The 54,104-nt window shown below is 48.3% G+C and overlaps 12 non-coding genes across 12 annotated transcripts; 7 read left to right on the forward strand and 5 right to left on the reverse strand.

Annotated features, from left to right (window-relative positions):
- Positions 1 to 5,995: 5,995 nt before the first annotated feature.
- On the reverse strand, positions 5,996 to 6,067 carry Trnaa-cgc. Its single transcript has one exon. It is a non-coding gene; the product is annotated as a tRNA-Ala (tRNA).
- Positions 6,068 to 7,539: 1,472 nt separating this feature from the next.
- Trnaw-cca lies at positions 7,540 to 7,611 on the forward strand. The gene has a single exon. It is a non-coding gene; the product is annotated as a tRNA-Trp (tRNA).
- Positions 7,612 to 7,931: 320 nt separating this feature from the next.
- Positions 7,932 to 8,003, forward strand: Trnac-gca. The gene has a single exon. It is a non-coding gene; the product is annotated as a tRNA-Cys (tRNA).
- A 6,978-nt stretch (positions 8,004 to 14,981) lies between these two features.
- Positions 14,982 to 15,053, reverse strand: Trnaa-cgc. Its single transcript has one exon. It is a non-coding gene; the product is annotated as a tRNA-Ala (tRNA).
- Positions 15,054 to 15,171: 118 nt separating this feature from the next.
- Positions 15,172 to 15,243, forward strand: Trnaw-cca. Its single transcript has one exon. It is a non-coding gene; the product is annotated as a tRNA-Trp (tRNA).
- A 5,722-nt stretch (positions 15,244 to 20,965) lies between these two features.
- Positions 20,966 to 21,037, reverse strand: Trnaa-cgc. Its single transcript has one exon. It is a non-coding gene; the product is annotated as a tRNA-Ala (tRNA).
- Positions 21,038 to 21,155: 118 nt separating this feature from the next.
- Positions 21,156 to 21,227, forward strand: Trnaw-cca. Its single transcript has one exon. It is a non-coding gene; the product is annotated as a tRNA-Trp (tRNA).
- A 6,482-nt stretch (positions 21,228 to 27,709) lies between these two features.
- On the reverse strand, positions 27,710 to 27,781 carry Trnaa-cgc. Its single transcript has one exon. It is a non-coding gene; the product is annotated as a tRNA-Ala (tRNA).
- Positions 27,782 to 27,899: 118 nt separating this feature from the next.
- On the forward strand, positions 27,900 to 27,971 carry Trnaw-cca. The gene has a single exon. It is a non-coding gene; the product is annotated as a tRNA-Trp (tRNA).
- Positions 27,972 to 34,527: 6,556 nt separating this feature from the next.
- Positions 34,528 to 34,599, forward strand: Trnaw-cca. The gene has a single exon. It is a non-coding gene; the product is annotated as a tRNA-Trp (tRNA).
- A 12,629-nt stretch (positions 34,600 to 47,228) lies between these two features.
- On the forward strand, positions 47,229 to 47,300 carry Trnaw-cca. The gene has a single exon. It is a non-coding gene; the product is annotated as a tRNA-Trp (tRNA).
- A 6,257-nt stretch (positions 47,301 to 53,557) lies between these two features.
- On the reverse strand, positions 53,558 to 53,629 carry Trnaa-cgc. The gene has a single exon. It is a non-coding gene; the product is annotated as a tRNA-Ala (tRNA).
- Between the last annotated feature and the right edge of the window lie 475 nt (positions 53,630 to 54,104).

Here is a 54,104-nt window from a genome sequence, read left to right on the forward strand (position 1 = left end):
AAATAAGGCCTCACACTAAGGCGAAGGAAGCCAGCTTTAACATGTTCAGGAATTGTGGTGCTACTGAAGGTCAGAATAAAGGAGTCGGATTTGACAAGAGTGCCATCAACCCTCTTCATGATGTGTTGGACATCAACGATACCTTCCAGAGCCCACTCACGTTGCAGTTCTTCCTTGGGAATATCAGCTAGATCCCGGCATGTCACAACACCTTTGCTATAGTTCAAGGTGCTGTGCAGTTCGGTGTCTATGGCATACTCTCCAAGGCATTTAGCAGATTGGAGGTTAGTTGCTTGCTGGGAAGTGGAAGTTTCCACTAGCAAGGTCCCATTACGTAAGCGCTTCACAGATTTTAAGGAGCCACAGATTCCCTCCAATCCCTTTTGTATATAGAAGGGCGAAACCTTCTCGAAACTACCCTCCTTCCGTTTCACAATGAGAAACACATTCGGATTACCAGAATGCATTCTGTTACCTAAGACTGGACTTTTCAAAGAAGCGCCGGAGTCAGGGGGACTGACTGCACGGGCCCTCTTAAGAGACTGAGTGTTAGAACCTGCCAGCGGCCCACCCTTTCCGCTGGGAGGAAGAAAAGAGAATTTCGAAGGATCCATCTCGGTCCCACGAGCAGCTAGGGAACTAGAAGTCCACCTAGACAGAGCCCCGCGTGCCTAGGTAAGCCTTATACAACTGAGGTGCGGCAGGTTCCCCAGAGGTTGCCCGCTATCGACTGTTCCACCTCAACAGCCATGCATCTCATCAGCGCGCAGCACACCTTGAGATTGAGGGTTTTTTTATAGAGGTTTATTCCATCCTCGCGATCCGGGCGGTCAAGCCAAGATTCCCATTCCCTGAGACACACAACATTCCACCGCCGCGCCGCACGGTGGTCGTTGAAGTATGCTTAGAGGTTACGGTGACAGGGGACTGGCGGCGCTTACCAGTCCCCAGCTCAGGAACCCCGGGGTCGCCAAGCCCGTACCCAGCAAACGAATGCTGAGCCCCTGGGGGCCCCGTAGTCGTGGAGCTAAATGAGATGCAGAAGTCGTCGGCATACAAAGAAGGAGACACCGACGACCCCACTGCTGCTGCCAGACCATTAATGGCCACTAAAAATAAGGAGACGCTCAACACCGAGCCCTGCGGGACCCCATTTTCCTGTATATAAGAGGAACTAGAGGTGGCACCGACTTGCACCCGGAAAGAGCGGCGCAATAAAAAAGCTTTGAAGAAAAGCCGGGAGCCGACCACGAAGACCCCACCCATGCAACGTGGCGAGGATGTGATGCCTCCATGTGGTGTCATACGCCTTCCGCAGATCGAAAAATACAGCAACAAGATGCTGACGTCGGGCAAAAGCCGTACGGACAGCAGATTCCAGCCGCACCAAATTGTCCACTGCAGACCGGCCCCGACGGAAGCCACCCTGGGATGGAGCGAGGAGACCGCGCGACTCAAGGACCCAACACAAACGCCGCCCCACCATACGTTCGAGCAATTTGCACAAAACGTTGGTGAGGGTAATGGGACGATAGCTGTCCACCGCCAGTGGGTCCGCACCGGGTTTCAAGATGGGGACAATAACGCCCTCCCGCGCCATTGCGACGGGAACACGCCTTCGCTCCAAATGCGATTAAATATCGCGAGAATGTGTCTCTGGCAGTCCCTGGAGAGATGCTTCAGCATCTGCGCGTGGATGCAGTCTGGGCCTGGTGCTGTATCAGGGCAATCGGCGAGGGCGGCGAGGAATTCCCTCTCGCTGAAAGGAGCATTGTATGTTTCAGAACGACGCGTGTGGAAAGAGAACGGCGTCCGCTCGGCTCGCTCCTTTAGAGAGCGAAAGGCAGGGGGATAGGATGCAGTCGCAGAGCTCTGAGCAAAGTGCGCGGCTAGCCGTTCAGCAATGGCGGCAGCGTCCGTGCAGACAGCGCCGTCCAAGGAGAGCCCAGGGACACCCATAGGGGTCTGGGAGCCATAAATCCGCCGGATCCGGGACCACACGTGCGAGGACGAGACACGGGAGCCCAGGGAGGAGACGTACCTCTCCCAGCACTCCTGCTTACGCCGTGCAATAAGACGACGGGCGAAGGCACGGAGCCTCTTAAAGGCGATGAGGGTCTCCAGAGACGGGTGCCGCCTATGACGCTGGAGAGCCCGCCTACGGTCGCGAATAGCCTCAGCAATCTCCGGCGACCACCAGGGGACAGCCTTCCGCCGAGGGAGGCCAGAGGAACGGGGGATGGCAGCCTCGGCCGCCGAAATGATGGACGTGGTGAAAACACGGACCACCTCGTCAATGTCACCCTGTGGGGGAGACGCAATGGTTACAGCGGAAGTAAAAGCTGGCCAGTCAGCCCTGTGGAGAGCCCAGCGGGGCAAGCGCCCAGAAGGATGACACTGTGGCAGTGACAAAGAGATGGGAAAATGGTCACTGCCACACAGGTCAGGATGCACCCTCCAGTGGAGGGATGGGACAAGGCCAGGGCTGCAAATAGAGAGATCGATGGCCGAGAACGAGCCATGGGCCACACTTAAATGCGTGGGAGCACCGGTGTTCAAGAGGCTAAGGTCGAGCTGAGCCAACACATGCTCCACGGCCCGACCGCGATCATCGGAGACAGTCCCACCCCATAGAGGATTGTGGGCATTGAAATCGCCCAGAAGCAGCAATGGTGGCGGGAGTTGAGCCAGCAGCGCAGCCAAGACATGGCGGGGGAGCTCCCCATCCGGAGGAATGTAAACAGAGCAAACAGTAATAGCCGGCGAGAGCTCAACCCTGGCAGCAACTGCCTCTAAAGGCGTCTGAAGGTGTACTGGCGAGCTACAGACAGAGTGGTGAACAAAGAGGCAAACCCCACCTGACGCTCGTTGACAGGCAGCACGGTTCTTATAGTATCCCCGATAACCGCGAAGGGCGGGGGTCCGCAGTGCAGGAAACCAAGTTTCCTGCAGAGCAATGCAGAGAACAGGGGAATCACTCAGAAGCATCCGGAGCTCTGGCAGGTGGCGGAAATAACCGCCGCAGTTCCATTGGAGAATGGAAGCAGGAAGGGACTGGGAGGGCGTGAATGCGACTAAGAGGCAGACAGCGCTTCAGAGCCAACCGCCGCCACTGGGGGAGAGTCAGCTGAGTCCATAGGAGAGGCCCCCAAGGGTTCCGTGAGGGCGAGATCCGCGGCAGAGGCGAGGATCTCCACCTCATCCCCGGAGCCAGGACTATGTACAGCAGGCGGTGCTGAAACCGCCGGAACGTCCTTCTTCTTGGACACATTCCGTTCCTTCTTCTCGCGTCTGCCCTTAGGGTGAGAGGGCTGGGAGAGCTTCTCTGAAGGAGCGTCGGAGGCTGACGACGACGCAGAAGCCCTACGACCAGCAGGTGGCGGAACCTTCAGCCACTGGCTGACATCTGGCTGGGAAGGAGAAGAAACGGAGGAAGGGAGAGCCCCAAGGGACCCCTTCCGCGTGAGAAAAACCGGCGGAGGCAACGCCGCCGGAGAAGGAGGGGGAGGAATCGAACCTCCCGGTTGTGGAGCAGATGTCACTCCCGAAGTAAGCTTGGGGGGAGCGACAGAAGAGGGTTTGCCCCCAACTGCTAAGGGGGCAAGAGAGGAAGGCTTGCCCCCAGGCACGAGGGGGGCAGACAGAGATACATGGCCCCGAGGGCCCACTGAAGGCGGCACAGATGAAGCGACAACCGTCGCTCGTGCGGGCGACGATAACGTGGCTGCAGCATAAGATGTTCGAAGGGAAGCAGGATACAACCTTTCATATTTCTGTTTAGCCTCTCGATAAGTAAGCCGGTCCAGGGTCTTAAATTCCATGATCTTCCGCTCCTTATGAAGAACGGGGCAATCCGGCGAGCATGGAGAGTGGTGCTCCCCACAGTTAACACATACAGGCGGAGGTGCACATGGAGAATCAGGATGAGAGGGGCGTCCGCAATCTCGACATGTAGCGCTGGATGGGCAACGGGAGGACATATGCCGAAACTTCCAGCACTGGAAGCACCGCATCGGGGGAGGCACGTATGGCTTGACGTCGCAACGGTAAACCATCACCTTGACCTTCTCGGGCAAGACATCACCCTCAAAGGCCAAGATAAAGGCACCGGTGTCCACCCTGTTTGTCTTGGGTCCTCGATGGACACGACGGACAAAATGCACACCACGTCGTTCCAAGTCGGCTCTCAGCTCGTCATCGGATTGCAACAAGAGGTCACGATGGTAAATAATCCCCTGGACCATATTTAAGCTACTGTGGGGAGTGACGGTAACAGGGACGTCACCCAGCTTATCACACAAGAGCAACGCTCGTGACTGGGCTGGGGAGGACGTCTTGAGGAGGATGGACCCATTCCTCATTTTTGACAACCCCGCCACTTCCCCAAACTTATCCTCCAGGTGTTCCACAAAAAACATAGGCTTCGTCGGAAGAAAGGAGTCACCATCAGTCCTGCTGCAGACAAGGTATTGCGGTACGTAAGGCTCCTGCTTGGCACTAGATCGGCATCCCTCCCATGGCGCAGCCAACGAGGGGAACGTCTGAGGGTCATACTGCGCAGCATCGAAGTCGACTCTACCTCGCTTAGAGACGCTGGTGGCCGTGCGACCACCAGCTTGATGTGATTTATTGCGCTTCATTGCGCCACATCCGCCCAGATGCCACCTACTCCGAACGAGGGCTCTCCCCAAGGGCGCCACCCAGCCAAAGCAACGGGTACCTGGCCGATATCCCGTTGCCCGGAGTCCCCGTGCCCCAGACAAGATGGGCACATACTCCTTGGCATGCATGGGGAGGAAACAGCTCAGGCATCTGTAGTGCGATCCCTGCGTGGTCAGGGGGCTACCACCAAGAGGGTACATGACGACCCCACCACAACGGACTGGCTACCGTGCTGGATTTTAGGTGTTTAAAGGGTCCACAGTTGTCGTAGGCGCTAAGAAGAAGAGTGCGCACAAGGCGAGAAGGAGACCACCCAGAAGATGTTGGGCGTAGTCCCCACCACACGACAATAGGTAACATGCAAGATGGTGGAGCATGATGGACCAATACAAAAACACCACGTAAGGTGTCCTTCCCCAAATGGCACGCACTGACGACGGAAATTTGGAAGAAAAAAGGAGGTCAAACCCAAGAGGGGACCATCACAGAAGGCCGAAACGTTTGAGACTCCTTTTAGTCGCCTCTTACGACAGGCAGGAATACCGCGGGCCTATTCTTACCCCAGAACCCGCAGGGGGAGAAAAAGCATGTTTTCCCACGAAGTAACAGGAGTCATGCCACAGCACAAGAATAGTAAGGAAAAACTATTCTCATGCAAAAGACGTGCATCACTGAAGAAGTTTAATTTCCTATCTTACTTTTTATTTTTGCTTCTCTCTCACTTTTGTTTAAATTCTAATGGAAGAATATTTTGCGTTCTGTTAATGCAGTCAATAGTATTATAGAGAGAGTTATTTTCACCGTAATCAATTCGGATTACTATTTACAATTTTCTAACATTGTCTTCAAGAGGCAATTTAGTTTCATAACCCATTAAAAACAACAACAACATCAAAAGTGGGGCACTGAAGCTCGCCGAAGAAGGCGCATGATGGAGAGCGAATGGAAGGGCTAGAAGGGGAGATGGGAGGCCCAAAAAAAAAAAAGAAAAAAAAAAGTCGTAGAGCATTCGACTGCAGATCGAGAGGTCCCCGGTTCAATCCAGGGTGCCCACTTCATTTTTCAGTATCTCGAAAGAACAAATGACGATTGTCGCGGTGAGTTGCAAATACATGTTTGAGATGCACCCTGCACGCCATACCGAAGGCTTTGGAGCAACATTTCAATGGGGGGGGGGATCGCAGCCCAGGGTCTTGCAGGTCATCGTCCTCCCGCCATGAGGTCGAACTGTACGAAATCCACTTGCTTGGGGGAAGAATCTTGTACACTGAATTTTGTAGAATATGGTGATAGGCAAAAGTTTTCATGTACTGCTGCACGGAGAAACAAAAATTGGAGGAGCTGGGATTTGAACCCAGGACTTTCTGCATGCGAAGCAGACACTCTACCACTGAGTTACACCCCCGCCAGAGCAAGTACATCTGGGACGAGTGTCTCGTGGATCCTACTGTCATTATTTCTTAGGTTTGAACGGTACAGTAAGTTTATCAGTAAACTCTTCCGGGCTAAGTTGCCGTGGTCGATCTGTAGAACTTCTTCTCCCTGACGTTTCGTTCTCAACTACGGAGAACATCTTCCGAGGTGAGTCGACGACTGGCTGCTAGGAGCTGGGGCCGCCGCTTATATAGAGATCGTAGGGGGCGCCACCACACGTCACATGGCGTCGATGTGCAGCTATCTCTGGCTATCGTCTGTTCTCTCGATTGCAGGCAATCGATTGTCACGTGATTGATGCAACGTCGACCGCCATATCTTATCCAATTTTAATCCTTCTTCTTTACGATTAAAATTGTATTGATGTTTGTGGATTTCAATTGCCTCTCTATACATACGTGTATAATAGTGCGACGTCCTCGCTAGCACGCTTGTTTCACCAAATTTTATGTCGTGATCTCCATCCTTAAAAACATGTTCCGCTACTGCCGATTTGTCGATATGTCCCAAGCGACAGTTTCTTTTGTGCTCCGTCAACCGTGTATTGATGCTTCTTTTGGTAGTTCCTATGTAAACCCTGCCGCAACTACACGGAATTTTATATACCCCTGGGGTGGCTAGGGGGTGACGAGCATCTTTTGTTGATCTTAGGCATTCACTAATTTTCTTAGTAGGTCTAAAAATGGTCTCTACCTGAAACTTGGCTAGTACTTTTCCAATGCGATCCGTGATATTATGGATGAACGGAATAAATACTTTTCTAGCTGATGGTTGTTGCTGTCTCCTATTTTTAGGCATTTTTCTATTTGGGTGAATTGCTCGATTAATCTCGTTTTTTGTATAACCATTTTACGCAAAGGCCATTCGTAAATGATTTAGTTCTTCTTGTAAGTAGCCTGGTTCACAAATATTATTGTCCCTATCCACTAGTGTTTTTATGACCCCCCTCTTTTGCCTAGGGTGGTGGTTTGAGTTCTTATGGAGGTGGCGATCGGTATGTGTACCTTTCCTGTAGACCTTATGGCCTAAGGTCCCATCCGCCCGTTTGATAACTGATACATCCAAGAAGTTAAGTTGTCCATTCTTCTCCTTCTCCATAGTAAATTTAATCTTTGGGTTGATGCTATTTAAGTGTACCAGAAAATCATTCAAGTCTTCTTCCTCATGATTCCATATTACAAAGGTATCATCCACATACCGATACCACTTCGAGGGGCTTTTTTTGGCCGACTGCAATGCTTGATGTTCAAAATATTCCATGAATAAATTCGCAATTGCGGGACTTGGGGGACTTCCCATGGCTACCCCATCGATCTATTCATAAAATTCACCATTATACTGAAAATAGGCTGAGGATAGACAGTGTTGGAACAAGGCTACTATATCAGTACTATATCAGTAAGTGTTCGAGGAACCTATTCATGACAAGACCTAAACAGCGTCGACTCTGTGGCGCAACGGTAGCGCGTCTGACTCCAGATCAGAAGGTTGCGTGTTCAAATCACGTCGGGGTCGCAGTGAAATTTTTCGTTTACGAAAGCCATAGGCGAGTATGTCAGTTTAATCAGATACCAAACGATTACGGAGAACGGACGAACAGAACTTGCTTGAAAAAAAGCTAATAGTGCAATTTTCGCGTTCTGACATTAAGGTGAAGGCGCCGACTGGCACTTTCTCCAGGCGCGAAGTGTCTAGTATTTTTGATATTTATATCGCTTGACGCTAATATATAACTGAGAGATAATGATTACGCAATATTTTGCTCGATTAGACGTCTTTAGCCAGGCAGAGTATAATATTTTTCCTTAAGTTATGGGAACGGAAAGATCGTGAAAGGGGGTATAGCTCAGTCGTAGAGCATTCGACTGCAGATCGAGAGGTCCCCGGTTCAATCCCGGGTGCCCCCTTCATTTTTCAGTATCTCGAAAAAACAAATGACGATTGTCGCGGTGAGTTGCAAATACATGTTTGAGATGCACCCTGCACGCCAGCATTCGATTGGTTGGTTGGTTGGTTTGGGGGGATTAAAGGGACCAGACTGCTACGGTCATCGGTCCCTTTGTCCAAGTACTAAAAAAACACCCACAGAGAATAAAATACGAGTAACAGAATAGAGCACAGACGACACTGAACAAGAGAAACTGAGACAAAGACCAGACAAAACGAAATAAAAGCACACAGAGTGTGACGGTGGTTGGCCGACCATGGAAATAAGAAAGGAAAAGCCAACCACTTGAAACACATTAAAAAATCAGTTTAAAACCGGAGGCCAAAGGCCAGAATCAACACAAAACAAGAAGAGAAAAACAGAAACACTCAGATTAAAGAATAAAAACCCCCTGCCCGAATAAAACGTAAAACTAGGTTGGTTGGTTTGGGGGATTAAAGGGACCAGACTGCTATGGTCATCGGTCCCTTTTTCCAAAGACAAAGAACACCCACAGAGAATAAAAACGAGGAACAAAAGAGATCACAGACGATACAGGACAAGAGAAACTGAGACAAAGACAAGACAAAACGAACTAAAAGCACACAGAGTGTGACGGTGGTTGGCCGACCAGAGAAATAAAAAAGGAAAAGCCAACCACTGGAAACACATTAAAAAAGATCAGTTTAAAACCGGAGGCCAAAGGCCAGAATCAACACAAAACAATAAGATAAAAACAGAAACACTCAGAGTAAAGAATAAAAACCCCCTGCCCGAATAAAACGTAAAACTAAGTCAGCCATAGCCGGGTCATCTGTTAAAAGGGCAGGGAGCGAGTCAGGCAGTGCCAACGACTGCCTGAGCGCAGCTAAAAACGGACACTCCAATAAAACATGAACCACGGATAAAACGGAGCCGCAGCGACATAGAGGCGCGTCCTCACGGCGCAATAAGTGGCCGTGCGTAAGCCGAGTGGGCCCAATGCGCAGCCGGCAGAGGACAACAGACTCCTTGCGAGAGACCCGCAAGGAGGAGCGCCACACACCGGTAGCCCCCTTGATGGCCCGAAGTTTGTTGCGTGAAGGCAGGGCGCGTCATTCAGTGTCCCAAAGGTCTAGAATTTTGCGGCGTAGGAACGCTCGCAAATCTGTCTCCGGGAGGCCAACGTCCAGAGATGGTGCACTAGTCGCCTCTTTCGCCAGCCGGTCAACATTCTCGTTGCCGGGGATCCCAACATGGCCTGGGGTCCACACGAAGACCGCAGAGCGGCCGCAACGCACAAGAGTATGCAGGGACTCATGGATAGCCATCACCAGACGGGAACGAGGAAAACACTGGTCGAGTGCTCGTAAACTGCTCAGGGAATCGCTACAGATAACGAAGGACTCACCTGAGCAGGAGCGGATATACTCTAAGGCTCGAAAGATGGCGACCAGCTCAGCAGTGTAAACGCTGCAGCCAGCCGGCAAGGAACGTTGTTCGGAATGGTCCCCTAGAGTGAGCGCATAACCGACTCGACCAGCAACCATCGAGCCGTCGGTGTAAACAATGCCAGAGCCCTGATACGTGGCCAGGATGGAATAAAAGCGGCGGCGGAAGGCCTCTGGAGGGACCGAGTCCTTCGAGCCCTGTGCCAAGTCGAGCCGAAGGCAAGGGCGAGGAACACACCACGGGGGTGTACGCAGAGGCGTCTGGAAAGGAGGCGGAATAGGGAAAAACCCAAGCCCCCAGAGAAGCTCCTTGACGCGTATGGCGATCGGACAACCCGACCGGGGCCGACGTTCCGGCAGATGGACGACTGACGGCGGGAACAGGAGACGATAGTTAGGATGCCCGGGCGAGCTTAGAACATGGGCAGCATAAGCGGCTAGCAAACGTTGGCGTCGGAACCGCAGTGGAGGGACACCTGCCTCCACGAGTAAGCTGTCCACAGGGCTGGTGCGGAAAGCACCAGTGGCAAGGCGTATCCCGCTGTGGAGAATTGGGTCCAGCACCCGCAACGCAGACGGGGATGCTGAGCCATATGCCAGGCACCCATAATCCAGACGGGACCGGATTAACGCCTGGTAGAGCCGTAACAGGGTAGAGCGGTCGGCTCCCCAGCGGGTGTGGCTCAAACATCGCAGTGCATTGAGATGCCGCTAACACGTCTGTTTGAGCTGCCGGATATGAGGCAGCCAAGTCAACCGGGCATCGAAAACCACCCCCAAAAACCTGTGTGATTCCACCACCGAAAGAAGTTCGCCGTTAAGAGAAAGCTGCGGCTCCGAGTGGACAGTACGTCGCCGGCAGAAATGCATAACGCAGGTCTTGGCTGCCGAAAACTGAAACCCATGCGCTACAGCCCAAGACTGCGCCCTACGGATAGCGCCCTGTAGCTGACGTTCAACAGCTGCAATGCCGGGAGAGCTGTAATAAATGCAGAAGTCGTCAGCATACAGGGAAGCGGAGACAGAGTTTCCCACGGCCGCAGCAAGACCGTTAATAGCTATTAAAAACAGACAGACACTTAAAACGGAACCCTGTGGCACACCGTTCTCCTGGACGTGGGAGGAACTATACGAGGCCGCGACTTGCACGCGGAAGGTACGACACGACAGAAAATTGCGGATAAAAATCGGCAGAGGACCCCGAAGACCCCATCCATGAAGCGTAGAAAGAATGTGATGACGCCACGTCGTATCGTACGCCTTCCGCATGTCGAAAAAGACAGCGACCAGGTGCTGACGGCCGGAAAAGGCAGTACGGATGGCCGACTCCAGGCTCACCAGATTGTCGGTGGCGGAGCGGCCTTTACGGAACCCAGCCTGAGATGGAGCCAGAAGGCCCCGAGACTCCAGTACCCAATGCAAGCGCCGGCTCACCATCCGTTCAAGCAACTTGCAAAGAACGTTGGTGAGGCTAATGGGACGGTAGCTGTCCACCTCCAGAGGGTTATTTCCAGGTTTCCAAACGGGGATTACAATGCCTTCCCGCCATTGCGACGGAAACTCCCCCTCGACCCAAAGACGGTTGTAAAGATCGAGAAGGCGCCGCTGGCAGTCCACTGAAAGGTGTTTCAGCATCTGACAGTGGATGCCATCTGGCCCAGGAGCGGTATCAGGGCAAGCAGCGAGGGCACTGCGAAATTCCCACTCACTAAATGGAGCATTGTAAGATTCTGGGTGGTTGGTGCGAAACGAAAGGCTCCGACGTTCCATCCGCTCTTTAATGGAGCGGAAGGCCTGGGGGTAATTCGCAGAAGCGGAACTCATAGCAAAATGCTCTGCGAAGCGATTTGCAATGACGTCGGAGTCAGTACAAACTGCTCCATTCAGTGAGAGCGCAGGGACGCTGACAGGTGGCCGATAGCCGTAGACGCGTCGAATCTTGGCCCAGAGCTGCGATGGAGTGACATGGAGGCCAATTGTGGACACATACCGCTCCCAGCACTCCTTCTTGCCTTGGCGGATAAGGAGGCGGGCCCGCGCACGCAGCCGTTTGAAGGCGATAAGGTGGTCGAGGGAGGGATGTCGCTTGTGACGCTGGAGCGCCCGCCGGCGATCTTTAATCGCTTCAGCGATCTCAGGCGACCACCAAGGCACAGCCTTCCGCCGAGGGGACCCACAGGAATGGGGAATGGCAGATTCGGCGGCAGTAACGATGCCGGTGGTGACCGATTGAACCACCGCATCAATGTCATCGGTAGAGAGAGGCTCAAAAGCGGCAGTGGAGGAGAACAAGTCCCAGTCAGCCTTATTCATAGCCCATCTGCTAGGGCGCCCAGAAGAGTGGCGCTGTGGTAGTGACAAATGATCGGAAAATGGTCACTACCACACAGGTCGTCATGCACACTCCATTGGACAGACGGTAAGAGGCTATGGCTACAGATTGAAAGGTCAATGGCGGAGTAGGTGCCATGCGCCACACTGAAGTGTGTGAAGGCACCATCATTTAACAGCGAGAGATCGAGCTGCGACAATAAATGCTCAACGATGGCGCCTCGACCTGTTGCCACTGACCCACCCCACAGAGGGTTATGAGCGTTGAAGGCGCCCAATAGCAAGAAAGGTGGCGGCAATTGGGCGACCAGTGCAGCCAGGACATGCTGCGAGACATCACCATCCGGTGAAATGTAAAGACTGCAGACGGTAACAGCCTGTGGCGTCCACACGCGTACAGCGACAGCCTCTAAAGGCGTCTGGAGAAGGACAGACTCGCTGTGCAGAGTGTGAAGGACATATATGCAGACGCCACCAGACACCCTTTCATAAGCTGCTCGGTTCTTATAATAACCCCGATAGCCACGGAGGGCGGGGGTTCGCAGTGCTGGAAACCAAGTTTCCTGGAGAGCAATGCAGAAGAGAGGGTGAAGGCTGATAAGATGGCGGAGCTTAGCTAGATGGTGGAAGAAACCGCTGCAGTTCCACTGGAGGATGGTGTTGTCCATGGCTGGGAAAGGCGTGACGGGACTGGGAAGGCAGATTACGCCACTGGGTCACCTGCTGCCTCCGATGGAGCATCCGTGCAAATGCCATCCATTGCGTCCGCGGGACCGGCAAGAGCGAGGTCCTCAGCGGACGCCAGAATCTCCACCTCGTCCTCAGAGGCAGAGCTTGTAGGAAGCGGCGGGATCGGTGCCACCGCATTACCGTTGGTCTTGGGGACTTTCTTCTTTTTCTGCTTGTCACGCTGTGCCTTCGGCGCTTCAGGCTGCATGGGCTTCACTGGGTCAGTCTCAGGGACAGACGACGACCGCGAGGCCCGACGACCAGGGACTGCCGGTTGTTTCAACCACTTGCGGGCGTCCGCTTTTCCACTGGTCGGAACTTGCGAAGGGAGGTCCCCAAGGGATCCCTTCCTGGCGAGAGCAGCTGAAGAAGTCTTACGCTTCTCCGGCTGGGAAGGGGGAGCTGATGTCCCCGAAGGTTGGGAGGGTGTTGCTCCTGAAGAAGATGGAGCAGGAGCAACAGGGTGTGAAGTGCCCCCCACAAGCAAGGGGGCCGGTGGATGCTGACCGATCTTAGAGCCGATTCGTGATGACGGGAGAACCGTCGTTGCAGCAGCGGCGTAGGTTGACGGCATTGCCACAGGATGGAGCCTCTCATATTTCCGTCTAGCCTCGGGGTAGGTCAGCCGGTCCAAGGTCTTATATTCCATTATCTTCCGTTCTTTCTGCAATATCCTACAGTCCGGCGAGCAGGGGGAATGGTGTTCTCCGCAGTTAACACAGATAGGAGGCGGGGCACATGGAGTATCGGGACGCGAAGGACGTCCGCAATCCCGACACGTCATGCTGGAAGTACAGCAAGATGACATGTGCCCGAACTTCCAGCATTTAAAACACCGCATCGGAGGAGGGATATATGGTTTCACATCACAACGGTAAACCATCACCTTAACCTTTTCGGGTAAGACATCACCCTCAAAGCCCAAGATGAAGTCACCAGTGGCGACCTGATTATCCCTCGGACCCCGATGGACGCGCCGGACGAAGTGAACACCTCGTCGTTCGAGGTTGGCGCGTAATTCATCGTCGGACTGCAGAAGAAGATCCCGGTGGAATATAATACTATTACTTTTGAATGCATTATGGGAACAGCAGTGATCAATAAAATTGTAAATAATTACTATTTTTAATAGGAATATAATACCCTGGACCATGTTCAGACTCTTATGCGGCGTGATGCTAACGGAAACATCCCCCAACTTGTCACAATTGAGCAACCTCCGTGACTGGGCAGAGGATGCCGTTTTTATCAACACCGATCCAGACCGCATCTTGGACAAGCCCTCCACCTCACCGAACTTGTCCTCTAAATGCTCTACAAAGAACTGAGGCTTCACGGATAGAAAAGATTCCCCATCAGCTCTGGTACAGACAAGATATCTGGGCGAATACGTCTCAGTGTCACGCAATGCCTGTCGTTCCTCCCATGGTGTGGCGAGGGAGGGGAACGATTTGGGGTCATGAACGGTACCTTTAAAATGGGCTCTCGAACGCTTAGAGACTGCTGACGGCTGGCCGCCAGCGACAGATGATGTACCACGCTTCATTGCGGGTCATCCGCCCTGATGCCACCTACTCCGACCAAGGGCCCTCCCCACGGGCGCCACCCAGCCACAGCAAAGGCCACCTGGCAGGATGGCCATTGCCGGGAGTCCTGATGCCCCAGGGAGATGGGCATCTACTCCTTGGCATACGTGGGGAGTGAACGGCGCAGGCATCAGTAGAGCGATCCCTGTGTTGTCAGGGGGCTACAACCAAGAGGGTACATGGCGACCCCACCACAACGGACTGGCTACCGTGCTGGATCTTAGGTGCAAAAATGGCCAAGGTCGTCGTCACAGTTAAAAGAAACACTGCAGAGTGCAGCGTGGTAATCGCCCAAGAGATCGAAAACGAGCGGGACACCATTGCAACGACGAGAAAGACGGCTATAGGTCTAATTGCACGAAGGATACAGTGCACCATGTAAGGTGCCCTTCCCCAATTGGCTCGCTCTTCGGAGTAATTTAGATAGATGGAGGTCAAACCCGAGAGGGAACCATCACATAAGGCCGAAACGTTTGAGACTCCTTTTAGTCGCCTCTTACGACAGGCAGGAATACCGCGGGCCTATTCTAACCCCCGAACCCGCAGGGGGGTAGAGCATTCGACTGCAGATCGAGAGGTCCCCGGTTCAATCGCGGGTGCCCCCTTCATTTTTCAGTATCTCGAAAAAAACAAATGACGATTGTCGCGGTGAGTTGCAAATACATGTTTGAGATGCACCCTGCACGCCATACCGAAGGCTTTGGAGCAACATTTCAATGGGGGGGGATCGCAGCCCAGGGTCTTGCAGGTCATCGTCCTCCCGCCATGAGGTCGAACTGTACGAAATCCACTTGCTTGGGGGAAGAATCTTGTACACTGAATTTTGTAGAATATGGTGATAGGCAAAAGTTTTCATGTACTGCTGCACGGAGAAACAAAAATTGGAGGAGCTGGGATTTGAACCCAGGACTTTCTGCATGCGAAACAGACACTCTACCACTGAGTTACACCCCTGCCAGAGCAAGTACATCTGGGACGAGTGTCTCGTGGATCCTACTGTCATTATTTCTTAGGTTTGAACGGTACAGTAAGTGTTCGAGGAACCTATTCATGACAAGACCTAAGCAGCGTCGACTCCGTGGCGCAACGGTAGCGCGTCCGACTCCAGATCAGAAGGTTGCGTGTTCAAATCACGTCGGGGTCACAATGAAATTAGCCGGCCGAAGTGGCCGTGCGGTTAAAGGCGCTGCAGTCTGGAACCGCAAGACCGCTACGGTCGCAGGTTCGAATCCTGCCTCGGGCATGGATGTTTGTGATGTCCTTAGGTTAGTTAGGTTTAACTAGTTCTAAGGTCTAGGGGACTAATGAAAAAAAAAAAAAATATATATAGTTCCGCTTGAGACGCGCTGGAGTGAGGAAGTGTCGCGAGCTCCGAGTCCCTAGCGGTGTTTACGTTTTGCTGTTTGTCTCTCATCGCGTGTTGTGTTCCCGTTCCGTGTTTCAGTTTCGTGTTGTGTCGTTTGTCAGTTGTGTTTTGTCAAGTATAAGTGCTATTAGCCCTTGCCGGGTTGATTAGCGACATGTCACGTTTATTTCCACGGAAGAATACAATCAAGTTTCAGTTTGACAAGTCCACAAGGTCCGTTCAACCAAGCTCCCTTGAAGTGCACGACTGGATTGTGGATGTTGTTGGCATTACATCGGAGCAAGTGCATACTGCTTATTACGATCTGGAGCAGTATTGTTTTTTCGTCAAACTGCTGGACACTCTTGTGATGGAGCGTTTACTGGCAAACCATGGTGGCACGATTGACTTTCTTCACCGTGATGGAACAGTGAGTACTGTTACAATTTCTACTGCTGATCTCGAGTACAAAAATGTGAGAGTGTTTAACTTGCCACCCGAAGTAGAGAATTGCTATCTGCGAGAGGTCTTATCTGCATATGGCGAGGTTAGGTCTATTAGGAATGAGTTGTGGTCTCGTGAACACCGGTTGCAATGCTACAGTGGAGTGAGATCTGTAGAGATGCATGTTAAAGTCAGCATTCCGTCACATATTATGGTTTGTGGGTACAAGGTACTAGCCACCTATGCCGGTCAGACGCCCACCTGTCATATTTGTAATGAGAGTGGGCATCTGCGTCAGGATTGTCCGCGTCGCGTATTTGTCCTGAAAAACACTCTGCAGAGGAGGCAGCGGCTGACGTTCAGTGACGTTCTGATGAATGGTAAAGTTGAACAGCCTGCTGCTACTTCACCTTCCGCAATTAGTACCGAACCTATTACGCTCGATGGCAATCAACTTATGGTGTCTTCTGTCGACGCGCACTCTGACACGGCTGCTAGTGAACGGAACAATTCCAGTCAAAAGAGACCTCATGACTCAGTTAGTGACTCCTCAGATGAGGAAGAATCTCACCAAGCGAACCCTGTTCAAAAGCAAAAATCCTGTTCTGGTGACGGCGGGTCAGAAGTGAACGTTATGGAGGTCGAATCCACGTCTCAGGGCGGGAATGTTAAGGTATCTGCGGTAGCTGTTGCGATGTCTGCAACTGCTACTGTCCAGGTTGGGACAGAAAGCTCTCCCAAAGCGACAGCAGAGGCCGAGGGGCAGGAATGTGAATCTTCTTTTCTCGTTACTGAGCGGCCTGATGTGGCGACTGCCAGTGACGTGACAGTTTCCAATACCGAAGAACGGCAACTTATGGCACAGGATTTGCCAGATCCCCCACGTGATAGTCACAGTAGGCAACAAGTTTCGCAGCATAAAGGTGTTTCTCAAACTCATGCCATGACTCAAGATCCTCAACGACGCCGGTTGAATCCTCCGCCGAACGTAACTCACAGTAGAAGTCAGATAAGGCGCGAAGCGGCTAAATTAGAAAGAAAATCACCTGAAGGCAAAGTAGCACCCCCCCAGGGGCACTTCGAGAACGCCGACGCCGATTGTCCTGCAGGTCCGCCCACGACTTCTATAGTTGCCACCGATGCACAAACTTAGCAGAATTACTACCTGAATTGAGCCTACATGATTATGTGCACTTCATTGGGCGTTCTTATACTCTCAGATATATAGTGTACGGTGCCCCACATACACGAATACAAGTGCGTGTCGCTAGTTTGACATAATGAGTCAAACTTATAACATTGTAACTCTCAATATCAACAGAACTACTTCGGACTTAAAAAAATTATCTTTGAAACAATTAATTTACGAATCGGAGGCGGACAGAATTTTGTTGCAAGAAGTCATGTTTACTGATTTTCATATACCTGGCTTTAACGCTTTTTTCAACGTCTCATCAGACGATAGTACAGGAACTGCTATAATGAGTCGTGTCGGGATACCAGTAGTGATACTGGATAAACTTGAATCCGGAAGAGGCTTAAGTTGTCAAGTTTATGATGTCACGATTTTAAATGTTTATGTTCCATCGGGTACCACTAAAAAGTCAGAGAGGGCCAAATTCTTCATGGAAGATGTTGTGTATTTGCATCGGAAGAATCCTATCAAGGTCATTGTTGGAGGTGATTTCAATTGTGTTGTCCATCGGAAAGACCAGACTCCACATTTTAATTATTCTCAGGAGCTTCATGAATTACTTAAAACTATGCGATACAAGGATGCCTGGGAAGTCCTCTTCCCTACGTTAGTCAAATATACGTTTCTTACTTCGGCCTCATGTAGTCGCATTGATCGAATATATGTCTCTGAGAATATTAGCACTCACGTACTAAATGCGGACGTCATCCCCACGTATTTTTCCGACCATTGCGCTCTCTCCGTTTCCATAACATTGGTCAAGCAGTCCACTCGCGCATACCGCAACCAATGGACCCTCAATATCGCGCATTTAAAAGATGACGATCTTGAAGATTGCGTTCTCGACACGTGGACGAAATGTTTAAGATCAATTCAGAATTACGGGACCAAAACCGAGTGGTGGGTCAAACTTGCTAAGGTGAAGTTGAGACAAACATTAAAAAATTACAGTTTTCACAAAAGTATGGCAGAAAAAAGGACTATGACTTCTACTTCACGGTTTTACGAGAACTCCATGAACAGTCACATGGGTCAGACACTCACCTAGCACGGATCAAACGAGTAAAAGCCAAACTTTTAAGCATCACACGGAAACGGTTAGACGGATTGAAAATCAAATCAAAAGCAAAATCTCTCTTGGAGGATGAAACAACCGCAATGTACCATTTGATGAAACATCAGTCTAATCGGCGACGTACTTTTCTTGAGGATCTCAAACTAGAAGACGGTAGGGTACTCACAGACCAAGGTGACATTGTCCGTGCACTCCATCGGCATTACGAATTGCTCTACAACGAGGACCAGTCTGATAACTGTGATGGCTTTGAAGTCATCAACTCATTACGTAATTTAATCACCATAGATGACAATAATTCCTTGTTTGTTGACTTTACAGTCGACGAGGTGTTCGACCTGGTAAAGACATCTCTTCCAACTAAATCGGCGGGTCCAGACGGTATTCCTAAAGAGTTTTATCAACGGTATTGGCATATCATTGGAACAGTGTTTACTGAGGTCATTAATGAACTCGTGAGAGGAGGTGCAATTCCATCAGAACTCAAAGAGGGTAAACTTGTCTTGATACCGAAAAGCACGGGCCACAAGAAAATCGTTAACTTTCGTCCTCTCATGCTCATGAATTATGACTATAAAACATTAGCAAGGGCGGTTAAAGAACGGATGACTCCCCTACTCCGGAAAGTTATCCACACCCATCAAGCCTGTTTTCCTGGACGGACAATAATGACTACCATCTCTGAATTTCGTGATTTGATTTCTGTTGCTGCAGTTACAAATATTAAATGCGCGATATTATTCCTAGACTTCTGCAAGGCCTTTGACCATGTCAGTCATCGATACGTGGAACTTGTTTTGCAGCAGCTGGGGTTTTCGGATCGTGCGGTGCGTATTATTCATCAACTGATGACTGGAATTACGGCGAAAATCATTGTAAATGGACAGTCGACGAAAGTTATTCATGTTCGGAGGGGCGTTCCGCAGGGCAACCCGCTGTCAATGTTGTTATATGTTCTCTCGTTGGAACCTTTTCTACGACAGATCAATGGACGATTGACTGGAGTGACTGTTTCTGGGGCCACCATATCCGTCAGAGCTTACGCCGATGACGTAGGAGTTGTCATACGACACGGCGGTGAAATAGCCATCCTCAAAGCAGAGATTGGTAAGTACAATAGAGCATCAGGTGCGAAGATTAACGCACAAAAGAGTAAGTTGTTGAATCTTCGAGGCTTAAAGAACGTACACATCTCTTGGGCCACTCTGGTGGACCATCACAAGACGTTAGGCATAAGCTTCAACAAGTGCCCCATGAAGATGACAGCAACCAACTGGAGAGAGACAACCAACAAGATACGAGGAGCGCTGCGTGAACTTAGCTGGCGCTCTACGAATCTCCTGCAGACAATTCGAATCATAAACACCTATGTTTTCTCTAAAGCGTATTACATTGCACAGATCTTTCCAGTACCTAGAATGCAAGCCAAACTTATCATGAGACCGGCTAATAGCCAAGTCTGGAAAGGGAATCTTTTTAAAGTGCGACTCGTCACCCTGACCCAATCGAGGGCAGCAGGGGGTTTAGAACTCACTAACATTGCGAGGAAAGCGAGAGCGTTGTACCTAAAAAGAACCTTATTTATGATTAATCTTGCCCACAGTAACGTCACTTCTCAACTATTCCAGGTAGTCCGGCCAGAATGCATGAAACCACCGATCAACGTGGGAAAACTAAACTATAAGTTAAAGCATATACGAGAATTTTACGTAGACATCAGCTACTTAGGTGATGACATTCTCCGCGCGACCAACATAACTTCCAAGAAACTATTAGAACACTGGGACACATCTGACATCCCAAGTAAAATCGAAGTACAATATCCGGCCATTTTATGGCACAATGTATGGACCAATATTAACCTCCCTATCCACTCCTCTGAGGTGACGTCCACGTGGTACAGAGTCGTCAATGACATAGTGGCCACCAACGAAAAACTCCAAAGGATTGGGCTTAGTGACACGTATTACTGTTGTCAATGTGGACTAGTCGACACTCTCCTCCATCGCTTTACGTGTGCCGGGCATCTGCGAAACTGGGATTGGACTAAGACCAAAGTTCGAATCCTCACCCGTCGTGGTGGACGAAATCACACAACAGAGATGCTTTTACGCCCACAGGAAAAATACTACCCTGCAACCAAACACAACAGTGTGATGTGGCTCTTAGGCCATTTCGCAAACTATGTAATAAACGTAAAGGGACCTGACAACATACTAGACTACAAATTGTACATGGAAACGGCCTACTGGAGAACGACAGCATTACGCCATTACAAAAGCCTCTTTGGGAACATGCTAGATATTGTTTTTGAGAAGACTGGTGTAGGGTAAGCGTCCATGACAAGTTACGAGTACTTCGCTTGGCCCGACAACGTGAAAAAAAAACAAAAAAAAAGAAAAGAAAAAGTGACTAGGATACTTGGCTTTCACATAGGAGGACAAAAATAAAAAAAAAAAGTTGTAGAGCATTCGACTGCAGATCGAGAGGTCCCCTGTTCAATCCCGGGTGCCCCCTTCATTTTTCAGTATCTCGAAAAAACAAATGACGATTGTCGCGGTGAGTTGCAAATACATGTTTGAGATGCACCCTGCACGCCATACCGAAGGCTTTGGAGCAACATTTCAATGGGGGGGGGGGGGGGGGGGGGGATCGCAGCCCAGGGTCTTGCAGGTCATCGTCCTCCCGCCATGAGGTCGAACTGTACGAAATCCACTTGCTTGGGGGAAGATTCTTGTACACTGAATTTTGTAGAATATGGTGATAAGCAAAAGTTTTCATGTACTGCTGCACGGAGAAACAAAAATTGGAGGAGCTGGGATTTGAACCCAGGACTTTCTGAATGCGAAGCAGACACTCTACCACTGAGTTACACCCCCGCCAGAGCAAGTACATCCGGGACGAGTGTCTCGTGGATCCTACTGTCATTATTTCTTAGGTTTGAACGGTACAGTAAGTGTTCGAGGAACCTATTCATGACAGTACCTAAGCAGCGTCGACTCCGTGGCGCAACGGTAGCGCGTCTGACTCCAGATCAGAAGGTTGCGTGTTCAAATCACGTCGGGGTCACAATGAAATTTTCGTTTACGAAAGCCATAGGCGAGTATGTCAGTTTAATCAGATACCAAACGATTACGGAGAACGGACGAACAGAAATTGCTTGAAAAAAAGCTACTAGTGCAATTTTCGCGTTCTGACATTAAGGTGAAGGCGCCGACTCGCACTTTCTCCAGGCGCGAAGTGTCTAGTATTTTTGATATTTATATCGTTTAACGCTAATATATAACTGAGAGATAATGATTACGCAATATTTTGCTCGATTAGACGTCTTTAGCCAGGCAGAGTATAATATTTTTCCTTAAGTTATGGGAACGGAAAGATCGTGAAAGGGGGTATAGCTCAGTCGTATTCGCGCCTCGTCTTCGGCGCGAGACGGACGTGTGGCGGCCGCTGCGGACGTTTCGTGTCAACAAGGCTGTTTTCCTGCGAGCCAGGTAGGCCGGCTCGCAAGCGCATTACTTCACTTAATTGTGTATTGGTTTGATGAAAATGAGAAAAGACACGATTAAATTCGCTTTCGATAGAAATTTCGTACGACCGAAAGCTTTTGAAATCAAACTGTGGCTCACAGAAAAAGTTGGAATTACTAAAGATGATTTAGTTGGAGTTCATTTATCGTTTGTGACTAACTCGGCATATGTGAAATTGGCAGATCCTGCTAAATGTGTCGCACTTGTTGAACAATGTGGAGGTATTATTAAGTTCAATCATTTAGACGGCTCAGTTAGCGATGTCGTAGTATCCTATGCTGGGATGGGAATACGAACAGTAAGAGTATTTGAGCTTCCTTTTGAAATGCCTGTAGCCGAAATCAGTCGTGTTCTCGGGGCGTATGGCAGAGTAATTTCCAATGTTGCGGAATTGTGGTCAGATCCACACATGTTTCCCGTTTTGAATGGTGTTCGCCAGGTTAAGATGGAACTTCTCAAGCACATTCCTTCCTTTGTAATTATTGGAGGATACCGTGCGTTGATCATTTACGATGGACAGCCTCGTACCTGTGCCATTTGTAACTCGACAGAGCACGTACGTGCTGAGTGCAGTAGACGGAGGGTTCCTCAATTATCAAGTGTAGAGTCCGCAGGTGCAGGGCCTGTAGTTCACCTGCAGATGACGTATGCTGCTGCCACGTCACCTTTGCGATCAGCTCGGCAGACATCTTTCGAACTGGGGGACCAATGCGAGCATCCCGAGATTGTTAACAGCCATATAGACAGTGGTAGATCCGTAGCTATGATTAACCATACAGCGCCCCAGTGTACCACCAGTGAAAGTCAGGTACCTGTACCTTACGACTGCGCCGAGCCTTCTCGTAGCTCGCGAGCAGAACCTTCTGCGGTTACTGTGGATACCTCCCTGCAACCGCCTGATTGCGCACGACAGGACGAGACCAACACGAAAGTAGCGGCAACGGACGATCCAGTTCAGAATATTGTTGGGCAAGACATGATCATAGATCACTCGATCATCCAACTGACACAAGGAGTCAATGACTACGGTTCTGCTTCCCACAGCGCGGCTGACAGGCCCCCTGCGACAGAGGCGAGTCTAACTACGGTAGTCCTTTCTTCCACGCCTGGTGAAAAGAGCAGCGTTGGATCTTCGACTAGGACACAAGACCGGCTTGCATCGCCGACTTCGTCTCCGCATTCGTCCGAAAAGTCCCCCGATTCGTCTCCAGAGCGGTCAAGATCGCCTAGGAAAGCTAGGAAACGTCGCAAAAAGCGGTTAGCACACCAGGCTGCTGAAAGCTTAGCCCCGGCTCTGCGGGATAGGTTGAGGAGCATTCAGGAACAGACAACGATCGAAGACCATGGCCGGAAGGAACCTGAGGTCGGAAGCATAACGTCGCATCTACGGACATCACCTGAGAATGGTGTCCGGGACGAAGGAGCACCAGGCCTCGAATTTTCAGACCATCAGGACGTACCTACTTCCCAGCGTAGACAATCTCCCCAAAATAGTCGTTTTGAATTGGCAGACGATACGGAGGCAACACTGCCACATGTATCTGCGAACAATGGTATGGCATGTTAACCGCAACCTCTCAAGCTCACGACTACACTTTGAGCCCACGAATGACATGTGAATTCGGACTACATATGCCTAATCGCCGGAAAGTCCAGTAACCAATAACACATCTTGCTTATGGATCAAACGTATCACATTATGACTGTTAATATTAACAAGATCCAGAGTGCAACTAAAATTGCTGCCCTCCGGGACTTCATATATCAGTCCGATACCGATATTGCGCTTTTTCAAGAAGTGTGTATTTCAAATTTGTATGTTCCGGGATTTACTGCAATTCTCAATGTCGCCTCAGAAGGCGCTTGCGGCACCGCTGTCTGGTCGAGGAAGGTATTGCAATAACAGATGTAACCATGTTGGAATCGGGGCGCGGAATCAGTTTTAAGATTTTCGGTGTTACGATTATAAATGTTTATGTACCTTCGGGAAGCAGTGGTCGAACAGAACGAGCCAATTTTTTAAAAAATGATCTAGTGTTTTTACTAAAGGAAAACCCCGTTGATGTAATAGTCGGAGGTGACTGGAATTGTGTCCTACACAGGAAAGACCAAACGCCAAATTTCAATTTCTCCCCAGAACTAGATGGTCTTGTGAAAACAATGAAATGGCAGGACGCTTGGGAGGTCAAATACCCCGTGTCTGTCCAGTACACATATTTTAGCACTAAAGCGCAAAGTCGGATCGACCGCATATACGTAAGTTTAAATTTAGCCAGCAAAATCAGTGGCGTCGAACGAATACCAACTTTATTTTCCGACCATCTAGCACTAAGGTGCAGCATTGGACTTCCTAAACAGAAGACATACTGGGGCCGTCCTTTTTGGAAATTAAATATCGCCATGCTTCGAGATAACGCCCTAACTGAGCAGTTAGAAGCTTCTTGGCAACTTTCACTCCGACAAAGCCACAAATACCGGTCAACGATCGATTGGTGGACTTTATGCGCCAAAAAGAAACTTAGATCTACTCTAATTTCTTACAGTAGGGAAAGGGCACTTTGGTCTCGGCGCACTATAGAATTCTATTATACTTGTCTGCGTGACCTTTATGATATGCCAATGTCCGCGGCTGTCAGAACGGGTATCAAACAGGTCAAGGCCGAACTTCTTAGTCTTAAACGCAAACAGCTGGAAGGAATGACAATAAAATCACGAGTTCAAACCACAGTGGAAGAAGAACACGCTTCACTCTATCATCTACTCCAACACGAAAAAAATCGTCGAAGAAATTTTATTCAGTCATTGCTCTCTGAAGATCAAAGTCTTTTAACTCAACAGAAAGATATTTTAAACGAGGCTCATAGGTATTATAATCAATTGTACAGTGCTCACCAGTATAACCCAGATCATGGACGGGAATTGCTCCGAAACTGTGATATGGAACAACTAGTAACTGCAGGACACAACAGGAGCCTCACTGTTGAAATCCTATCTGAAGACATTTTCGAAGTAATTAAAAGCTCACCTGTTAAAAAATCACCTGGGCCCGACGGTTTACCCGTAGAATTTTATTCCCAATATTGGCATATTATAAGGAATAAATTCACACAAGTAGTCAACGAAATCTTGCGTGGAGGGCACATACCTGACGAAATGAAAGAGTGTGTCACTGTATTACTTCCGAAGGGAAACAATTCGGATGTCAAACAGCTCAATAAAATGAGACCGATATCCTTAATGAACTCTGATTATAAGATTATTGCCAGGGTAGTAAAAAACAGATTCCGACCGGTGTTAGATACCGTAATTGGTCCCCATCAAACGTGTCTCCCGGGTCGGAATATTTTTAAAACAGTCTGCGAATACAGGGACATAATCAGTATCTTCTCAAAGACATTGACGAAGGCTGGCCTCGTTTTTATCGACTTTTCTAAAGCCTTTGATAAGGTAAACCACGAATATTTATTTGCCACTCTGATGCATATAGGTTTTAACGAAAAATTTTTAATTGTCTTAAAAAATCTATTGCAAGGCATGAAAACCAAAATTTTAATAAATGGACACTATACTCAAGATGTCGCAATAGCAAATGGTGTCCCGCAGGGAAGTCCTTTATCAATGATGCTATTTGTGGTTGCACTAGAACCTTTGCTGAAACGATTAAACAAGGAATTAGAAGGCATCTCAATTTCAGGGGTCAGTAACGCTACCAACGCTTACGCCGACGACGTCGGAGTCATCGTCAGAAGCAATGACGACGTTGTAAGACTGAGAGAGATTGTTCGCCTTTACTGCTTCGCAACGGGAGCGCAAATCAACGATATGAAAAGCTCCTTTCTAAATCTCCATGGCTTCAGGAACACTGCCCTCGAATGGGCCAGGTCTGTAGACCATCACACTGCGTTAGGTGTGAGGTTCTACCGATGCCCCCTGCAAACAACGACATTCAACTGGAAGAAGGTCTTACATAGTATTCGAGGTACTTTAATAATGAACCGACTTAGAGACTTGAACATTATCCAAAGGGTGCAATTAATCAACTACGCTGTCCTTTCGAAAGCCGTATATGTAGGTCAAATACTGCCGATACCTAAAGCGATATCCAAAACCATCATGAGCTTCATCTGCAAGTATGTTTGGAGAGGTGAGATATTTAAAGTGGCGGCCAGTACTATAACTTTAAAACCGAGAGAAGGAGGCCTCGGACTGACCGATATCCGCCGCAAAACTACGGCTCTTTATATCAAGCGTACACTTCAGCTTTTAGAAGGCCGCCACAATAATTTATCATCGAAACTTTTCCAAATCCTTAAACCGGAGAGTATGGAACCACCTATTAATATAAGTAAAATATCTTACAAATTGCAGCACATCAGATTCTACTATTTAGAACTCAGTTATCTGCACTGCATTGTCGCGGATAGGACCAAAAGAAACTGTAGTTTCATCATGGATTGCCTTATTACAAAGGACAACCGAAACAGAATGGAATTAAAATACCCCACCCGAAATTGGGAAAATATATGGAAGAATATAAACAATAAAGTACTGTCCACCAATGTGCGCGGTGCCTGGTACAAGGTTGTCAATAATACCGTTGCCACAAATGAAAGATTACAGTCTATAGGATTGAGTGACACAAATCAGTGTCCACGTTGTAATGTGATAGACACCCTACGGCATCGTCTCATATGCAACGGCTACCAGGTCATTTGGGACAGAGTTCGCCAACAGGTGGCGTTTATCGATAGGAACGACGGCAGACACCCTACTGTCGACATTCTCGTCAACCCCGAAAGCGTTGCTTTCCCTATTCAGAAGAATAATGTTACCCTATGGCTACTGGGGAACTATGTCAATTACGTCATTAATAACCTCGGCTTGCCCGACGTACTGGACTATGAGCAACATGTATTACTGGAATATTATAAAATATGTGGACAACGACACAACAAGACTTTGTATGGTAACATGCTAAAAATATTATTTGACAAACAAGGCATCGGATGAAGTACGCAATGACGAATAGCGGATAAAATATCGGATTTTGCGATGCCAAAGTAGGGGATTGCTGCTAAGGGCGAAGTACAGTGGGGACTTCGTGGGCCCCAGGGCCGCTACGGTAGCCGTGAAGGCCTTTGCAGAACCCTGAAAAGGCCTTGCATTCTATGCCTATGCTAAAACAAAAAATAAAAAAAAAAAAAACAACAAAAAAAAAAGCCCAGGAAGGCCGCCGACCGCGGGAATTCGCGCCGCCCCCATCCCGCCAGCCTACACGAGACTTCCAGGGCACCCTGGACGACATCGAGGGACCGGAATAATTGGCATTCGCCGTGTCGTAGGGCTCGTAAGTCTAGGAGTAAATCTGAGATCAGTGTCTTGTATTGTGTGTGTCCTTAAGAAGCCTACGTTTCTCAGTTTTCCAATTAATTTTTCTTTCTTTATCCACAATTTTCACCAGATCATTTTCAGTCATTTTGAACAACCATCCAACGTTACAGAATAAGTTCATTTGGATGGGGACATTTACTTTTCTCACCACGTTTGGTATGGATTCCCTTACGTGCGAAGGAGTATTTCATTTGATTTTAGCAATGAAGCTCGCCGAAGAAGGCGCATGAAGGAGAGCGAATGGAAGGGCTAGAAGGGGAGATGGGAGGCCCAAAAAAGAAATTAAAAAAAAAAAGTCGTAGAGCATTCGACTGCAGATCGAGAGGTCCCCGGTTCAATCCCGGGTGCCCCCTTCATTTTTCAGTATGTCGAAAAAACATATGACGATTGTCGCGGTGAGTTGCAAATACGTGTTTGAGATGCACCCTGCACGCCATACCGAAGGCTTTGGAGCAACATTTCAATGGGGGGGGGATCGCAGCCCAGGGTCTTGCAGGTCATCGTCCTCCCGCCATGAGGTCGAACTGTACGAAATCCACTTGCTTGGGGGAAGAATCTTGTACACTGAATTTTGTAGAATATGGTGATAGGCAAAAGTTTTCATGTACTGCTGCACGGAGAAACAAAAATTGGAGGAGCTGGGATTTGAACCCAGGACTTTCTGCATGCGAAGCAGACACTCTACCAGTGAGTTACACCCCCGCCAGAGCAAGTACATCTGGGATGAGTGTCTCGTGGATCCTACTGTCATTATTTCTTAGGTTTGAACGGTACAGTAAGTGTTCGAGGAACCTATTCATGACAAGACTTAAGCACCGTCGACTCCGTGGCGCAACGGTAGCGCGTCTGACTCCAGATCAGAAGGTTGCGTGTTCAAATCACGTCGGGGTCACAATGAAATTTTCGTTTACGAAAGCCATAGGCGAGTATGTCAGTTTAATCAGATACCAAACGATTACGGAGAACGGACGAACAGAACTTGCTTGAAAAAAGCTACTAGTGCAATTTTCGCGTTCTGACATTAAGGTGAAGGCGCCGACTCGCACTTTCTCCAGGCGCGAAGTGTCTAGTATTTTTGATATTTATATCGTTTAACGCTAATATATAACTGAGAGATAATGATTACGCAATATTTTGCTCGATTAGACGTCTTTAGCCAGGCAGAGTATAATATTTTTCCTTAAGTTATGGGAACGGAAAGAACGTGAAAGGGGGTATAGCTCAGTCGCAATTCGAGTCGCAGCCACGGTGCGGGACGGACGTGTGGCGGCAGCGCTGGCGCATTGGTGTAAACAACGGCTTTGGCGCTGGTACAAGGTCTGTTTTGTATCGTTTCTTTCGTTCTTGCGACTTGTGTAGCATTTATTTGAAGACAGAATGAATACAGTTAATGTTTTGAGGAAAGATACGATCAAATTTGCATTTGACAGAAATTTTGTGAGACCGAAAGCGTTTGAGATTAAGCAGTGGTTTATGGAAAAAGTACAGATTTCTGTTGATGATGTTGTTGGCGTTCATTTATCCTTTGATTCAAATGCTGCCTTTGTTAAATTGCAAAGTCCTGACTTATGTTCTTCTATAGTAGATAAATGTGGTGGTGTCATCAAGTTTAATCATTCTGATGGATCTGTCAGTGATGTTATCGTTTCTCATGCTGGACTCGGCATCAGAACTACTAGAGTCTTTGAGTTGCCCTTCGAGATTCCGGCCGAAGAGATAAATAAAGTTCTTAGGCCGTATGGTAGGATAATTTCGAACATTGCAGAGAAATGGTCAGAGTCCTATATGTTTCCAGTCTTGAATGGCGTTCGTCAAATTAAGACTGAGCTTCAGAGGCACATACCTTCATATATAACTGTGTGTGGCTATCGAGCTATCGTTATATATGACGGACAACCCCGAACTTGCGCTCTATGTAATTCGACTGAGCACATTAGGAATGAGTGCACTAAGCGGCGTGTTCCACAGCTCCCGGCTGCGGACACTGCAGTTTCAGGCCCGGCGGTTAGTCTCAAGTTCACCTACGCGGCCGCTGCATACACTCGCGACCCCGCAGTACCGGCCCCCGCAGGGCTTGGGGCAGCTCCCTCTGCACACGCGGTACCCGAGAATAACTTAGTACCGTGTCTCGGTGAAGCTGTTCGGGGAGCGGACAGGCGGCAATCACTTGATGGAACACGCGAGATCTCTGTTACGACTGAACGTCTGTCAGGTGTGCAGCAGGAGGTACTGCACACCGCAGGAATTGACTTTGCCCGGCATTCTTCGACTTTCCATCACGGGGGTCCGAAGGGTTCAGATCAGTCAGAAAAGGATACTGCAGGTCCACCAGACCTACATACAGAGGTAACTGAGGGGCCAACGGGGGAAACGTCGAATGGAGGAGACGTGGGAACAGCAAATGCGAACGGCCACCACTGTGTGCAGGAATCAGATACTGGCGAACCACCTAAAGTTAGCGATGTGCTGGTGGCTGCACCCACCATAGGGCCTACACACGACAGTGACAACAGCAATTTAGATAAAGAGAAGAGACAGAAGTCGTCAGAGGATTCCCCCACAACCTCAGCGGGAAAATCTCCAGACTCGTCTCCTGTGCGATCCCCAAGGAGAAAAAGAAACTCCAAGAAGCGGAGATTGGCTCATGAAGCTGCCGAGAGTTTGGCTCCTGCTTTACGAGACAAGCTCCGGTCCATACAGGGGAAAGACAAGGTGTTGGAAGGTTCCCCTCCGGCAAGTGCCAACGAGGGCCCTGCAGAACACGGCAGTCTGAAAACGGATGCCAACCATCCTCTAATGAGATCAACACTACAACTGCAGATGTCGTAGACGCACCCGCGCTCGATCGAAGTACTTTAGGGACCAGGCTGGACTGGGCAGAAGAAGGAGAAGAATGTACTGATGAAGATATGGAAAAAACTTCCCTAAAAGACGAAGACAACTTTTATTAACGGAGTGGGCTTACCGTATGTATTGTGCCGTAAGCAGGAGGGATACGGACAGGGCGGGAGTATTTATTAATCCTTAGTACAACTTCAGCTCGAATAAATCATATATCAGTATGCAACAAGCGTATCACGTGACTACATTAAACATCAATAAAATACAGAATGAACTTAAAGTGGCTGCTCTTAGAGACTTTTTATATCAGTCCGACACTGATATTGCATTCTTACAAGAAGTTCAAGTTTTGGATCTGTATGTAGCTGGGTATAAACATGTTTTAAATGTAGCTCCTGAGTGTCATTGTGGGACGGCGATCCTTGTCAGGGAAGGGATTGAACTGAAAGATGTATGTTTGTTAGATTCAGGGAGGGGCATTAGATGTACAATTTTTAATACAACTTTTATCAATGTCTATGCTCCATCGGGAAATAATGCTAGATCTGAGAGGGCTAGGTTTTTTAAAAGTGACATTTTAACTTTACTTAAAGACAACCCAAGGGAGGTTCTCATCGGCGGCGATTGGAACTGCGTTTTAAAGGAAAAGGACCAACGTCCAAATTTTAATAAATCCGGCGAACTCGATTGTCTAGTCCACCACATGAAATGGAAAGACGCGTGGGAAATAAAATATCCCACTGCGGTCCGCTTTACCTATGTCAGTAGTCGGTCGCAAAGCCGAATTGATAGGATCTATGTTTCCTCGAACTTAGAAGAGAAAGTCGCTGCAATTGAAGTCGTACCCACTACTTTCTCCGACCACCTAGGCGTACGATGCAGTGTGCACTTAATGAAGCAGAAGACGTACTGGGGTAGGCCTCTGTGGAAATTAAACATCACCATGTTGGTAGAGAACTCTCTCGCGGATCTCATAGCGGTGACTTGGCAGGCCTGTCTGAGGCAGCGTTATAAATATAGAACTAATATAGAGTGGTGGACCTCTGTTGCCAAGAAAAAATTACGAGCTACTCTGATAGAGTACAGTAAAGATCGAGCGCGATGGGTCCGAAATACAATTGAATTCCACTATGCTTGCTTACGCGACCTCTACGAGCAGCCGATGACTCAAGACATTTTCCTACAAATTAACAGAACCAAAGCAAAGCTCCTACCTCTCAGGAGGTCACAGTTAGAGGGTTTAAAAATCAAATCACACACACCGACTGTTGTCGAAGAGGAAACTACCTCAATATATCATCTAATCCGCCATGAACAACAAAGGAGAAGGAATTTTATTGAGTACCTCCGAGCTGAGGACACGAGCGTCCTGACAGATCAAAAAGACATTATGAATGAGGTTTTTAGATTTTATGATACCCTTTATGGTGAACGGCCGATTGACGAACCGGTAGTGACAGACTTCTTATCCACATCTAGCATTGCGAACACATTAACGGAAGAGGATGACCTCGTTTTTAGAACAGAAATAACCGCAGACGATGTTTTCGACTTATTGAAGTCGTCACCTTCTAAGAAATCACCTGGACCTGACGGATTGCCTTTAGAGTTTTATAGAACTTATTGGCATGTAATTGGTCACACTTTCACTGCAATTGTAAATGAAGTCTTGCATGGAGAGGCCGTCCCGCCGGAATTTAAAAAGTGTATCACTGTGCTTCTTCTGAAAGGTAGGACCACAGAAATCAAGGATATCGGTAAAATGAGACCTATAATCTTACTGAATTCTGATTACAAAATAATAGCGCGGGTTTTCAAAGAGAGATTACGGCCGGTCTTCGACAAGGCCATAGAGTGTTATCAGACCTGTCTTCCTGGACGCAGCATGTTCAAGACTGTCAGTGAATATAGAGACATAGTCGCCATCTTTTCCAACACAACTGAACCAGGCGGTCTTGCTTTTATAGACTTCGCCAAGGCTTTTGATAGGGTCAACCACAGATACCTTTTTCAAACCTTGAAGTGTATGGGATTAACTGCTCCGAATGTGAAAATTTTAGCTAACATTTTAACAGGTATCAACACCAAGATCTGCCTGAATGGACACTATACTAAGGATATTTTGATCAGAAACGGAGTCCCACAAGGGAGTCTATTATCAATGATGCTGTATGTTGTTGCACTGGAACCTCTTTTGAAACGTTTAACTGCTGCTTTAGATGGCATCGCCGTATCAGGTACGAAGAAAGTTACCAATGCTTACGCTGACGACGTTGGTGTGATAATAAGAAGCAATGAAGACTTTCTGCGTTTAACAGAAAATTTGCGGCTTTACTGCAACGCAACGGGTGCAGTAGTAAATGAGGCGAAGAGTGCGTTTTTACCTCTTAACGGTCTCACGGAAGCTCCGATTGCTTGGGCGAAATGTGTCGACCATCATACAGCCCTGGGTGTCACCTTTTATAGTTGTCCCCTTCGAACAACTGCATCCAACTGGAAAAAAATGTTGGACAGGATTCGAGGTGCTCTCCTGTTACATCATATGAGAGAGCTCAATATAAAGCAAAAAACTAAACTTGTAAATCTTTCCGTTCTCTCTAAGGCCATGTATGTGGGGCAAATTTTACCCATCCCTAAAGGAATAGCAAAAGCTATTATGTCGACAGTCTGTCGCTACATTTGGCAAGGAGAAATTTTTAGAGTCGCTGCTGCAATGATTACCTTAAAACCGGACGAAGGAGGACTTGATCTAACGGATATACAGACGAAAACTACTGCCTTGTTTATAAAGCGGTCCCTGCACCTCATTGAGGACCACCCGACCAGCGTAACATCACAATTGTTCAAATTTTATAGACCTGCCAGTCTGAAGCCACCTATCAATATCAGCACGATCAATTATAAATTGCAACATATTAGATTTTACTATTTGGAGATCAGCTACATGGAATCTGTTTTACACGACAAACATAAGCGGAACTGCCGCTACATGGTCGATCGTTTAAGATCAAAATCTACTCACCATAAGCAGGAGACAAAGTTTCCACATCGCAACTGGAAACACATTTGGAGCAATCTCCATAATAAATTCCTTCCTACAGACGTCCAAGTGGCATGGTATAGGGTAGTAAATGATATCGTTAGTACCAATGAGAAATTGTATTCCATCGGACTTTGTGAAACAGATAAATGTCTACAGTGTTCTGAACTTGACACCTTATCCCATCGGTTCCTTTGTAAAGGATACAGAGACATATGGAACGACCTTCGGAAGCGGATTTGTTTCATTAAGCGGACTGATGGTCGAGAAATTACATTGGATGCTATATTTTTCCCGGATGAGATTCTCTTTCCTACACAAAAACATAATGTCGTATTATGGCTCCTGGGAAATTTTATCTACTACGTTGTAACTAAACAAGGACATGACAATGTTCTGGAATATACAGAATTTATACGGGGACAATATTACAGACTGTGTCGTACCAAGGATCACAAAAAGAAATTCGGCAATATGTTGAACATTCTCTTCGAGAGACATGGAGTGGGCTAACTGAGTACAGTTCAGCGCCGCACTTGGAAGAGTGCTGAAGTAGGGGATAGCTGTTGAGGGCGAAGTACGGTGGGGACTTCGCGGGCCCCGGGGCCGCTACGGTAGCCGAGAAGGCCTCAACAGAACCCTAAAAAAGCTTCACTTCCAAGTGTCCCATCAGGCGGAAGCATGCTCGCCACTACTGGATTTGAAACTAGCCCATCTTTAAGTATTTACATATATATACAATTTACTTTTTTTTTCTTTTTCTTTAAGAGGCATTTCTTCAGTTACAAAGGGACCACGCATACATTGGCCCAGGTATTAAGGACAATGTACAAGAAGACATGTACGTCCATTCCAACATTTTTATTTTACCATGTTTACCATGTTTGCAGGAAAAAACATTTTGGTTTACTAAATTTCATAAAGTAAAGAGAGACTAAAGCGAAGAAGCTAGCCGAAGAAGGCAAACAAGGTGAGCGTATGGATGGGCTGTATGGGGAGAAGGGAGGCGCCAAAAAAAAAAAAAAAAAAAAAAAAAAAAAAAAAAAAAAAAAAAAAAAAAAAAGACGTAGAGCATTCGACTGCAGATCGAGAGGTCCCCGGTTCAATCCCGGGTGCCCACTTCATTTTTCAGTATCTCGAAAAAACAAATGACGATTGTCGCGGTGAGTTGGAAATACATGTTTGAGATGCACCCTGCACGCCATACCGAAGGCTTTGGAGCAACATTTCAATGGGGGGGGATCGCAGCCCAGGGTCTTGCAGGTCATCGTCCTCCCGCCATGAGGTCGAACTGTACGAAATCCACTTGCTTGGGGAAAGAATCTTGTACACTGAATTTTATAGAATATGGTGATAGGCAAAAGTTTTCATGTACTGCTGCACGGAGAAACTAAAATTGGAGGAGCTGGGATTTGAACCCAAGACTTTCTGCATGCGAAGCAGACACTCTACTACTGAGTTACATCTGGGACGAGTGTCTCGTGGATCCTACTGTCATTATTTCTTAGGTTTGAACGGTACAGTAAGTGTTCGAGGAACCTATTCATGACAAGACCTAAGCAGCGTCGACTCCGTGGCGCAACGGTAGCGCGTCTGACTCCAGATCAAAAGGTTGCGTGTTCAAATCACGTCGGGGTCACAATGAAATTTTCGTTTACGAAAGCCATAGGCGAGTATGTCAGTTTAATCATATACCAAACGATTACAGAGAACGGACGAACAGAACTTGCTTGAAAAAAGCTACGAGCATTCTGGCTCTAGCTGCCGACGCGTACGGACGTGCCGCCGTTTGCTGCGCGTAGTCAGTGCTTCGCCTGTGTTTACATTTGCGTTTCGGTGTCCTTGTTTTTTGTGATTTTTCTTCGTGTGTAACTTGTGTTTATTCTGCCTACTGTGTTCTGTTGTGTGTTTTCTACCGACGTTTATTTATCGTTTTTGGAGTTTTCGGTAATTACCGGAATCTCCCGTTGATTTCTGCATACCATGGCTACAACTGTGAGGAAGAATACGCTGGTTTTTGCGTTCGCCAAGGAAACACGACGTGTTCAGCCGACTGCTCTGGAAATTCATGATTGGCTTGATCAGGTACTTGGCATTAATTCTGATATGGTGCATACCACTCAGCTCGATACTGACAACTACTGTGTTTTCGTAAAATTTTTGAGCCCCTTTTCGGTAGACAAGATTATTGGAAAATTCGGGTATCATGTAGAATTTTTGCATAGAGACGGCACTACAAGTAAAGTAGCTATCAGGAGAGCTGATGCTCTTTATAGATCTGTGCGGGTGTTAAATTCACCTATCGAGATAGATAATGAGAAAATCAAGGTTGCCCTGTCTCAATATGGTGAGGTTAAGGATATAGTTAACGAACGGTGGTCGAAGCAATTTAAAATTCAGAGCTTCAATGGTATTCGTTCGGTAGAGATGGAAGTAAAGTCGAATATCCCATCTCATATAACTGTTGACGGGCATAAAGCCCACGTGATTTATACTGGTCAAACCCCTACGTGCCATATATGCAATGAATCGTGTCATTTAAGGCAGGACTGTCCTCGTCGTGTTTTTGTACTAAAAACGAATTTAGTCCAACGCCGCAAGATGACCTTGAGCGAAGTTTTGGCAACTGATAATACAGCCAAACAGGGTGAGGGTCCGGATCCTGTACCTAGTTCTGGAAATATTGCTGTTGATGGTAGTGATTTTCCACCCCTGGTACCACGCTTGAATTGTGATTCTTCTGCCCGAGAGTTGGACGTACTAAACAAGAAACGACCACTTGAACATACAGATGATCATTCCGATGATGAAACCTCCCGACAATCTCCTGCTGTACGTAAACAGAAAGCTAGCGTTGAACCTCTGCCTGTGCCCCAAGACGAAATGCAAGTGGATTTAATCACAGTTTCTCATACACCTCGCTCATTGCCAGAAAATGAAACGGCCGCTGCCGACAGCGAGAAAGTAGAAGTCCCCAAGGCAGTGACAACTTGCCCAGCTGTAAACAGTGATAATCAGCTGTTTACAGACGGGAAGTTCGCGGAAGCGGTAGAACAACAACACCGCGACACCGCAACACCACAACAACCGACACCAGAGTGTAACCAAGAGGAAGTGTTTACTCCTGAACCGGAAAATAAGCAAACACCGTCGCAAGCATCACAACAAACGAAGGTAGCATGTAAACAGCAGGCAGTGTTTACAAACCAGATCTCTCGCGACACTGTTGCTGAAGCGGCCACGCCGAGTATTGCCACAACAAAATCAGATCAGGGCTCTCAGGGCGTCCACCGCCGTCCGCTAAAACCACAACCGAATCTTACTGTTTCTCGCATCCACGCCAAACAAAAAGCCGAAAAGTCAGATGTCAAATCGCAGAAAAATATACGATATGACATTGTCCGGGAAGGTGCTCCAGATGAGCCTTCTGAAACACTCAATGTCGAACAGCCCCTCAGTCCTAAGGTACGGGATGACAATGGAAGACAAGCTAACGTTTAGCAACCGTGTTACGAGGAATAATGCGGATTTCTAAACGCCTGTAGTTCTAAAACGGATTTCAGCATACCAAAAGTACAACAGTTTTTGACCAAGGTTGTAGGTGGCCAATAGCCAGTTACAGATGCAAGCATACTCTATCACGACGATAAATATAAATAAAATTCGAACCTCATTAAAGCTAGCTGCTCTCAAGGAATTTTTGTATGACTCTGGAACCGATATCGCGTTGCTACAGGAGGTTGTAACGACGTCTCTTGCAGTACCAGGATACACCGCCATTGTCAACGTATCTTGTGAAACACATACAGGAACAGCGTTTCTGCTCAGGGAAGTAATTCCCGTGTCTCAAGTAGAGCGTTTGGAATCTGGAAGGGCCATTAGTATAAAAGTTTTACGTACCACATTGATTAACTTATATGCGCCCTCAGGAAATAGTAATAGACAGGACAGGGCAGCATTTTATGAAGAGGAAATTATATATTTATTACGTCGAAACCCAAACAGTTTTATAATGGGCGGTGATTTTAACTGTGTGTTAAATCGTAAGGATCAACAACCACACTTTAACGGTTCGTTGGAACTTAAACGCCTAGTAACCGACTTAAAACTTAAGGAAGCATGGGAACTAAAATATCCAACGAATGTTGAATATACGTATATAACACAGACTTCGCGCAGTAGAATAGACAGAATTTATGTTTCCCAAAACTTAGAACGATGTCTACTTAATTCAGAAATCGTACCTGTATATTTTAGTGACCACTGCAGTATGAAGGCGTGCATTAATTTAGCTCCACAGCCGATTAAGATTTTTGGGAACCAGTGGCATCTAAATGTCTCTCTCTTAAAAGAGCAAGATTTGGCAGACGCAGTATCGGAAGCGTGGACCTTATGTCTGCGATCGATGGACAGGCACCCCACAGTATTAGATTGGTGGATTAAGGTTGCAAAACCGAGACTGAGAAAAGTGTGTATCAGATACAGCAGAGAAAGAGCGCGGGAGTTAAAAAACAGTATGGAATTTTATTACAGATTGTTGCGGGACCTCTATGAACAGGCAAACGTGTCAAACATTCGCTTACAAGACATAAAACAGACCAAAGCGAAATTACTCGCCTTTAAAAGACAGCAGATGGAAGGCTTAAAACTGAAGTCAAAGGCGAAGTCGATGGTAGATGATGAAACAACATCCTTATATCATCTGCTTCGGCATGCAAAGAATAGGCGACGAACTGTCATTAGTGAAATTAAAACATCCAATGGGACTACACTAACGTCTCAGAAGGAGATTCTCAATGCAGTATACCAATACTACCACGCATTATATTCTTCCAGCCCACCTCACGAGGGGTCTCTGCAAGAGGTTCTCAGTGTTTTATCCCCACAATTGACGAGTTCTGAAAACGACGAAATCCTTTCTGAAGTCAGTAACGAAGAGGTTCGTGAGATAATAACCAAGTCCCCGTTAAATAAATCTGCTGGACCCGACGGACTGCGTGTAGAATTTTACTTAAAATTCTGGTTTTTAATTGGTGACACTTTTACATGCATTGTCAATGAATTTTTAACGAGCAGACGGTACCTGAAGATTTTAAAGATAGCAAAATTGTACTTATACCGAAAAACAAAGGAACGAAAAGTTTAAACAATTACCGCCCTATTTCACTTTTAAACTCTGACTACAAAATAGTATGCAGGATTTTAAAAAAGAGACTTTCCCCTCTGACCGACAAATTAATTACTCAACATCAGTCATGTGCAGCAAATAGAAGTATTTTTAATACAATTTCTGAATATAGAGACATCATCGCCTTAGCATCAGTTTCCAATATCAAATGTGCTCTACTCTTTATAGATTTTAATAAGGCTTTCGACTCGGTGAATCACCGTTTCCTGTTTGAGGTACTGACAAAAATGGGATTCGTCCACAAAACTGTTAATGTTATAAAAAACATTGCTACTGGTCTGCACGCTAAATTAGCCGTCAACTGTCAGCTGTCGCGGCAAATTCCAATAAACCGCGGCATTCCACAGGGAAGTCCCTTATCTATATTTTTGTTTGTTGTGTCGTTAGAGCTTTTTTACGAAGTGTTCATGAAAGGTTAAAGGGCATAACTATAACTGGTAGGAAAACTGTAGTGAGAGCCTATGCTGACGATGTTGGTGTCGTCATAAGAGGGCAAGATGATGTAATTCGACTAGGGGCCATTCTTCAAAACTACTGCCGCGCATCGGGTGCGACAAAGAACGAAAATAAAAGTACAATCTTGGGAATGCGGGGTCTTGACCGGATACACATCGATTGGGCGAAGTCAGTTACCAACCATAAAACCCTGGGGACAATCCTGACGGCATGTCCCATGAGGATGACAGCCCTCAACTGGAAAGAGGTTTCCACAAAGATTCAAGGCGGACTCATTGACAACACACAACGACTTATGAACCAGGGTCAGAGGGTCAAGTTCATTAACTTACGCATTCTCTCAAAGGCATTCTGTATGGCACAAGTTTTTCCCTTGCCGAAGTTGATAGCTCAGAAAATAATGTCGAGAGTGGCAAATTTCTTATGGAAGGGGGAAATCTACAGGGTTAACCTCAAAACTGCGACCTTACATCCTAGAAATGGAGGCCTCGGACTGGTGGACATACGTAATAAAGCTTCTGCGCTTTTCATAAAACGGTCTTTAAGCATATTTCACGCCAACCCAGGCAGTATTACTACACAATTGTTTCAATGTGTCCAACCAGAAAGCCTTCAGCCACCGGCAGACGTACAAAAGATTAATCCCCGACTGCGATACGTTAGGATCTTGTACACAGAATTGAGCTATGTTAACGAGAAACTCAGAACTTCACTGCACATTGCAGCCTGAGATATCATGAGAGAAAGACAACAATACGAAGGCCAAAATAAAATTGCCACGAAATATATGAATTACAACTGGGATGCAATTTGGGAGAATATTAGTTTTAACGGGCTCAATTCACATGTGGTAACGGCATGGTACAAAGCCGTCAATGATATTGTCAGCACCAACGAACGGCTTTATAAAATTGGGAAAGCTGAAACCCCCTTATGTCGGAAATGTAAACTGGTTGACACCGTGATTCATAGATTCACGTGTGGTGGAAATTTCAACAATTGGATTTGGCTCAGGAAAAGTCTTGCACTACTGCAACGAACGTCACCCAATTCTATTACTCCTATGATGCTTCTCAGACCTGAAATTAAGTATTGCCCCAAAACCAAAAATAATGCAATACACTGGTTAATGGGACAGTATGTCCATTACATTATCAATAAAATAGGTGGTGACGATGAAACGGAATTCAAGCTTTTTATGAAAATGGAGTACAGTAAAGTTAAGCACTCTGCAGACCACAGGAAAATGTATGGAAACATGTTGATCATTTTATTCGAAAGAATAGGTGTTGGTTAAAAAGCACAGTCTAACAATAAAGTTACTATTTTAGGGGTACAGAAGGAATTAAGTATGAGATCTACGTTCAAGATGAAGGAAATGCCTCTTCTTTTATCCATTTCTGTTATGTCGGTCCCCCCAATATGTGTCTCATAAATGCTGGAGGTATATTGCAGTAAAATAACATGTTTCCTACTCGAATGACTGTTGAATGATCACTCGAATGACAGCCTTCCAATGAGATCTCCACCCAGATGTCGTACAAACAGTGCTCAGCACCATAATAAAAAGAGCAGGCAAAGACCACACACGACTACAACCGCTTTTCTATAACATGTAAAATGTACTGAAGGAGCCATTCGGTGGGAGTAATGGCGGGGGCATCGTGGCCAGGCCTCAAGTTCTTTGACCCCTGCCCTCTTTGTCCCCGTCATGCGCCTACTGATGGCTTCCGAAAAGACACAAAAACAAAACAAGCGGTCTCAGGCAAAAAACGGGATAAAAAAGAAGAAAAAAATTGGTTAAGGAAAAAAAGTGGCGCAATTGGAAATAAAAAAAAGAAAAGAAAAACCAAATAAAAAACAAAAAAAAAAGTGGTTAAGGCGTCTCATATATACACTCCAGGAAATTGAAATAAGAACACCGTGAATTCATTGTCCCAGGAAGGGGAAACTTTATTGACACATTCCTGGGGTCAGATACATCACATGATCACACTGACAGAACCACAGGCACATAGACACAGGCAACAGAGCATGCACAATGTCGGCACTAGTACAGTGTATATCCACCTTTCGCAGCAATGCAGGCTGCTATTCTCCCATGGAGACGATCGTAGAGATGCTGGATGTAGTCCTGTGGAACGGCTTGCCATGCCATTTCCACCTGGCGCCTCAGTTGGACCAGCGTTCGTGCTGGACGTGCAGACCGCGTGAGACGACGCTTCATCCAGTCCCAAACATGCTCAATGGGGGACAGATCCGGAGATCTTGCTGGCCAGGGTAGTTGAGGTGGTGGTGGTTGTTGGGATGTTTAAGGGGGACTAAACAGCTAAGGTCATCAGTCCCCCATTCCAAAAACAAGCGAGACAAGGTCGCAGAGCAGATAAAACCCCAAGGGCAAGGAGACTGCCCCCCACCCCAAGGTGCTAAAGAACACAAATTAGGCAACGAACACTACAGAAAAGAAGAGGACGGACAAACACCAGACAGAAAGAAATAGAAGAAAAGAAGATGGCCGGAGACTGGTTGACTGACCACGAGATCAAAAATGGGAAAGAGTCAACCATCTCACGGCACACCAGAACAGCAACAGACACAAGGACAAAAGACAGAGAAAGGGAAAGGTGCAGGACCTCCCTAAATCGAACCATAAAACGGACTACCACGGATAAAATTTAAAACGTCATCAGCCCTGGAGGCATCGTCAGATAAAACCAAAGCCAAAGTGCCCGGGAGATTAAAAGATTGCCGGAGTGTGCGCAGTCGAGGACACTCCAGCAAAATGTGGCCGACCGTCAGCCGGGACCCACACTGACACAGGGGGGGATCCTCCTGACGCAAGAGATGGCCGTGCGTCAGGTAGGTATGGCCGATGCGCAGCCGACACAGGACTACCGAGTCCCTGCGAGAAGCCCGCAGGGAGGAACGCCACACGGCGGTCGTCTCCTTGACAGCCAGCAGTTTATTCGGGGCTGTCATGCCACGCCACTCAGCAGCCCACATCCCAATCAGCTTACGGCGCAACACCATCTGCTGGTCGCGAGCCGTAAGGCCGATCTCCAAAGCCGGGGCGTCGATCGCCCCTTTGGCCAGCCTGTCTACACGTTCGTTCCCTGGGATGCCAACATGACCGGGCGTCCAAACCAGGACCACCGAACGACCAGAATGGGCAATGTCGGAAACAGTCTCCTGAATGGAGGACACCAGAGGAGAGGAGGGATAGCAGCGGTCGATGGCCTGAAGGCTGCTCAGGGAGTTACTGCAGATCACGACGGACCTACCTGAGCAGAAACGCATATGGTCAAGAGCGCGCAATATGGCCACCAGCTCTGCAGTAAAAATACTGCAGCCAGCCGGCAAGGAGCGCTGCTCAACATGAGCAGCATGAGCAAAAGAGTAGGCAGTGCAACCATCAACCAGGGAACCATCAGTGTAGACAGTCTCACAGTCCGAAAATGAGGCGAGGAGAGCAAGAAAACGGCGACGGAGGGCCACAGGCGGAACCGAGTCCTTGGGTCCCTGTGCCAAGTCCAGACGGACGGACGGCCGGGACAAACACCAGGGAGGCGTAGGTGTACGGACCCGGAAGGGAGGCAGAAGAGGGAATGACCCCAGTTCTGACAGCAGGGACTGGACACGGACAGCTATGGAAAGCCCAGACCTAGGGCGCCGTTCGGGCAGATGGAGGACCATAGCAGGGAAAAGCAGGCGACGATTGGGATGATCTGGCGAGCAATGAACGTGGACAGCATAGTCGACAAGCAGACGATGGCGGCGAATCCGCAGTGGGGGAACCCCGGCCTCCACCAGTAGACTATCCACGGGGCTGGTGCGAAAAGCGCCAGTGGCAAGCCTAACCCCACAGTGGTGTATGGGGTCTAACAACTTTAACACTGAGGGGGACGCAGACCCATAGGCCAGGCTCCCATAATCAAGCCGGGACTGCACAAGGGCTCTGTACAACCGCAGCAGCGTGCAGCGATCTGCACCCCAAGACGTGTGGCTAAGGCAGCGGAGGGCGTTGAGGTGCCGCCAGCATTTTTGCTTCAGCTGAGTAACATGAGGAACCCATGTGAGCCGGGCATCAAACACGAGTCCCAAGAAGCGGCAAGTGTCCACCACTTCAAGCAGGTGGCCGTCGAGGTAAAGTGCAGGATGAGGGTGGACCGTCCGACGCCTGCAGAAGTGCATTACTCGAGTCTTGGCAGCAGAGAACTGAAAGCCATGAGTCAGTGCCCATGATGCTGCCTTGCGAACGGCGACTTGCAGCCTGCGTTCGGCGACTCCCGTAGTCGTGGAGCTAAATGAGATGCAGAAGTCGTCGGCATACAAAGAAGGAGACACCGACGACCCCACTGCTGCTGCCAGACCATTAATGGCCACTAAAAATAAGGAGACGCTCAACACCGAGCCCTGCGGGACCCCATTTTCCTGTATATAAGAGGAACTAGAGGTGGCACCGACTTGCACCCGGAAAAAGCGGCGCAATAAAAAGTTTTGAAGAAAAGCCGGGAGCCGAACACGAAGACCCCACCCATGCAACGTGGCGAGGATGTGATGCCGCCATGTGGTGTCATACGCCTTCCGCAGATCGAAAAATACAGCAACAAGATGCTGACGTCGGGCAAAAGCCGTACGGACAGCAGATTCCAGCCGCACCAAATTGTCCACTGTAGACCGGCCCCGACGGAAGCCACCCTGGGATGGAGCGAGGAGACCGCGCGACTCAAGGACCCAACACAAACGCCGCCCCACCATACGTTCGAGCAATTTGCACAAAACGTTGGTGAGGGTAATGGGACGATAGCTGTCCACCGCCAGTGGGTCCGCACCGGGTTTCAAGATGGGGACAATAACGCCCTCCCGCCATTGCGACGGGAACACGCCTTCGCTCCAAATGCGATTAAATATCGCGAGAATGTGTCTCTGGCAGTCCCTGGAGAGATGCTTCAGCATCTGCGCGTGGATGCTGTCTGGGCCTGGTGCTGTATCAGGGCAATCGGCGAGGGCGGCGAGGAATTCCCTCTCGCTGAAAGGAGCATTGTATGTTTCAGAAAGACGCGTGTGGAATGAGAACGGCGTCCGCTCGGCTCGCTCCTTTAGAGAGCGAAAGGCGGGGGGATAGGAGGCAGTCGCAGAGCTCTGAGCAAAGTGCGCGGCTAGCCGTTCAGCAATGGCGGCAGCGTCCGTGCAGAGAGCGCCGTCCAAGGAGAGCCCAGGGACACCCATAGGGGTCTGGGAGCCATAAATCCGCCGGATCCGGGACCACACGTGCGAGGACGAGACACGGGAGCCCAGGGAGGAGACGTACCTCTCCCAGCACTCCTGCTTACGCCGTGCAATAAGACGACGGGCGAAGGCACGGAGCCTCTTAAAGGCGATGAGGGTCTCCAGAGACGGGTGCCGCCTATGACGCTGGAGAGCCCGCCTACGGTCGCGAATAGCCTCAGCAATCTCCGGCGACCACCAGGGGACAGCCTTCCGCCGAGGGAGGCCAGAGGAACGGGGGATGGCAGCCTCGGCCGCCGAAATGATGGACGTGGTGAAAACACGGACCACCTCGTCAATGTCACCCTGTGGGGGAGACGCAATGGTTACAGCGGAAGTAAAAGCTGGCCAGTCAGCCCTGTGGAGAGCCCAGCGGGGCAAGCGCCCAGAAGAATGACACTGTGGCAGTGACAAATAGATGGGAAAATGGTCACTGCCACACAGGTCAGGATGCACCCTCCAGTGGAGGGATGGGACAAGTCCAGGGCTGCAAATAGAGGGATCGATGGCCGAGAACGAGCCATGGGCCACACTGAAATGTGTGGGAGCACCGGTGTTCAAGAGGCTAAGGTCGAGCTGAGCCAACACATGCTCCACGGCCCGACCGCGATCATCGGAGACAGTCCCACCCCATAGAGGATTGTGGGCATTGAAATCGCCCAGAAGCAGCAATGGTGGCGGGAGTTGAGCCAGCAGCGCAGCCAAGACATGGCGGGGGAGCTCCCCATCCGGAGGAATGTAAACAGAGCATACAGTAATAGCCGGCGAGAGCTCAACCCTGGCAGCAACTGCCTCTAAAGGCGTCTGAAGGTGTACTGGCGAGCTACAGACAGAGTGGTGAACAAAGAGGCAAACCCCACCTGACGCTCGTTGACAGGCAGCACGGTTCTTATAGTATCCCCGATAACCGCGAAGGGCGGGGGTCCGCAGTGCAGGAAACCAAGTTTCCTGCAGAGCAATGCAGAGAACAGGGGAATCACTCAGAAGCATCCGGAGCTCTGGCAGGTGGCGGAAATAACCGCCGCAGTTCCATTGGAGAATGGAAGCAGGAAGGGACTGGGAGGGCGTGAATGCGACTAAGAGGCAGACAGCGCTTCAGAGCCAACCGCCGCCACTGGGGGAGAGTCAGCTGAGTCCATAGGAGAGGCCCCCAAGGGTTCCGTGAGGGCGAGATCCGCGGCAGAGGCGAGGATCTCCACCTCATCCCCGGAGCCAGGACTATGTACAGCAGGCGGTGCTGAAACCGCCGGAACGTCCTTCTTCTTGGACACATTCCGTTCCTTCTTCTCGCGTCTGCCCTTAGGGTGAGAGGGCTGGGAGAGCTTCTCTGAAGGAGCGTCGGAGGCTGACGACGACGCAGAAGCCCTACGACCAGCAGGTGGCGGAACCTTCAGCCACTGGCTGACATCTGGCTGGGAAGGAGAAGAAACGGAGGAAGGGAGAGCCCCAAGGGACCCCTTCCGCGAGAGAGGAACCGGCGGAGGCAACGCCGCGGGAGAAGGAGGGGGAGGAATCGAACCTCCCGGTTGTGGAGCAGATGTCACTCCCGAAGTAAGCTTGGGGGGAGCGACAGAAGAGGGTTTGCCCCCAACTGCTAAGGGGGCAAGAGAGGAAGGCTTGCCCCCAGGCACGAGGGGGGCAGACAGAGATACATGGCCCCGAGGGCCCACTGAAGGCGGCACAGATGAAGCGACAACCGTCGCCCGTGCGGGCGACGATAACGTGGCTGCAGCATAAGATGTTCGAAGGGAAGCAGGGTACAACCTTTCATATTTCTGTTTAGCCTCTCGATAAGTAAGCCGGTCCAGGGTCTTAAATTCCATGATCTTCCGCTCCTTATGAAGAACGGGGCAATCCGGCGAGCATGGAGAGTGGTGCTCCCCACAGTTAACACATACAGGCGGAGGTGCACATGGAGAATCAGGATGAGAGGGGCGTCCGCAATCTCGACATGTAGCGCTGGATGGGCAACGGGAGGACATATGCCCAAACTTCCAGCACTGGAAGCACCGCATCGGGGGAGGCACGTATGGCTTGACGTCGCAACGGTAAACCATCACCTTGACCTTCTCGGGCAAGACATCACCCTCAAAGGCCAAGATAAAGGCACCGGTGGCCACCCTGTTTGTCTTGGGTCCTCGATGGACACGACGGACAAAACGCACACCACGTCGTTCCAAGTCGGCTCTCAGCTCGTCATCGGATTGCAACAAGAGGTCACGATGGTAAATAATCCCCTGGACCATATTTAAGCTACTGTGGGGAGTGACGGTAACAGGGACGTCACCCAGCTTATCACACAAGAGCAACGCTCGTGACTGGGCTGGGGAGGACGTCTTGAGGAGGATGGACCCATTCCTCATTTTTGACAACCCCGCCACTTCCCCAAACTTATCCTCCAGGTGTTCCACAAAAAACATAGGCTTCGTCGGAAGAAAGGAGTCACCATCAGTCCTGCTGCAGACAAGGTATTGCGGTACATAAGGCTCCCGCTTGGCACTAGATCGGCGTCCCTCCCATGGCGCAGCCAACGAGGGGAACGTCTGAGGGTCATACTGCGCAGCATCGAAGTCGACTCTACCTCGCTTAGAGACGCTGGTGGCCGTGCGACCACCAGCTTGATGTGATTTATTGCGCTTCATTGCGCCACATCCGCCCAGATGCCACCTACTCCGAACGAGGGCTCTCCCCAAGGGCGCCACCCAGCCAAAGCAACGGGTACCTGGCCGATATCCCGTTGCCCGGAGTCCCCGTGCCCCAGACAAGATGGGCACGTACTCCTTGGCATGCATGGGGAGGAAACAGCTCAGGCATCTGTAGTGCGATCCCTGCGTGGTCAGGGGGCTACCACCAAGAGGGTACATGACGACCCCACCACAACGAACTGGCTACCGTGCTGGATTTTAGGTGTTTAAAGGGTCCACAGTTGTCGTAGGCGCTAAGAAGAAGAGTGCGCACAAGGCGAGGAGGAGACCACCCAGAAGATGTTGGGCGTAGTCCCCCCCCCCCACGACAATAGGTAACATGCAAGATGGTGGAGCATGATGGACCAATACAAAAACACCACGTAAGGTGTCCTTCCCCAAATGGCACGCACTGACGACGGAAATTTGGAAGAAAAAAGGAGGTCAAACCCAAGAGGGGACCATCACAGAAGGCCGAAACGTTTGAGACTCCGTTTAGTCGCCTCTTACGACAGGCAGGAATACCGCGGGCCTATTCTTACCCCCGAACCCGCAGGGGGGAAAATACATCTGGGACGAGTGTCTCGTGGATCCTACTGTCATTATTTCTTAGGTTTGAACGGTACAGTAAGTGTTCGAGGAACCTATTCATGACAAGACCTAAGCAGCGTCGACTCCGTGGCGCAACGGAAGCGCGTCTGACTCCAGATCAGAAGGTTGCGTGTTCAAATCACGTCGGGGTCACAATGAAATTTTCGTTTACGAAAGCCATAGGCGAGTAAGTCAGTTTAATCAGATACCAAACGATTACAGAGAACGGACGAACAGAACTTGCTTGAAAAAAGGTACTAGTGCAATTTTCGCATTCTGACATTAAGGTGAAGGCGCCGACTCGCACTTTCTCCAGGCGCGAAGTGTCTAGTATTTTTGATATTTATATCGTTTAACGCTAATATATAACTGAGAGATAATGATTACGCAATATTTTGCTCGATTAGACGTCTTTAGGCAGGCAGAGTATACTATTTTTCCTTAACTTATGGGAACAGAAAGATCGTGAAAGGGGGTATAGCTCAGTCATTCCGGCTTGAGCCATCGTGGAGAGCGGACGTGTTTACGCTGTGCTCCGTCGCTGCTCAGGGCAAGGCAAGTTTGCTGCTGCTTGTGACGCCATATTGTGTTGTTTATCTTGTTATTAGTTGATTTTTCGTTCCGTTATCAATACATTCGTTTGTGCTGTCTGGGTGCTCGTGTTGATGTTTGTGTAATGGTGCCAGTTTGGTTCAAATGGTTCAAATGGCTCTGAGCACTATGGGACTTAACATCTGTGGTCATCAGTCCCCTAGAACTTAGAACTACTTAAACCTAACTAACCTAAGGACATCACACACATCCATGCCCGAGGCAGGATTCGAACCTGCGACCGTAGCAGTAGCGCAGTTCCGGACTGAGCGCCTTAACCGCGAGACCACCGCGGCCGGCTGGTGCCAGTTTGAAGATGGCTTTGATTTTTAGAAGAGATACTCTTAAGTTTACTTTTGAACGTGGATGTGTTAAACCGTCTGCCCTGGAATTTCAATATTTTGTGATTGAACAAGTCAAGATTCCTTCCGATGCTATTACTGGAATACATTTGTCGCACCTTGCAACAGTCGGATTTGTTAAATTGAAGGATTCTGATCTCTGTAGTCGTATCGTTGAAGAGAGTGGTGGTGTTATGAGATTTACACGTTCTGATGGGAGTGTTACCGAAGTTCACGTCTCTTTTGGTGGACTTTGTTTGCGTACGGTGCGGTTATTTGAACTTCCTTTCGAAATCCCTTGTGATCATGTGAGCGAGGTTTTACGTGCATATGGACGTGTCCTTTCTATTCACGAAGAAAAGTGGGGAAATGATTATCCGTTGCCTGTACTGAACGGCGTGAGGCAGGTTCGAAAAAATTTGCTGAAGCACATCCCGTCCTTCATCAGTGTATCCGGGTATCGTGCTTTAGTTATTTATGATGGACAGCCGCGAACTTGTTCTATATGTAACTCGACGGAGCACATTCGCGCCGAGTGTTCGCGGCGTCGAATCGCGCAGTTACCACCCGGAGATAGCGACACGCGATCACCTGGAGTTGTAAATATACCGCTCTCGTATGCGGCTGCGGCTGTCACCGCTCCACCGTCCCGTCCCGTTGCGATAAGTGTCATCCAAGCGACGGGTACCGACAATGTCTCTCAAGCAGTTCCCCTTCACGATTCCACGGTCTCTGACCAGGGCGACCCTGCTTTACCCCGGCTACAAAACGAAGTGCCAGTTAACCCAGAGGTTTCGACTGATACTCCCCAGCGTCGAACTGATGCGACGGTGCTCCAGGAGTTGGAATACTCAGCCACTGTCGGAGTTACTCTGCCTCACTCCCCACCGGATGACGGGCAAGATATGGTCTCTTCCCCGCCTAGATCGCGAAAAAACAAGAAGAGGCGGATTGCCCATCCGGCGGTGGCGCACGAGGTCCGAAAAACCAGGGAAAAGTTGCGTCAGATTACGAAGATGGACGATGACCAAAGCAATGATGGACCAGAGGAAAATAAGGATATTTCAGATAGTTCAACGTATGGTCCAGATAGGGAAGATGGTAGAAACCCTGTAACACACAGGTCTAGAGGAGGGATAGAGTGTAAAGAAGGCTTGGCGGCTCCCAATGATGGTCCACCCAGACGGCCATCTCGTGAATGTAGCACGGATCGGTCTTCCCCTAGGTTGGACTGGGCGACGGACAAGGAAGATGACTGTGCACCACGAGCAACGACGGCAGTTGACACGCTGCCGATGATCATTGATAGCATACCAGTTGACGAAAGTCTCCTTGCAGGGCACCCTGGATCGCTGCGCTAAAATGAAATGCCTCATTTGTCCACAGATAATAACAGGACGATTTTGTTGAACGTTACACTGGTTTTTATGTTGGTGTGTCCATTTGTTTTATCTTCCTAAATGGAACGACATTTACAGAGAATGTCACAGACTTACAATATAATGACTTTGAATATTAACAGGATTAGGAGTCCACCAAAATTGGCGGCTTTGAAAGATTTCTTGTATAATTCGGATACCGATATTGCTCTCTTGCAGGAGGTAATGGTCAGTGAATTTAATTTCCCGGGGTTTACCGAAATTTTAAATGTTGCTTTCGAGAATGAATGTGGAACGGCTATTTTGGTGAAACATGGTATACCGGCGGAGCCTTTGTGTCTTCTAGAATCCGGTCGCGGAATATCTTGTAAAATCTTTAATACGACGGTTGTTAATGTCTATGCCCCCTCTGGTAGCAGCTCCCGAGCGGCCAGGACAACTTTTTTCACCGGTGAAATGGTTCACTTATTAAACGACAATTCAGAAAATATCATTATAGCTGGCGACTGGAACTGTGTACTGAAGTCAAAAGATCAAAAACCGAACTTTAACTTCTCTCAAGCACTGAAAGATTGTGTCACAACCTTACGTCTTACAGACGCATGGGAATTATTTCACCCCACAGCTGTGAAGTTTACATATATGACGAACTTGGCGGCCAGTAGAATTGACAGAATTTATATATCCGATAGTTTAATGCAGTGTGCATCTTCAATAGACACGATTCCCACCAGTTTTTCTGATCACTGTGGAGTTCGTTGTAGCATACATCTTGCCCGGCAAACGACCTATTGCGGACGCGGTCTTTGGAAATTGAATGTCAGTCTTCTTCACGAAACAGATTTAAATGAATCCATCCAAGTGACCTGGAATATGTGCCTCAGAGCGCGCCCCAGATACGTTTCCACCATTGAGTGGTGGACCAACTACGCTAAAAGGAAGCTGAGGATGACTTTGATCGACTATGGAAAGGCAAGGGCTCAACTTCGGAAAGACACTATCGAATTTTATTATACCTGTTTGCGAGAACTGTATGATCGTCCCGTTTTGTCTGCTGACCATTTCATGCAAATAAAGAAAATTAAGGCGATTTTAACCAACTGAAACGACGACAACTTGATGGTTTGAAGGTAAAGTCAAGATCACATTCCACTGTCGAAGATGAAACTGCCTCTTTGTATCATCTCCTCCGGCATGCAAAGAATAGAAGGAATAGTTTTATCAACACCCTGCGCGATGTGAATAACGATGTGCTCCATGAACAACGTGACATCATTAACGAAATCCATCGCTTTTTTACGAGTTTATATACTGCCCCTGACGTCAATGAACAGTCTGTGGCGACGTTACTTCACGGCACAGACTCGATAGTTACTGAGGACGAGAATAGGGCGATATTGGACATATTTACTAGTGATGATGTTTTGGATATCGCAAAACTTCTCCGGTAAACAAGACGCCTGGGCCGGATAGTTTACCAGTCGAATTTTACTACAGGTTTTGGAATGTTCTCGGCGATGTGTTCACCGCCATCATCAATGAAGTCATCAACGGTATCTCCATACCCTCGGAGTTTAAAGAGGGTGTCTTTGTGATGGTACCCAAGGGGCGAGGAATGAAGGATGTCCGTCGTCTGCGACCTATATGTTTATTAAAAGGAGACTACAAAATTGTTGCCCGTGCACTGAAATTGCGACTGACTCCAGTCCTACAACGTGTCATTGCGCAGGACCAAACGGTCCTTCCGCATAGAAGTATCCTCAAAACGGTCAGTGAATATCGTGATGTGATTTCCATTTTTTCGGCAGCTCAACTTCAAGGTGCTCTATGCTTTATTGATTTTGCAAATGCTTTTGACCGGATTGATCATCGTTATCTTTTTAAAACAATGTCGGCCCTGGGTTTTGGGGGACGGTGCTTGAAGTCTTTGCAAAGTATGATTACTGGGATGACGGAAAAAGTACTTGTCAATGGTCAATGCACGAGAGCCATAAATATTTGTCGTGGCTTCCCGCAAGGAAGCCCACTCTCCATGCTGCTCTATGTCATAGCTCTGGAACCTCTTGTCCGACATTTAAACGTTCTCTTGGAAGGGATCACGATTATGTCGGTAAAGAAAGTAACCAATGTGTATGCAGATGATTTAGGGGTCATAGTTCGGAGTGACGACGATGTTCAAGCTCTTAAGACCGCCTTACACATTTATTGTGGTGCTACTGGTGCTGCTGTGAATAACACGAAAAGCTCTATGCTCAGCCTAAATGGTTATGCGAACGCAGACTTAGATTGGATCACTTCCACGAACCAACATAAGTCTCTCGGTGTCACATTTTCTAGCTGCCCGCTCAAGATGGCTTCCGTTAACTGGAAGAACATGCTTACCAACATCAGAGGCTCATTAACAGAGCATCGAAATAGGGACCTCAATTTAATGCAAAGGGTACAACTGATTAACTGTGTGATCCTGTCAAAAGCGATTTACCTGGGGCAATGTCTACCTATTCCCTTGGGCATCGCCAAAAATATTACGAGGGCAGTTTGTCAGCTGTTATGGAGAGGCTGTATTTTTAAAGTGGCAGCTCGTACAGTGACCTTACCTCCGGTCGCCGGTGGCCTCGGACTCACAGATATTCGTCAAAAGACAGTGACTTTATTTATCAAGCGTACTCGAGAACATCTCCGTAAGTACCCCGACAGTATTACGACGCAACTGTTTCATCTGACTGAACCTCAGAGTTTAGATGCTCCTGTCAATGTGGCTCCGATTCATTTTAAGCTGCACCACGTCAGACTTTACTTCACTGAGATCAGTTACAAAGAGAGTATACATCTGACACCCAGCCGTAGCGCCACGTCGTCTGCTACTTCTATTCCATGGCGCTGTTCAGTCAGGAATCGAATCGAGAAAAAATATCCATCCAAAAATTGGAATACTGTTTGGAAGAATATTCATAATAAAGTCTTAAGCATGTCAGTACGGTCGACATGGTATCAAGTGGTTAACGATATCATCGCCAACAATGAGAGGCTCCATGCTATAGGACTTCATGATACTCCCTTGTGTCGCCGTTGTGGATATGTGGATACGACAGTTCACGGGTTTACTTGTCAAGGATACAATACCATATGGAACCACATTAAGCAGCAGGTCGCATTCCTCAGGCGCAATGATGGTAGAGTCATCACCACCACCGAACTCTCGGCCCCGGACATGATGTATTTTCCGCGTCAGAAAAATAATACCATACTGTGGCTATACGGCAATTTTGTTCACTTTGCCATCCACAAAACGACCACAGACACCATTGAGGACTACAACTGCTACATCACGGAGGAATATTACAAGCTACGCGCCCAACGGAACCACACCAAGCATTTTGGAAATATGCTACACATACTCTTTCAAAAGGAAGGTATTGGATGATGTGTTGAATGATATACTGTGACTATAATCTGAGATCAGTGTCATGTATTGTGTGTGTCCTTAAGAAGTCTACGTTTCTCAGTTTTCCACTTAATTTTTCTTTCTTTATCCACATTTTTCAACAGATCAAGTTCCCTCATTATGAAAAACCATCCAACATCACAGAATAATTTCATTTGGTTGGAGAAATTTACTTTTCTCACCACGTTTGGTATGGATTCCCTTACGTGAGGAGGAGCATTTAATTTGATTTTAGCAATGAAGCTCGCCGAAGAAGGCGCATGAAGGAGAGCGAATGGAAGGGCTAGAAGGGGAGATGGGAGGCCCTAAATAAAAAAAAAAGTCGTAGAGCATTCGACTGCAGATCGAGGGGTCCCCGGTTCAATCCCGGGTGCCCCCTTCATTTTTCAGTATCTCGAAAAAACAAATGACGATTGTCGCGGTGAGTTGCAAATACATGTTTGAGATGCACCCTGCACGCCATACCGAAGGCTTTGGAGCAACATTTCAATGGGGGGGATCGCAGCCCAGGGTCTTGCAGGTCATCGTCCTCCCGCCATGAGGTCGAACTGTACGAAATCCACTTGCTTGGGGGAAGAATCTTGTACACTGAATTTTATAGAATATGGTGATAGGCAAAAGTTTTCATGTACTGCTGCACGGAGAAACAAAAATTGGAGGAGCTGGGATTTGAACTCAGGACTTTCTGCATGCGAAGCAGACACTCTACCACTGAGTTACACCCCCGCCAGAGCAAGTACATCTGGGACGAGTGTCTCGTGGATCGTACTGTCATTATTTCTTAGGTTTGAACGGTACAGTAAGTGTTCGAGGAACCTATTCATGAGAAGACCTAAGCAGCGTCGACACAGTGCCGCAACGGTAGCGCGTCTGACTCCAGATCAGAAGGTTGCGTGTTCAAATCACGTCGGGGTCACAATGAAATTTTCGTTCACGAAAGCCGTAGGCGAGTATGTCAGTTTAATCAGATACCAAACGATTACAGAGAACGGACGAACAGAACTTGCTTGAAAAAAGCTACTAGTGCAATTTTCGCATTCTGACATTAAGGTGAAGGCGCCGACTCGCACTTTCTCCAGGCGCGAAGTGTCTAGTATTTTTGATATTTATATCGTTTAACGCTGATATATAACTGAGAGATAATGATTACGCAATATTTTGCTCGATTAGACGTCTTTAGCCAGGCAGAGTATACTATTTT

The sequence above is a fragment of the Schistocerca piceifrons genome, chromosome 3 (genome assembly GCF_021461385.2).
Source record: "Schistocerca piceifrons isolate TAMUIC-IGC-003096 chromosome 3, iqSchPice1.1, whole genome shotgun sequence".
Taxonomy (NCBI): Eukaryota; Metazoa; Arthropoda; class Insecta; order Orthoptera; family Acrididae; genus Schistocerca; species Schistocerca piceifrons.